At 38.6% G+C, this 72089-nt stretch overlaps 2 protein-coding genes and 1 pseudogene across 3 annotated transcripts in view; 2 read left to right on the top strand and 1 right to left on the bottom strand.

Moving 5' to 3' along the window:
- The window catches only part of LOC143860788 (uncharacterized), a 5443-nt gene extending 2728 nt beyond the window's left edge, over positions 1 to 2715 (top strand). The window contains exons 2-3 of the mRNA XM_077371603.1: positions 1953 to 2125; positions 2439 to 2715. Of these exons, the coding sequence (XP_077227718.1) occupies positions 1953 to 2125; positions 2439 to 2571 (306 nt within the window). The 3' untranslated portion in view covers positions 2572 to 2715. The remainder of the gene's footprint in view (positions 1 to 1952; positions 2126 to 2438) is intronic.
- A 10414-nt stretch (positions 2716 to 13129) lies between these two features.
- LOC143862626 (pre-mRNA-processing factor 39-1-like) lies at positions 13130 to 60136 on the top strand (annotated as a pseudogene). Its single transcript, XR_013240393.1, has 14 exons — positions 13130 to 13275; positions 17416 to 17949; positions 21515 to 21618; positions 29015 to 29244; positions 29885 to 30052; positions 36242 to 36602; positions 37147 to 37290; positions 39056 to 39208; positions 39292 to 39408; positions 43126 to 43206; positions 43319 to 43468; positions 43986 to 44289; positions 48826 to 48936; positions 59715 to 60136. The product of XR_013240393.1 is annotated as a pre-mRNA-processing factor 39-1-like (transcript).
- A 2085-nt stretch (positions 60137 to 62221) lies between these two features.
- On the bottom strand, positions 62222 to 65977 carry LOC143862263 (polyphenol oxidase, chloroplastic-like). The gene is made up of 2 exons (XM_077373270.1): positions 65417 to 65977; positions 62222 to 63731 (listed from the first exon to the last, which is right to left on the bottom strand). The coding sequence occupies exons 1-2, from the start codon at positions 65966 to 65968 to the stop codon at positions 62532 to 62534; spliced, it is 1752 nt and encodes a 583-aa protein (XP_077229385.1). The 5' UTR covers positions 65969 to 65977; the 3' UTR covers positions 62222 to 62531.
- Positions 65978 to 72089: the final 6112 nt, after the last annotated feature.

Genomic DNA, 72089 nt, shown 5'->3' with positions numbered 1-72089 from the left:
ATTATTACTCTAGCGATGAGGAATTCGAAGATATCATCCATCCAAGGTATATCCGTGACTGCGCTCCGAAATCCGCAGTTCGTAATCGCGATTATTGTATTAAGGTGGATTTGCCCGAGTTTAATAGCCAACTCCACATCGAAGATTTTCTTGATTGGCTTGCAACGGTCGAGAGATTTTTTTAGTACATGGAAGTTCCTGAGGAGAAAAAGATGAAACTTGTGGCCATCAAACTCAAGGGAGGTGCTTTGGCATGGTGGGATCAACTACAACTCTCACGTACAAGAATGGGGAAGCGACCAATCCGGACATGGGCATGGATGCGTCAAATTCTTTGTGAGAGGTTTCTACCCATTGATTATGATCATATGACTTTTTACATGAGTCAAGCCGTGGTAGAGACACAGCAGATGGCAAAAGTTAAGGTGGCTTTGGACCTTCCTGTTGGGACAAGCAAGCCGGCCGAGGCATTTCCAACATAAGGAAGACGATGCGGAGATGTTCTTTCTACTTCGGCAACGACCAAAGTCCCATGTCATGATTCGTACGAGTCACAATTCGAGCAACAAATCATGTGCTACAAGTGCAACCAATTGGATCACAAATCCGATCTGTGTCCCCAAAGTGGTCGGCGTACTACACATCTAACCGTTGGTGACGATCTGAGGCAGTGTAATATAAAGGAGCATAAAGAGGAGCAAAATATGGAATAACACCTCATTCCTACCATTTGTGCTTCCAAGCAATACTTAGTGATGCATCAAGTTTTGTGTCCAACAAAAGTAGAGGAGGACCCCAAATCCTTTCAAGTGGAGCGACAATTATGTTTGGCACTAAAAGAATCCATTGTCAAATCAAAGAAGGAGAAGAAGAAGAAGCGAATCTACAAAGGTGTCAAAAAAAAGAAAAAGAAGCTCGTCGAGTCCAAATCTAAGTACAATACCGAAAGGGCCAACCGTCAATTTAGTAAGGTCTTTGAAGTTGGAGATTATGTAACGATATCAGCAATGAACTCGAGGTCGAGTTCTCTTCAAGTGGAGGGGAATGACGTGGCCGCTACTTTTGGCTACAAAGTTAAAAATTAGAAAGTGTCCCAAGAATCCAATAAGTGCATGTAGTGGGTATAAATAGAGTTTCTTTATTTAGTTATTTGTTTCCTTCTATCTATTAGGTAGTTTTAGACGAATATGGCTTGTTGCCTTATAATTTGAGTCTATGTAGATTTAGAAACTTAGTCATTTAGGAATATGAGTTAAGTCTAATTTAGGAATTGGCTTCAAATAATTTTAGAAAGTAAAGATTTACTTAGAGAAGAAGTTAGTGTTTTTATAAAAGCCAATTTGCAAGGGTTGTTGCAGAGTTCATGTTTGTTTTATGAAATAAATAAATTTTCTTCTTTCTTGGTAGAGAAAGTTGTTTATCACGTTCTTCGTGGATTCGACGAGCGCCCTTCATGGATTCGAAGGTTTATTAAGATCGGTGTTGATATTGATCGACCTCGACTCCTTCTTCGCTCTTTCGGCTACGCCACTAAATATACGTAAGTTGAAAGATACATGCTTTTTTACTAAAACTGATAATTCTGCCTAAAAGGATTCTTCTCTGATAATATGTTGTCTTTTAAGGATTCTTCTCTGATTATATGTTGTCTTTTAAGGATTCTTCTCTGATAATCTGCACTCCAGGAGGACTTTCTTTACATAGATTTTCCTTAAGTCTCCTTGTTGAGATCCCCTTTTTTCGTAGCAAAGCAGAGATAAAGCCAACAAAGCACCTTCTAGTTGGGACACAGGCTAAACCGATCTTTCTTTAGAATTTTAACTATCTGTTTCTCTTCATGTTCTGCAAATTGTTGCTTACATTGAAAGGGAATTGGCCATTATTCTACATTAGATCCCAAGTTTTTTTTTTACCTTTCGACTTTTACTAATGTGATTCCTGTTTAATGACAGACCAAGGGAGATTATCATAGAGCAGAGGAATACTACTCACGCGCCATTCTCGCAGAACCAGGTGATGGTGAAATCCTTTCACAGTATGCTAAATTGATTTGGGAGCTCCACCATGATCAAGAAAGAGCCTCCAGCTACTTTGAGCAAGCAGTTCAAGCTGCTCCTGCCGATTGGTATGTATTTCTTAAATTGATAATCTTCTAGCCAATGGGGCATGTGAACCAATTGTTTGGATCATTGATATAGATCATACACTTCAGAGTTTCATTCTACACTCTAGTTTATACACCAGATCATTCCCCTGCAACTCTGGTCGATTTCGGGAATTTGGGTTGAGCTTTTACTATCGAAACAGATCAGGTTCAGGTTGATTCGAATTTAACTCGACCCTGATTGCACTCCTATTCCCTGACTTACTAAATTCAATACTTGGTAACAGACCCAATTCAAGATCATTAACCAAAGTGTAATGTTTCTTGTTAACAGCATTGTTCATGCTGCATATGCTAGTTTCCTTTGGGAAACAGAGGGAGAAGATGAAGTTGGCGAAGTAGATCTGTCGCAAGGTTTCGTAGGCGCACCGATTTCCTATGGAGCTATGGCTTCTGCAAGCACTTAATCATGGCTTTGCAATGTTCTTATGTGAACCAACTTCAAGCTAGATCTTAATCTGTCACATAATCTCACATACATTATGGGAGAGAATAAAGGATTGTTCATTTGTAGAGAAGGTTCAGTTATGTTATTAACTTCTTTTTTAACCTTTTCTAGTGTAAGTGAATCTATTCGGACTTAGAAATCACCCTTAAAAGCTAGCTCTTAAGGGAAGGGTGCCTAAGTCCTTATAAGCCCTTCTACATCCATTCACTTTTTTATGTGGGATCTTTGCTTTTGTGTGGAACCCAAAACAATCTTCCCTCTAGACGGGGTTTACAACTCCCCAAGGATTTTCTCCATCATAGAGGGTGCCTAAGTTCTTATTTGCAAACGGGACAATAAAGTCACTTAAGGGTGTTCAGTCGAGAAGGATTTGCGCAACATTTGGCACACTTGAGGTAGTCATGGACTCATGCATTAGTCGTGAGCGACTTTTTTTGGGGAACTCTTGAAAACCTGTTAGCCGAAAATGCCCAAGCACTCCTCTCACGTGGTCTTAAGAATCCCACGACCCCCCCTTAGGAAGGTGAAGAGGAAAGAAAGAACCATTAATCAAATAGAAATTTTGAAATTGCTATTCGAAATTTATTAATGCCAAACTGACTCTATTGAATCGTGTATCCTCAAGTACTTGTCATGTATTAGAAAATCAAAACATATGTATATAATTTTGTTTTCATATTTGTTAGGTAGAAAAAGTTTAAAGAATTTTAAAAGGGAAATGATATCAGCACAAACAGGCTCTAAGAGAAAGTCTAAGGGGCCGTTTGGGGCCGTTTGAATACGCTGATTTTAGAATCCAGGTTTTTAGTTTGAAAACAGTGTAAAATAGTGTTCATAATCAAGCTGATGTGTACTGTCCTGACAGCGTTTCTTGGATTTTAAGTGAGAAATTCAGGTTTTAAAAATCCCTCTTGCATCCTGAGATTTTTAAAACCTGGAAATATGACAGGATTTGTTACTCTCTTGCTGACGGAAAGAAGGGCGAGAAGCTAAAAACGATGGCTAGTCTTGCCTCTTAGCTACAATTTGGAAGAAATCCCAGATTCTAAAATCTGCATATCCAAACGGCCCTAAAGATGCTAGATGATAGAGCTCTAGGAAGGGCATATGTATTTGGCATGTTGATGAAGATGGAGAAACGCACCATTGAAGGAGCAATAATTTCAAATTGGAAATCAAGTTCCCTTGGGTGTCATTATAAAAGGAATTTGCCAGGACCATGGCAGAAAGGCATATTTCAGGGCCGTCTGCTGCATGTGAGAGCAGCCACCTCAAATGAATTAAATGATTAAGGAAAAATCTGCTGACAAGTGAGCCGGTGTGGATTTTCTCACATGCAACAGCCGCAAATTGCCTTTTTGTGATGGTCCCTAGCAAATCCCTTATAGAAAATGACTCATAAGCCACTTAAGTGTAGGGGAGCCCACCCCTATTTTAGTTAGAGATTTTATTATTTTTTATATTTGAGTCTTATTAGGATTAATAGTATAGTCCTAGTCATAATAGGAATAGGGGTTTAGTCTTTGTCATAATAGGATAAGGGTTTTGGCTTGTCATAATAAGATTAGTGGTTTTATTTTCTCTATAAATATATGGACTATGGCCCTTTTTTTATTTTCGAATGGAATGAGAGTTGATTTGCACCCAAGCTATGGTAACGTCCAAAGCCAAGAAGAAGAACCTAGGTAAGGTCCCTGGAAGCAGTCATCGGGTAATCCATCAATCACCACATAGAATCTATATGACATTTTGAAGCCTTTTTAAAGGCCAAGAACTCTACTGCTACCATCTCAACCCTTATAGTCCCTTCCTCTTAACCATTCAATGTCCTAAACCCTACTGTAGTTTACTCTATAACCTGTTGTTCTTAAACCGCTTCCCATAGTTTCCATAATGGTGTAACAGCATCAAACACCTTGTGACATACCTTGTCACGCACGTCTGATAATTCAATACATACCGCATTTCACATGTAATTTATAAAAGAGTAAAGGGGTTTCTGCGCTCAAGCGCAGATAAGCGCATGCGCTCGAGTGCACAAATAGGGGTGGATCCAAAACATTCATTTGGAAGGCACTTTCATGGATAGGGTGTCCACAAGAAATCAGGTCCATTGGATCATCTTAGGGTGTCCATTTGGGGGGTGAAAATGGGTAAATTAATGGACAAACAGTATCTGTCCATTTTCACCCCCACAAATGGACACCCTGTAATGATCCAATGAAGCTAATTTTTAGTACACACCCCATCCATGATGGGGCCTTTCAAATGAATGCTTAGGATCACCCCAACAATGTGGCCCACCCTTGTTTCCTGCACTCGAGTGCAGATAAGCTATCTGCACTCGAGCGCAGGAACCCTTTTCTCTTTATATAAATATTTATATCCAACATATGCATCGCTTTAACATGCAATTTATATCAGTATAATTTTGTGACAAATAGTGATATAGTACACAACTAATATTTTAGGATTCTTGTTTCGGTATTAGTTTCAGTTTCGATATGCATTTTGGTGGGGATGGAAACAGAAACATTTTAGATTTTGGTTGTTTCAAGTCGATTTCTGTGGAAATTTGAAGCCATGATTCTATTGATTCAGTATATTATTTCAATTGCTAGAATACATTTCAGTTTTGTCGGATAGCATGTTATAAGCTTTTGTATTATAATTGATGAAAATAATAGAAGGATTTTAAAAAAAAGTATAGCAGGAGATAGCGGACATAAAAAAATGGAAACGCAAAAAAAAAGGAAAAAATAGTTCCAAAAAAAGGCACAACAATACACAGAAGCATATGTTGCATAGGTTCTCTAGCAGCTATCTCAATAGGAATGGCAGTGGGATCCTGCACTCTGTCCGTTGCAACTGGAAATGAAGTAATAGAATCACCTGAAAGTGCAAGAGTAATTATGTAATAATTTCAGAGAGAGAGCAAACAGATACCCCCTTGATGTTTTAGCATGTGCCTTATTTGAGGGGTTCTATCTTTGTACCTATTTCTTTTTGCTATAATGTGTTGACCATCTCAGTCTCCTTTCATATTCAATGACATATGATAATTGACTAACCAAATGTACCTGGTTTGTGGTGGTGAATTTGGAATTCGTCGAGGAAGTGAAGTGTGTCATTCAGAACGACGTAGACATTTTCCTGACGAGCAAGAAAAAAGGACTGCACAAATTTTCGCCGTCCATCGAAATCCTTGGTTTGTGCAGACCCAAGTACCATAACGAACACACCGCCATTGCAAGAATCCAGACAATTCGCTGTATTGATCTCAATTTGCGTAAAATTCAATGACATTATCATTGAATGAATATTCTGCAAAAGCAAATATGACTAATGATTATGTATCTACAAGATGTTAAGACTATTAAAAAAAAAATCTGGTTTGCTCATTCAAGGCACGAGAAAAAGAGAGAGAAAACCAACGATTTAGATGAGCAGGTCTCTCTTCAATGGGATGAGGATAGGGGGGTTGGGAAGTCATTGAAGTTGCATGCTAATCAATTAACCCTAAGAGTTGGTATGTTAGGGACTGTCACCTTCTTCTATTAATTATGGCACTTGAAGTAGGTTTTAGGATAGATCCAAACTTCATTTAAGGATCAGCAAGTGTCAATGGGAGAAGCCTTAAACCCACATACGGAAGGTATCTGATAAAACAATGGGTACTCTAATTCCAAGCAGCAGAGCACTCACACTAGCATTTCAACAAATCGCTTGTGTGCTAGTGGCTGGAATTTAATATACAGATTCCATTGCGTGGTGGCCCCTTGTCATTTCAGTCTAGACCCAACATCACAGCAAATCACAAGGGTCAACATGGCTGAAGGGCTAAGAGGAATTCTCAAAAGAGACCAATATTAAGAGCAAAACGGGAGCAAACTCTCAGGCACTGTTCGTTTGAGACTATGATAACTGATGGTAAGCCCCCAAACCGATTGTTGGACCCAAAATTAATGCAATTTGAGTCCAATAATCGGTTTGGGAGCTCACCGTCGGTTGTCATAATCTCAAACGAACAGGGCATTAATCCTCTAAGAAATAATCATGGGTTCTTATGTCAATTGAAAATGGTGTTTTCAGTTGAGCATGGTATTCGATCAATGCAAAAAGATTCTGAAGAATATACCATGTTAACTTACCAACTTCTCCAATAGCTTAAGCTTCTGGAGAAGTTGGTTAGTTAACATGGTATCAGAGCAGGTCGATCCGACCACGCATTGAGTACAACCCTAGCAAACCCGTCCTCCGGCGGACGGTGGATCTAGCCGTCGTCCGCCGGGCCGCCATCAATCCCGGCACAATTTTCTTCACCATTGCAAATCCTTCTCTCACACCTCAACTATCTCCTAGACTGGTTCAGCCATGCAACCGCAACCACCGAGCGTCGTCCTCCTCGAATAGACTACCATCAAGGGCGTCTTTGCTCAAATCCCATTTCCTGGGCGCCTTTCTTAAAACCCATGTCCTCGGTGCCTACTTCTCGGCATGATCAATACTTTATTAGTCAGATCCGTTGAAATGTATGCAAGGAAGAGGAGTGGTCTCCTTGGCCATATATTCCATGGTCATTGAAAACAAGAAGCAGCATCAACTTCAATAAAGGATATGAAGTAAAGAAAAAGAAGGAAAAGCTCTGCCGTTTGTACCTTACGGTGTGACAAAGAGATAAGAGGGAATAGAAGAGTGGAAATTGAATCCCACCTTTTTACTTGAGACACTCCTTCTTTTGTCTTTCCACCACTCCATTCTTATAGCTGGACCCTTTTAGGTTTCATCATTTCTATGCAGTTTTTTTCTCTCTTGCTTTTCTCTAATCTGCATGCCCTTGTTTTCATCAAGACACCCATCTTGATTTTGATATCAGCACTCCCTTGCTTCTAATTTTTCCAAATTTGTCTTCCCTGCACTTTTTTTTAATCCCCTGATTTTCGTAACTTACCAACTTCTCCAATAGCTTAAGCTGTTGGAGAAAGGCGTTATTTATCTTTTATACTTTAACACCTCCCCCGCACGTGTGGCCCACTTGGCAAACACGTGGCACATGTGGTCCCACTTTGGACTGACCATCGCATGTGGATTTTTGCTATCCGGGAGGTTTGAACTCGAGACCATTGGCTCTGATACCATGAAGAATTTTAAGGATTTCACTAATTCTTGAATATCTTGGATAAATTACAAAGACAATTGATGGTGCTTATAAAGAGCACTTACATGATAAACATAGAAATAAATCAAGACAATTATGGAAAGAGATAACACTAGAATATTCTAATCTAACCTAATCAAATCCACTTTCCTAATCTATCTTGCTTGCCTCTTCTAATCCACTTGGCTAATTTATCTAGTTGCTTCATTTAGCCAACTTACCCAATCTACCTCCAAGATGATCCAACGGTAAGATCTTAACCCAATCCAACCGTTGGATCCCACATATTCTAACAGATTCCACAACTACATGAAATTGGGTATTCAGCGTATCAGGGAGAACTCTGTAATACATTTAACATTTCCTTTCAAGTCTTACGAATTTGCATATGAAGAAAACAGATCTCTACGATAAGGATTGAACTCAAACAAATCCTCCATCGAGGCGATATAAGCCAATATGAATTCAAAGGTTAATATTTGATATGAAGGCGATACATGTATCGTAGTGATTACACTTGACTTCATGGTTAGGCAGAGTTTAATTTATCAATATATATAAGCTCAATCCCTTCACTCTGAAGATCATCTCAATTAATTAAAAACTATCGGTTTAAAAAATGTGAAGCTGCTAAACTACATGATCTTCCAATACAACTCTCACACATGTAACAAGGATTAAATCCACCACATTGTGTGTGTGTCGAGAACTACCTTCTCACCCAAAACCACCGTTTGGAAGTGGCCGCCACTCTCATAGCAAAGAAAGATGGGATTTCCATTAGTTTCTTCCAATATCTTAATTGATATACTATTAATTCGACAAATTGCATTCTTTTCTAACTGTAATAGTAAATTGATGAAGATATAACCTTTCATAAGGCTTTTTGCTGCCAAAATGTTAGGTTAGTTTTGTTAGTGCTCTATCACACCATTTACATTACTCTATTAGTAGTTTTTCCATACAAAGCACATGTAACATTATAGAATATTAATCATGTATAATCTATGTGAAACCAGTTAGAAAAGTTAGGTAACTACGTAGGACTCTCTCTCTTTGAAAGAGAAAATAACACATGGCAATAGATGGTTTGGTAAGACATAACCATTTGGGGCTTTCCTTATAAAAGAGAGATTAGCACACGGCACCTCATAATTGTCTCAATATTGCATATTTACAACATAAATAAACACATAAGACACGTAAAAAATTATGTACCGCAGTGTCCTAGTAGTAGCCTAGCACAAAATAACTAATAATCTATCGATCTCTAAAATTATAGACAATTTGTGCTCTGCAGATCGAAAAGTTTGGAACATCCCATGGAGATCGATTTTGGGGGAAGCCTATTTACATCAAGGCAAACAAATGGACAATTTGGATCTTTGAAAAAGGTGGTCATCAACGAATTTTCTAATGATTAAATACGCATTATATGGTGCATATACGTAAGTGCGCGTATTTTAAAATAATCACTTAAGCTCATTTTGTTCAAAGATCGAAAGGTTAGAATATCATTAGAAATATGAATGGATTGGAAGGTTGGGATCATTCAATTGTGATGATTTTTTGGGCAAGACATATTTACATTGAGCCTAACAAATTTAGATATCTGAACAAGGTGGGAACTGTTGGTGTATTTTCAAAACAAATAGCTTTTGAAAGTAGTTTACAAAGAAAAGTATTTTTGTTTTGTAAAAGTGGGTGTTTTCAGAAAAGGGAGTAAAGTAGCTTTGAAAAGATAGTCCCACATCGGTTAGGCAAAAAGTTGGAGAGAGGTTTATATAGTTTTTCCCACTTTTCTTTATTGCTTTATAGCACAATGGGTTTTAACCATTGGGTGGACCTGCAGGATAGTGCAACACACCGTTCTCACATGCGCGGAGTAGGCAGTGGGATGTAGTGCGCTAATGGCGCTTTTTTATGACGCACATTGCACTTCACACTACACATCGTCTGAAGGAGCAATTGGAGCACTTAAATTTTTCCATATTAGATCTGGACCATTGGTTGGATCGGTAGGATCAGGGTCGGTCAGGTAGCTCAGTCGGATTGGGTGGTTAAGAAGCTCGGTCGGATCGGCCTGAGAACTCAGACCTGTGGGATGACCGAACGGTCGGCCCAGTGCGCTCCAATGGCTAGTGCTCAGGCGGGTGTGATCCGAGTCATCGGATCGTGTGTAATGGCTAGTGGATGATAACCGTTGGATTGTGTCCCATCTTCCCAACGGTCATGAGCCCAAAGGGTTCGATCCGTACCATGGATGATTGATCTAGTGGTTACGGGAATGGGGGAAGGTTTTACACAAACCAACAGTCACTCCAAGATCGATATGGATTGTAGAGTCACAGATGGGCGCGATCTGATGGCTATAATCGAACCCGTTTTGAATAGGTGCTCTGTAAGGGTACCAAAAGTTGTATAAAAACAGCAAAAACGTTCCATTGCAAACAAAATTCGAAAATCACAAGTGGGAACCAAATTTCCAAAGCAAATTACTCTCTTGAAAGCCTTTCAAACTACTGTATACTTGCTTCAAAAGAAAAACATTCAAGTATATTGTTTTCTGCAGAAACAGTAACTTGTATCTCAAATACTTGTTACATCCAAAGGTGATTCTTGGGCTTGTATCTCAAATACTTGTTCAATCCAAAGGTGATTCTTGGATTTGTTTCCGCATAGTGCAAAGCGTCAACAAACATTTTGATGTAGACTACACCGGGATTCATTATATGTTGGAGGCAAATTCATGGCCCTTGCACACTTATTGGTGGGGTGAATATTGTCTTAAGGAAAGCGACATCGTGCCTTTAAGCATCTCTTCTATTCTCTATTCTACATACCGGAGGGTTAGGATCATCCTACGTAGGTGATTTTACAGGCAAGATCTATTTACATTGGGACCATCAAATGAATGGTTTGGATTTTAGTTAAGCTGGGCCCAAGTATTTTCTTTTAAAAATACGTGTATTTGGTGTTGGGTGCATGTATTCTTTTAAAATAAAGTCAAGTCTACTAGTTCAAAGATCTAAATTATTCAGTTAGTGGCCCACCAAAGAGTTATAAAGGGAGAGAGAGAGTTGTAAGGGGTGTGTACGGTTTGGGGGAGGGGAGGGGAGAGGGAGAGGGAGAGGGAGTACCGTGTCTACCGATTCTAGCTTTACAACACTGTAAAAAGGGGTGAATTTATCCTGGGAGGGGGTGAATTTATCACCGCCATTTGCAAAAACATCATTCAAAACTACCTTTATACAATTCATTCAAAAATTGCTCTTGAATTGCGTCCATTTGTGTATGCATTGCCACACCCTACACTACTCCCTTCTCCTCTCGTCTTCGCCATCCTCTTACCATTTCTGTCTTCAATCTCATTCATCACAACACCGTTTTCTTATGTACTGTCCCCCATCATAGCTTCAACAATCATGCCTCCTCACACCAGGTTCGATCATCACAATACGACTACCATCATGTACTTGAGCCCTAAGTGGCATGTTCATGTCCACACCTTGTTGCTAAAAGCACACTTTATAAGATGTCGATACATGTAGATTAGAGATGATAATGACCTTTCTAATAATGATGAAGGTATTTTTAATAGTAAAGTGTTCAATTCTCTGAGCCCACACCTAACTAAACACTACAGTTGAAGATATTAATTCTTTGAATGTATCTTCATCCTATCTGTTCCCAAAAAAAGTTTATTTCATCGAACCATCTTTTATTCCAATCTCACTGTCTGCTCTGAACCCAAATGAATAAATCCAATAAGATTGTGTAAAAAGTAGGATCGTGTTGTGTAAATGTTCTATCACGTTAGGAAAAGTGGGGTTGAGTTGTGTTAACTCCGGGTTGTGCCGGGAAAGATCGGGTCGGGTTGATTCTTTCTTGACATGATCCGACATTTCACCGACAACCCCAACTTTCACTAAGTCAGCCCAAATTTCACTATTTTTATCATCTATTAGTTATTTTGACCCAATTTTTTTGCATGAAAACTCCTTTTTCACAGCCGAATCAATTCATTTTTTTTGAAAGATTAAATAAAACAACAGCGTGACTTGCCGTTCAAAGCATACGTACGGCATAGAAGGTAGATCATCGGGAAGGCAACGATCGGACAGGAGCATACGTAACGCTATCACGATAGGAAGGCGACAGCCGGAAAAAAATATAGTGGGAGTTCCTCCAAAATGTGAGAAATGAGGAAAAAAGACGTAATACTGTCTCGAGGGACATTTTCATATTTTTCTTGTATTGATGAAATTCTGATGTGAAATCAAAACATGCCACCATTCAGTTGTAATATCATAAATAAAACTCAGTTTACTAGTCTCTTTTCTCAAAAATTATACGATCCCGCCAAAAAGGAAATGAGCCACTTGTGGGGGCGAATCTATCGTTTGAGGGGCTGGCCAGTCCGAGTAAAAATGATGGGATTTGTTAGGGTCCTTCACAAAAGGCATTCCGTGGTCTGTCGCACGAAAGACCAGCCACCTTGTGAATGTAAACATAAGCTTTGTCTTCATTCACGAGGTGGCGGGTCTGACGTGCGACAGACCAGCCGTGAAATGCCTGTTGCGGTGGATGCTTGCAATTCCCACAATTGAATGGGGGTAAATTAACAACCACTTTAGGATAATTCGCACCACTTCACCTGAATTGATGTGGTAGACTTTAGGTTTTTTTAATCCTCTGAGAATAGTGTTCCTGCGCAGCAGCTGCTTCAAAAACTCATATGGCCCACATTTTTTGGGTGATCCAAAGTCTTCATTTGAAAGGCTCTACCATGGATAGGGTGTGTACCAAAAATCAATCTTATAGGATCATCCTAACCCAATCAAAGGTGGAGGGGAAAATGGACAGACACTATTTCTGACCATTTTTTCCCTCCACAAATCTCAGGGTTAGGATGATCCTAAATGACTCATTTTTTGTACATTGCCTATCCATGCAAGGGCCTTCCAAATGAATGCCTTGGATCACCCAAAAAATGTGAGGCCACATGAGCTTTTGAAGTAGCTGCTCAATTAAGCTATCTGAGCAGCTGCGTTGGAACACTTTTCTCTTTTTTCTTTGACGGCACAGCGGTGCGGATTATCCTGAGTGTGAATTTATCATAGCCTAAATGAAAATACGTGATTTTATTTGATGTGTGCCTCGTGAAGTCCAGTATTTTTTAGAAGGTACCGTGGCCCACACTTATTAAGATGATTTAAACCGTTCATCTGATGGGCCACAACCTAAGTAGGCTATACTCCGTAGATCATCTCCGTAAGATGATCCGAACCGTCCGATCCGTAGAGTTTATTATATAAAATGTGCAGACCATATCTTAGAATAAAAAAGCGGTTCAAAGGTTCGGTTCCCTACTTATCATATAAATTTAGATTTGGATGCCCTACTCGTGCTTCCTCATATCCGCCTCTCTCCCACTCAAAATCAAAGAAACCCTCGATTTAAGAAGCTTTCGTTATTCTCTCAACTTCATCACCACTTCACAAAGTAAGTATCTCTATATCCCAATTCGCACCCCTCACTCTCTCATATTTTTTGCTTTGTGCTCTCTTTCTTATAAATTTGAAACCCTAGTTCTGCCACGAGATTTAGGGTTCTATGTTTCTGATTGTTTTTTTGGGCGTTCATGGGAGATTAATTTTGATTTGATTCATAAAGTGTTTTTTTCTTTTCATTTCTATTTGGGTTTGGCTAAGTTTCTAACATGAATTGTTCCTTGTTCGTTTTTAACACTCGAAGCTGTTCTTGTTTGGCTGTGATATTTGTGGTGTGGATGGGTTTAGGGTTTTATGCTCACGATCTTCTGTCATGTTGAAGGCGTAGTAAATTAGATTCATCCCGTCTATATTTTTCTTCACTATTTCATGTTTGTGCTTGATTGGTTCGTTTGGATGTGGGTAGGCATGGGGGAGTCTGTGCCATTGAGGGTGGTTGTTGGGAGGAGTCATGTTGGATGTAGCCCTTCGAAGTAGGAGTGTGAGGTGTCTAGAAAGTGCTGTTAGTGGGAAACTAGATTCCAATCTAAATAGGAAAGTTAGACTTATTGAAGCAACTAGTTAGATGCGTTGACGCGGTTTTACTTGTTAGTAGGAAGTGGATTTGAGTCCCTAGTTTCACGTGTGTAAGTCTCTTGTATTTAATCTTTATTTGTGAATGAATAGACCACCTTGATTTTTCTGCAACTTCGTGAGAAGTTTAGAAGGAACTGGTTGTCCACTTATTGAACCGAAGGCACTATTCTCTTCTTCCGAGGTTTTAAATTTCGTCTGCTATTGAAACGAAATCCTCTTGGTTTCATAAAAATACAAGATTTCGCCCCAAATTTCGGGATTTTGTCTGAAACATGTAACTTTCCAGATAAAAAAGCAAAGTTTCTGTAGAAATGTCATCAACTCGATAGAACCCTTGACAAAAATAAGCTCCAACCATAGAAAAGAGAAGAACAATAAGATTCCTTTAAGTCACTTTTAAAAAATGACAAAAAATAAAAAGAGAAACTAGTGGCGAAGAATCTTCCCAAGATTCGGCGGTGATTTTGTAACAAAATGTTTCCGCAATTTTATAAGATTTCGGTCGAAAATTCATACTGAAACTGAAATATTTTTGTTTCGATGATGACCGGACCGAAACCCCAAATTGCAGAAAAAGCAAGGTGCTCTTGCAAAGCTCCGATCATGCTGGTGCTCTTGCAAAGACTATCAGCTTTGCGGCCTTAAATGACAGGTTCAGCCCAACCGAGTACGACGATCATGCTATGCTCTCGCAAAGCTCCGTCAAATGTCCTCCGTGCAGGATTATCAAGCGGAGTTCGAAAGACTATCTAACCAAATGGAAGCTTTTACAAAGTCGTTTCTAGTTAGCTGGTTTATCTGTGGACTGTGGGATGACATCCGTTTGGACGTAAAAATGTTCAAACCAACATCTCTCATGTCTGCCATTGGGTTAGCTTGCCTACGAGAGAAGGTTGCAATTCGATGCCGACTCAACCTATTAGAAACCTCCAAACTCACAGCGACGCACCACTATCAAAACTATAGAAACCAATCCGAATTTACCTCTAATCAAGTGCCTCACCCCTATAGAAGCCAAGGAACGCCATAAACGAGGCTTATGCTATAACTGTGATGGGACATTTCATCCTGGCCACAAATGCAAGAATCAAAGATTGTTCCTCATAGAAGGACCCTGGCTTGATGAGATCTATCACGAAGAATCGGAGGAACATTAGAGATTTCTTTGCGATCTCATGCAACAATATCCAGAGTTCAACCTTGAGGACCAGGTGTATCTGCAAGGGGGGAATTGATGAGGTTCTTTGGATCTAGGTAGGCATGGGGACAGGGGGAGTACGTGTCATTGATGGCAGTTGTTGGGGGGGGGTCATGTTAGATGTTAGCCCTTCAAAGTAAGAGTGTAGCGTGTCTCTTGATGTGTTAAGAAAGTGGTAGAAAGTACTGTTAGTGGGCAACTAGAGTCCGAGCTAAATAGGGAAGTTAGACGTGTTGGGAGTATGTTAAGAAAGTGGTAGAATGTACTGGCAGTTGGCAACTAGAGTCCGAACTAAATAGGAAATTAGACGTGTTGAATGTATGTTAAGAAAGTGGTAGAGTGTACTGTTAGCGGGCAACTATAGTCCAAACGCCAAACTAAATAGGAAAGTTAGATGTGTTGAAGCCACCAGTTAGACACTTTGACATGGTTTTACATATTAGTAGGGAGTGGATTTGAGTCCCTAGTTTCACATGTGTAAGTCTCTTGTATTCAATCTTTATTTGTGAATGAATAGACTACCTTGCTTTTTCTCAACTTCGTGAGAAGTTTAGGTGGAACTGGTTCTCCTTGAATTGAACTAGAGATGCTATTCTCTTCTTCAACACTGCACTATAGGTGGTAAGAGGAGAGGACACATCAGTGCTTCTAAGGTAGGTTTCCAGGAATTGATGAAAGGCTTATATATTTTGATGTGTGTTCTGGGGACTTGAAGGATTAAGCTACACCGAAGGACTCATGCCTTATATATTGAGGGAGCAAGTAGCACCATTTTATGGGAAGACAGAAAACAGATAAAAGATTTTGAGCTATTCCTGATGTGGGTGTCTTGTTCTATTAATTTGAGTAAAATGCAAATTATATCAACAGATGTAGAGACAGACCAAATTCATTCACCCACATTCTTTGTATTGCAAACGAACTGACAGATAGATTTTTGAAATCTGGTGTAAATAGATTAAACTTTTTCACTGTGCAATGATTTTTAGGCCGCAATTCTTTTACTTTTTTCTTTAATGTATCTTTTTCATTATTTGTTTAAAAAAATTACTAGAAATTTGATTAATTGGTAAGTGATTCGAAATGTTTCATAATTTTTGAGGATAAGGTTGTGGTGAAGTTCTCAGATTCATAAATTGAAATGAGCATTTGAGGCTTTTGAGTATTTTCTTTGTCGAAAGAAAGAGGAAACCGATGTGGGAAATTGGGAAACCACTAGTTCTCTTACTTTCCTCCATTTATTTTTGTGTTTTCTGATGTTGAGTATGTCATTCTCATTCACTTTTGGGGTGAAATTTTTATGTTTTATTTATTTTTTCTTGGTGATACTCTTTGGCTAACCTGAATCTGAACTTCCGTGTGCTCTTGACCTGAAGCCAGAAACCAAAGATCCCGTACTCCAAGTGCATGCCTTTCCCCTACACTTGACAAGTATAGTAATATTTTTTTGTTTGTTCTTAATTTGCATTTTCTATTAATCTAGCCTATTCACCTAAATGCTTTAAAAATAAGGGTAATGCATAACATTAAAAAAATAAAAATAAAAATAATGGAAATGCCTTTGTAGAGATTGAATTTTGATGGGTTTGGTCCCTGTTTAGCCAATCATCTACTCTCATAAGTCGATGAGGTTTTACCTTGGCTGAGTTCTCATCCAAGTCCGAGTTTGGACCTATTGAATGAGTAAAATGCTCCTTTGACTCAACCGATTTAATGATAAATTTATGTATCTGATCATTGCTCCTACCGAGTGTACTTGGTTTTACCTTGGCCGGGTTCTCATCTGAGTCTAAATTTTAAACACTGAATTTGGACCCCGATATTTTTATTTACTGGGTTTGGTTGCCTTTGTGGCATTTTAGGGGGTGTTCATGTCAACATTTTGTGAGAAAAAAAAAATCATTCAAGAAGGACCATGATGATTTCTTTATCGCCATATTTTTTTTTTGTAATCTCTTTTGTGATTATAAAGTATAAACAAGATTAAGTATTGGAAGAGACTTTAGGCTAGCCTTTTTATGCTCTATCATTGTCTTTTCAATAGACACATAATATGCTTGCCGTTTCAACAGTTATTTTTTTCTTTAATTTTATTGTCGTATGAGCTCCAGTTGTTACCATAAAAAAAAATTGAGCATCAGTTGTTGATGTGCCACAGAGAAGTCTCAATCTCGACACACAATATACAATATCATGATTTGCTTGTATGCCACTCCTATGGCACTCCAACAACCAGTTTGATACTGTATCTTCTTTTTTTAATTTTTTTCTTCTTCCTATTTTTTTTTTACTTTGCATCATTTTCTATCAATATATCGGTTGCCATTGCCTTAGAGGTAATCTATTTTTAATTTGCAGCGTTTAACCCCTCAAGGCGTAAATTCTCCTTGACAATTAGAATGGCCGATAGTGAAACCGTGGTTGCCCAAACATCAGCAGACATGGAGTATCCACCTACAAGCTATGCTTCCACTGACTACCCCGTGGTCAATACAAATTCTGTTTCTGATGATAGTGTTTATGCCACTGGCGCTACTGGTGATTCAACTTCTGCTGCCCCAACTGATGAGGCAGTTTATCCCATTCCAGAAGGTTCTGGTTTAGGCGATCCAAATGCATACAATACAGAATCAAATTTAGTCATGCAAGAAACTCCTCTTGGCTCAACATGGGATGCTAAGCCAGCTGTTGGGGCGACCGATGCTAGTGAGAATCCTGTTGGTCAGGAAAGCACGGCAGTGGAACCAACTCCTGCTGTTGGATATGACTCTATGAATGGCAATGGCATCACTGAAGTGGGAAATTTCTCACTGACGGGAATTGCTGAGAATGGAAGTGTTTCAAATGAGGCCGGCGTTGTTGTTGTTGATCAACAGTTCGAGGAAGGATCTGGTATTCTTTCTCCCCCATCTTTCTTAGTAAGATTATAAGATATATGTCATCCGCCATTAAAAGAAAGAGCTATATCATTTTTTTTTATGAAATCCTTTCTTTAAAATGATTCTTATTAAATTCATAAACTCTTGACGGATTTAAAGGAAGTCTATGTTTACGTTTCTGCCAGGAAGTTCTTGCAATTATTTGTGCCTTAAAGTGTGTATAATGTCTATTAGCTCTTGTAACATCAAATTTCTTGCCTCTGTAGTGGGTTAGCTCTCTTAGCAGGATTCGGTTTGTTTCAGGTGTTTTTTTTTGGAGTGAGGTGTTCAGAATAATTCAATACATACTGTCAAAACTGTGGCCCTGTGTCACATGGCTGCTTATAGATATTGCATACATGTCCTCAAAACATTATATCTTCTGATGGATGGGGGGTCCTTGCCGATGATCTAGATCCATGGGTAGTGTTAGTGGCAGTTTTTTCTCCTTTTATTTTTTGGCAATTTTTTAAATGAGAGATTTTGTGGTAGTTTTTCTCCTTTAATTTTATGGCAATTTTCTAAATGTGAAATTCTTGAGCTGTTCTTTATTGAAATCGGGTTTGATCTCTCAGCCTTTGAGTTTGATTGCGACTTCAAGAGCTTTCTGGAGTGGTTATTACTGTTAGTCCACTGTTAGTCCATTTTGATAGTTTAACCTCATGAAAATATTTGACGAGTGTGGCCTTATGGGTTGGGTTCAACACCCTTTTGGTAATACACTTGTTGAGGTATTTGATCCTATGCTACCCATATTTTAAAAAAACTTAAGTAACATAACTAAGGATTATTAGACAAAGATAAAGGGTATTGATGCAAGAAATTTCACCTTGTCCATGTGCGAAGCACAAAAAAGATGGGAAGGAAGAAAGATTATGAATTTACTTTAGTCTTCGTTAGTTTATTAGTTTTATGTTTTTATAAAGGCTAAATTGGGTGAAGTTCACATTGTCCATGTGCGAAGCATAAAAAAGATGGGAAGGAAGAAAGATTATGAATTTGCTTTAGTCTTCATTAGTTTATTAGTTTGATGTTTTTATAAGGGCTAAATTGGGTGATTAATCCCAAGGGACTTGTGCAATTTTTTTTTTTAACTTGCATTCCGGGGAAACTAGAAGTTGGGTAGGGATTAGGTTGGACCAAGTTGCTCTGGTGCGCCCTATCAATAGTTCATAGCACTCATCATTTTTTTTTGGGGTGTTAAGTTCTTTGTTTTTTCTTTGAACTGTGATTATACGGGATATGCTTTTTACAGTTGGTCTCTCTAAAAGGTCATTGCTGCCCCCCCTCCCCCCGCCCCTTCTTTTTCCCCAGTTCAGTGATACAAATTGTTTAAAATGGCCAGAACCCTCTGAGCCTTCGACTGTAGAAACAAACAAAAAGTAGTGTTTCTTAAATGAGGATTTGGGGTTGTTCTTGTTGCATAGAGTCTTGTCTTAAGCATGGTTTTAAATTTCGACCGAAATCTGAAATTTCGGATTTCGGTTGAGACTGACACCGAAACGAACCGAAACGGCCGAAACTTACCAAATTTCGGTCGAAAATTTGAAAATGTCGGCAATTATATTAATTTTTTATTCCTTTACCGAATTTCAGGCCAAAATTACCGAAATTTTGGCCCAAAAAAATGACATTTCATGCGTCTTTACCGAATTTCGGCAAAAATTTTGGTTTTGGTTACCCCCGAAATTTCAGCCGAAACCAAAATTTAAAACCTTGTTTAACAATACAATTATGGTTTGGTTTAGTTTTTTGAGTCATTTCCAGTTTTAATATCTTGTTTTTGGATGGAAAAATATTATTAATCAAGGAAAAAAGACACGGACAAGCGAGGTGGTCAAAAAATACAAAAGAAGAAGATCATGAGCAAGAAATAAAAACTAAGAAAACAACAAAAACTCTTCAAAGCGGAAAAAGGTAAAAAAAATGTGAGTTCCTCCCACAGTACACTGGAGCAAGTGAGGTGGTCAACCACAGAGCTAGCCGCACGCCAAATATGTCAAAACACTAGAGTGCCCCTCAATTCTATCCTTAATCGCTTCAATTGTGCCTGCTAATCGCGATGGGTATTTAAACTCAACCATTATCCATCAGATGACGTTCTTCAAATCTCCTTCAATGATTAGAGACTTTAGAAGGTTTTGGTCCGTGTTACTAATCCCTGTCAGCCAGCAGAGCCAAAACTTTTACCAAGTTGGATTCTTGAGTTTCAGTGGGACCATAATAAGCTATTTTTGCCCCTCCGGACTTGGATTTCCAAGGCTGGAACCATCAAAGTAACTTATTTTTGGAAAAAGAACATCTTTGTTCTCTTAGTTGTGATGCTCAAGATCTTCATGTGGTGTGATGCTAGCATGCTATATGATCTTTTTTTTTTTTTTTTTTGAAATGATAATATGATATATTGATAAAAGAGAACCGAGATGGTCCTTAAGGAATACAATAGGAAAAAGAAAAAATACAATCGACTCACGGAGGGAGGAAGACAAACCACTCCAAATCCAATATGAACACCCCTGATCTAGCGAGAGAATCAGCTTCGTCATTATCTGATCAACTGATCTCCTAACATGCCTAAAGACAATAGAAGACCCTGAAATCAAATCTGAGATCTCCTCAAAGCAACTAAGAAACCTCCAAGGGGGAGCCACCGACCCCAAAAGCCACCTTAAAACATTTGAAGAATCACCTTCCACTATCACCTTATCATACAGATCCATATCCAAATGCTTGATTCCTTGGTATGCCGCTTTGACCTCTGCTTCAGTCGAATCACTTATGCCAATAGGACCTGAAAAGGCCCCCAAGGTCGATCCTAAAGAGTCTCTGCGTAGACCTCCAACACCTGCCGGGCCCGGATTTCCCAAACTAGATCCATCCAAATTGACTTTGATAAAATCTGCAGAAGGGGCTTCCCACTTCTGAATAATTTGAGATCTTCTTTCGACTTCAAAACAAACTATATGCCACCCCTCCCAAAGGTCAAAAGCCGAAACAAATCTAAACAACGGCAGGCTTTTCGCCCATGATATAGCTAATGCTATAATTGAGGGAGTGGCTAAATCTTCTTATTGGCTATATGATCTGTTTGCGTGATGTATCTTTCAAGTAATTTCTATTCATCTTTAACGCTTTTTTTTTGGTGCGTGATGCTTCTTTCAAGTAATTTCTATTCATCTTTAACGCTTTTTTTTGGTGGTTGGGCTCTCTCTCTCTCTCTGTGTGTGTGTGTGTGTGTGTGTGTGTATACATATTTTGGTATATTTTATTGACATTCTCATGAAACTCTGTTGATTACTACTCACTAAGTCCTATATCGTTGCTGGAGTTTATTTTCCTTCTAGATGAGTGGTAATGTTTTTTATGAACACACTGTGTTTTTCAACCTATTCATTTCAATTTTAGGAATCTTTACATTTTGCTAATGCCAAAGATTTCCCTTTTTTTTGTTGCATCAACTATCTGCCATTTTTGCTGTTTGGATATATTCAAGGCCAAGTCTTCTTTGATTGACGTTTTGTCTTATTTTTTTTCTCCAGCGATTTCTAATGAAGAAGATAGATTATGGAGCATTGTAAGGGCTAATAGTTTAGATTTCAATGGTTGGACTTCTCTCATTCAAGAGACAGAGAAGGTGGCAGAGGTATCTTTTTTCTTTGTTGTGGAGATGGTGATCTTGGCTAGTGTTGTTGCTTATTGTTATAGTTTGGATTTATGGATATGAATCATGCTTGTGCTTGGTGATATGTTTATTAATTTACTTCTCAGTTGTTACACTAGTGGAAAGTTGGTTGATTTCTTAATTATTAATTTTCATGTGACACAAACTTAACCCAGTAACAATTCAACCTATCAAATTGTCAAGTTATCTTCATTCATTTTCCATTTTGGCATTTGGAACGGTTGTTTAAAAACTCTATGAGTCAATCGTTGACTCACCCAAATGGACTACCTTTTACCTAGGCAGAATCCTCATCCGCGTTCGAGTTTTGCCCTACCAAATCAATCAAAAATCCTTTGACTCACCCTAGTTAATACAAACTTCAACGCTTCAAACATTGACTCGCCCGGGCTAACTCTATTTTACCTTGGCCGCGTTCTCGTCCGTGTCCAAGTTTTGAAGCACTTTGGAACACAATGTGTAATGTTGATATGTTATTTCTATAGGTTAAATGAGGAAAATATATAAGCATAAGGTATGTTATTTCATATTGTATATGTCATAAATTAGACACCATCTTGATTACAAAAAAAGAAAAAGAAAAGAAAAGAAAAAGAAAAATATTTTTATATTAGTATTTAGTGTAGATGGTTTGGACATATCCAACGTAGACCTTTGGATGCTCTGGTGAGAAGAGGCGACTCGTGCCAAATTGATGGAGTAAAAAGAGGTAGGGGCAGACCGAAAACAACTTGGGTAGAAACAGTGAGGAAAGACTTGATAGCTAGGAACATAACAGACAACATGACTTTGGATAGGATAGAATGGAAGAAAATGATCCACGTAGAAGAACCCAACTAGAACTAGGATTAGAGCCGGGTAAATTTCTTTTACCTTCTTTTTGAATTTTTTCTAAAGGATTCATTTAGCCGACCCCAACTAGTTTGGGACAAAGGCTTTGTTGAGTTGAGTATTTAGTGTAGATGAAGAATTTGTTATCCCATGGAGGTTGTGATTTATATCAGTAGTTCATCCTTTGTCTCTTTTGTTGCTCATCATGATCATGTTACATTCTATTGTTCTGGTTGGATGTTCACAAAAAAATGGGATGTATTTTAATAAAGATCTGAATTTTTGCTCATCATGATCATGTTACATTCCTTTGTTCTGGTTGGCTGTTCGTAAGAAAATGGGATGTATTTTAATAAAGATGTGAATTGTTGCTCATCATGACCATGATACATTCTTTTGTTCTGGTTGGCTGTTCATAAAAAAATGGGATGTAATGATGTTACATTCCTTTGTTTTGTTTGGCTTTTCATAAAAAATGGGATGTATTTTAATAAAGATGTGAATTGTTTATGTGAGAAGTCAAGCCTTGTGGCGAAACCGGAGATAATTTCAGATGGGTTCTCTTTAAAATTCTGATTTATGGCTGGTAATTTCAAATGAGTTCTTATTGTTGTGTATGGGTCATCTAATCCCAGAAAGACGTCAACCCTTGTGGGCAAAATTGGATCGAATGCAAGTTTGTGGATTTTCCATGGGTGGTGGGGGGCGATTTTGGTACGGCAAGATTCTCCCATGAGAATAGGGGAAGGAACACTATGAATACAAGCATTCAATAATTTCATTTCCAACAATGAACGAGTCGATCTTCCTCGATATTGGGTGTCTGTGATTTACTCGGCAGTCGGTACGAAAAGAAGAATTTTCCGGTGCCGACCAGATTGGACAGGTTCTTATTTTCCAAGGAGTGAGAGGACCATGTCAAAGAACACTACCAAAAGGTATTGCCAAGAATGGTTTTCGGTCATGCATTGGTTATCCTTGAATCAGTGGAAGGTGCTGTCTTTTGATTCAGTTAATGTTTGGGATTCTATCTTAAGGAATTGTGAGAGCTCGACATGATTGAAGAGGAGTGCCCCTTTTCGAATGCGAGGAGAGATGCCTCTCGTTAAAGGAGTATGAGAATTTGCTTAGAATGGAAGAAATGAGTTGGGACCAAAGATCTAAAGCTCTTTGGCTGAAAGGAGATTGGAATATGGCTTCTTTCCATAAGATGTCTTCCTCTAGAAGAGCAATCACAATCAAGTTTATTAGGGTCAGAGATCTCCTAATAAAGAAATCAAAAGATATTGAGGAAGGCATTCATTTTTTTATTTTCAGAAATCTTTACAATAAAAATGAAGGGTGGAGGACCTATGCTAAATGGGGTTCCATTCAAATGCTTTTCAAGGGAGTCAAACGTTGGATGCCATTAGGGATCTGATCAGGATTATCAAGCTGAGGCTCAATCATATGAGGCGTTCTGCAAATTCGGAGGTGGATACTCTGGCTAAGGAGGGTGTCGATAAGGTGGAAACCTATATATCTTTCGCAGATCTACGACCATAATATTTTTGTAACACCATCCTAGTTTGGGATGTTTGGGGGATGGGACAAGTCCTGGGATATTTTGGGGGGACATCTTGTCTCCATGTAATGACTTCTCTTTGGTAATAAAATTTGATTGTTAGCTTTAAAAAAAATAAAATTGGAAGAGCAATCTCCGCCATGGATAGGGACAAGACACATGGATCAGATGGTTTTACCACAATAATCTTTTAATATCATTGTGAGGTTGTTGGAAAGTGCATCCTTGGGGTAGTGCGAGAGTTTTTTGCGAGGGGCTGCATTAATAAAGAAGCTAAAGCAACCTTTGTTGCTCTCTTTCATAAGAAGACTGGAGCTGTGGAGTGTAGACACCCCATATTGGCCTGGCCCCAATTTTTCAAAACCAAGTTTCGACTGTGAAAAAGTGGGCCTTTATCGGAGAGAATTCCCCTCACAATTTTGTAAATAACCCCCAGATTTTGATAATGGCACCCATTTCTTTCCCTTTTTGAAATAAAAAATATACATTTAATAGTTAAAACCTACTAGTAATGTGTTTTAAAAAGCTTTTAATTGGTTTTTGGAAAATAAATCCAAACCCCCCACTTTTGAAAAGATACCCGATTCTCTTGTCCTTTTACCTTTTGGAAAATAAATTTAACCCTCCACTTTTACAAAATAAAAGGAGAGAGGAGATGGATGGCTGGGATTCAATCTAGGGAAATGATTTACTATATAACAAAAAATGAGAGTTGCCGTTATGGGGGAGGGGTCATTTTTACATTTGAGAGAGGGCTTTCTTTGTTTGGGAATGGGGTCTGCAAAGAGGGTTTCTATCGAAGTTGCTAAAGCTTGGAAAGAGAGGAGATCCCGACCACCTCTCCACGACCACGATTGCCGCCGGCGACCTTAACCTCCCCCATCAAACCACCTCTCCACGACCACGATTGCCGCGGGCCACCTTAACCTCCCCCATCAAACCAGTTCATCTTCTTCCATTATCACCTCCCCTTCACCACCATAGCCGACCTCCATCTCCATCATTAAACCCATTTTCATCTTCTTCATCAAGTTCTACAAGTTCCAATGGCTAGGATTGCCGGCCTTTTTCCATTTATTTTGCCTTTTTTTTCCAATGAGCTTGAGAAAATATCTCTCTTTAGGCTCTAATCACAAACCTTCATTCCACCTTTTTGGTTAGTGGCTAGGATTGCCTCCTTTTTGGAAAAAATCTAAAAAATCCAGAAGGTTTCTTTCAATCTCCACCACCCAATTCACCTTGGATCCTAAGGCGTACATTCATTGCTTCAATGTAAAATCATACAAATACCCCCAAGATGGAGGCCGATCTCACTTTTACCAACACGCCCTTTTGTTTGTCCTTCCTTAAGGTGAACCTACAACAAAAGACGAAACGGAAAGGTGCCATCTTGAAAAATGGAGGGGTGGGGGTAGATTTATTTTTCAAAAAGTAAGAGGACAAGGGGATGGGGTATCTTTTCAGTGTGTGTGTGTGTGTGTTGAGGGGTGGGGTGGTGGTTAGATTATTTTCCAAAATGTAAAAGGACAAGGGAATGGGGTATCTTTTCAAAAGTTGGGGGTTTGGATTTATTTTCCAAAAACCAATTAAAAGCTTTTTGAAACACATTATTTGTAGGTTTTAACTGTTATATATATATATATATATATATATATATATATATTATTTTCTTCTTTCAAAAAGAGAAATAAAAATCCTTTGAAAATATAAACAAATCCTTGGAATTTGGTGGCCCCATTGAATGGGTGTATCAAAACTTGGGGGTTATTTAAATGGTTAAAATTTTGCAAAATTGTGAGGAGGGGAATTCTCTCCGATGAGGTGGGGTAAGAGACTACAAAGCGATTAGCCTTGTGGGGACCTCGCACAAGATTATATCGAAGACTTTGGTGATTCGTCTAAGGAAGATAATGTGGTGGTGATCTCACAGTTGAAGCGAGCTTTTGTGGAGGGTCAACATATATAAATGGGAACACCAGGGGTGCGCGAATCTTATTTGTAAGATTGATATTAAGAGAGCTTCTGGTCATGTTGATTCGTAGTTTTTTTTCTACTGAATGGAGAGGACAGGGTTTGGTGTGGAGGAAATGGCTTAGTGGATGCATTTGGAAGCTGTCTTTCTCCTCTTCTTGATTAACGGCAAACCGGTTTGATTTTTCTCAAGCTCGAGGGATATTAGAAATGGAGATGCCCTTTCTCCTTTCCCATTCGCTATTGTGGGAGAAGTATTTGGTAGGCTGGTGGGAGTAGCGGCAAAGCAAGGCTTGATTGAGGGGTGTTTTTTGGAAGAGGGCACCAGGAGGTCCACTCCTCACGTTTACAGTTTGGGACGACTATTATGTTTCTAAGAAATTTGGAGGGTAATATTTGGAACATTAAGCTAATCTTAAGATGGTTTGAGGCAGCCATAGGGCTAAGGATCAATGTAAGGAAGAGGTAAGAGGTTGTTAGAGGTTCTTAATATGTCATTGAAGAGGGTTGAGGGTCTTGTGAACATTCTTGGTTGCAAAACGGAGTCCCTCCATGTGTCTTACTTTGGATCTTCCTTTAGGGATTGGAATACCATCGATGTCTCTTCGGGTGCCAATTTTGGAAAGAATGGATAAAAACTTGTTGGGTGGAAAAGAAGCTATCTGTCCTTTGGAGTGAGAGTGGCCTTGATAAAGGCAACTTATATCTAAACTTGCCGACCTACTTCATGTGTATTTTTAAGATAACCAAGGTGGTAGCCAAGTAGTTGGATAAGTTGTGGAGATATTTTCTGTGGGAAGGAAGAGAGGAAGGGAAGAAGATCAAATACATTGTGAATTGGGAAACTGTTTGCAGCCTAAGGAGGAGGGGGGGCTTAATTTTGGGGAGGAGAAGGAAGCTCTATTGCACAAGTAATAGCTGACAAGTAAGGGGAGGGATGGGAATGTAGGAGTCTAGCTAGAACTAAAGGTTTCAGCCCACAGAGATTGTTTTGTCAGGTTATAGAGTTCATGCTAGGGGTCATGTTTACGTTAGGGAAAAGGGATGATATTATGTTTTGGTTAGATTTGTGGTTAAGATATAGTCCTTTGTGCCATGCTTTCCCGGACCCCTACGATCTTGTTAGGGTGAGTGATTGTGAATTTCCAAATGTTTTGATTTGTTGATGATGTTTTTTTTAAAGGGGGGTCGGTTTTATGTGTTCTATAGAAACCTTACTGAGGACCTATGTTGCATCAGTATGGGTTTAGGTGTCGGAATTCCACACGGGCATAGAGTATCGAATTCGGCAAACTTTAAAAAGGATTCATGGATTAGCCAAAATATCTTAATCAATTATCAAATTTTAGCTATAAAAAGTAATATATTGAAAATTTTAATAGGTCAAATAAATTTAATGTATTATTTCCATATCAAATAAATTTACTGTTGGGATGGATAGAACATGCGGTAATTGTAAAGTTGTAGTAGTATTCAGAAAAAATAAACAAGATACCTAGATGTGTCATTGTGATTCCTGAAGTACTGGAATCCGAGACGTGTCCGATGTGGGTGCTTTGCCTATTTAGAAGAATCAGTGTAACATAGATTAGGGTAAGTCTTTCACTCGACTCCGTTTGTTTTAGATTCTAGTGGAGGCTTTGCTTCTTTAGAAGATGATGACCGTTGGGCATGGTGGCAGATAATGGGGGTGTCTTTTTACTCCTTGCATCTGATCTCTCTTGGGTTTGGGAACGAAAGAACCCCTTTAGAGAAGGATATAGAAGTCAACCATCCATTTTCGAGTTCAATGCTTTATGTGGACAGCTATCCTTGAAGAGATTAACACTTTGGATTTGCTCAAGTCAAAAGATTTCAGGTTGGATTATTCTGACCACTTATACTTGCATTGTAATCTTGCCTCACGCATGTGGATATTGGTCCCACACTGGTTTGGTGTTCGATGGGCCTACCCTCGAACCTCAAAGGACTATTTCAGAGCTGGTGGTGAGAGGAATATTTTCTGTGCTCAGTGGTGCCGTGCACAGTGATATCTGTGGAAAGAAAGAAATCAATGGACCTTGAAAGAGGATTGCTTTTTCTTTCAACCGGATCAGATGGGAGTCTAAATATCTTCTTGGGAGTTGGATGTATACCAAGGTTGAATTCTAGGGTGTCTCCACTCCTGATTTTTCAGAAAATTGAAGGAGGTTCTCGCTGGCCGCATGTCTAAAATTAAGTCTGTGGCCTGGACCTGCTGCCAACTGACACCATAAAATTAAATTTTGATGGGTGTTCACCGACACCATAAAATTAAATTTTGATGGGTGCTCACTTGGCAACCCCGACCATGCTGGAATCAGTGGCATTTCCAGGAATTGCAATGTTGATACCCTAGTTCCCGTTACGTATTACTGATCCAAATAATGTGGAGACCAAAGCTCTCCTTGCTGGTCTGAATATCTTTTCTTCTTAAGTTTAATGGGATGGTTTAGATTGAAGAGGACTCTCAAAATGCCATTAGCTGGGGTTCTAGAAATGAAACTGTATTATTTGCTGGGACAATTGAAGAACCGTACAACACGACAGTGGATGGTTCAGTGGAATTTCACAATATTTCGAGCTGAATAGAAAGGGTTTCAGTAGCCGAACCGGAACAAGTTGTGGCCTGTGGCGCCTGGGTTGTATTATTAGATAAATTCATAATATCTGCAGAGATATGGGTTCATGTTTTAATCATGCATTGAGAGATGCAAATGAGAGTGCCATCATTTTGGCAAAGGAGGGTTTAAGGATTCTATATGTGAGGGGCAATATCTGCTCCTCCCGTAGCTGTTCTGTCCCTCTGTTTATTGTTTTTTAGTGAATCTCTTGACTATTTTAAAAGAAAAAACATTTTTAAAACTTCTTATTTACACTATGAGAATTGTTATTTAATTTCTTCAAGGAATTTCTTGCATCTCTGCAAGTTTGTTCTACTGGAAGTAACCTAATATTTTCTTCTTCTTTCAGGACAACATATCAAAAATCCGCAAAGTCTATGATGCATTTTTGGCAGAATTCCCCTTATGTTACGGTTATTGGAAGAAGTATGCAGATCACGAGGCACGTTTAGGCTCTGTTGACAAAATTGTGGAGGTGTACGAGCGAGCTGTTCAAGCTGTGACCTACTCTGTAGACATTTGGTTGCACTATTGTGTGTTTGCGATATCAACATATGGAGATCCCGATACCATTCGTAGGTAATAACTGTTCATTTATTTTTAGTTTTCTCCACCTGATATAATGTCGCAGGTTAAAGTCGTTAGTGCTTGGCTTTCTCATTATTGATGAGAATCATGTTGCAATTTGTGTTGCTTTCTAACCTTATTTCGGTATGCCTTCAACAGTGATACATCTCATGTATGGCGGAAAAGGTTTGCTGGGAATGCACTTTAGAAATGCAATTTTCTAAAGTGCAAACCCTTGATTTTTTTTTTTAGGATTTAATTTCATTGTTATGGCCTCATTGTACCCCTTCCCTTTCTTTTCCGAAAGGCCTGTCTAGTAGTCATGTAGTTCTGCTGTCTTTAACTTTCAAACTCTTGAGGCTATCATGGGTGCATCATGTACAAAATGCTGCTGGGAAGATCAAGTTCGGTTAAAGGCTAAGATGGCCTGTATGCTCTGCTCCATTTCACGGACATAGTATGGTTTTTTCAGGAAGGTAAATGCAGTGTATTTGTGTCTGACTTTGGAAGTGTCATGCTGTTAAGAGTGAAATTTTTCCTTCTCATTCAACATTAGCGCCAACTGACTCCCTTTTATGGATGGCTTCACCATGGTAAATTTTTTGCCTATACATTTGCTATAACCAAATTGCTTATTTTCATGGTGTTTCAGGCTCTTTGAACGAGGGTTGGCATATGTTGGAACGGATTACTTATCCTCTCCTCTCTGGGATAAATATATTGAATATGAATACTCACAGCAGGAGTGGAGCCACCTGGCTATGATCTACACAAGGATATTGGAAAACCCTATTCAACAACTTGATCGATATTTTAACAGGTAATTCCTCACATCAGCACTTTACATGTTTGGTTTTCCTTTACGATGCCTGTAATATTTATGTTGCTCTGATTTCTTTATTTACACACATTGGTGTATGTCATGTTGTCGACATGAATTGGTTGGGCTTGCGATGGAAATAATAATTGATAGGTGAGTTGATTTCCAATTTTTTTCCGAACCTTTGACTAGTTGGTATCGTAGGTGAACTTTTAAGTTGTGGAAATTGTACAATAGCAGCACCGTATTAATGTTGTGTTCCATCAGTTATAACCATCCAAAATTAGGAACTGATTAGTGTTGACTGGGTGTCTCATTTGGATCAAGGGACCTCCCTCATGGACAGTGGTGCTATTAGTGTAGATGTCTTGGTATACTACTGGATGTGTGTATTCTTCTCTAGAAAGTAACACATGCCATGTAACAACATCTCGACTTTGTGAGCTACTTTAATTATGGAGTTTGTTTTGTGTTGGAACTTGCCTGTTCATTTTCTTCTTCTCCAATCTTGAGTACCTAGCGCTAGTGTTATGCAGAGACATGCTTTATGGTTACGTTCCCTAACTTTATGTGGTACTCCTTGCTTTTTCTAAAATTGTTCTTCTTGATCTTCTTGGGACCTACCTTCCTGTTTTTAGTGTCAGCTAACTACAATATTAGCCCGTTATCTCTTTAGTTTCCGACATGGTTTTAAATTTCCACCGAAACTGACACGAAACGTCCGGAATGTTTCCGTTTCCATCGCCACCAAAACCGAAACGACTGAAATGTATAAATCAAAATCGTAAATGTAATGGTAGTATGCTATATTAGTATGTATTACATAATCATATGGGATTTGCTAGGGATCATCACAGAAGGCATTTCCCGGATGGGCTGTTGGATGTGAGAGCAGCCACCTCAGATGAATTAAGACAAAATTTGAGCCCATGTGGCTACTCTCACATGCAACTTTTATGTGAAACGCAATGCATGTATTATGTATCAATATTTATATGAATTACATGTGAAGCTTGGTATTCACTATACTATCAAACATGCACTAGAATGCATGTCACTAGGTGTTCAATGTTTTTGGATGATTGTCTTGCTTATATGATGGTTTCTAAGTGTGTGTTTGTGCTTATTCAAGCATTTCTTGAAGTTTCATTTTTAAATTCTATCATTTGCATATGTTTCCATGTATTTTCGTTATTTTACAGGATTTCCACCGAAATTTCCAACCGATACCAAACCTTGGGTTGCGAGCCTCTATAGGATTGTAGGTGAGAAAGGGTTTAGAATTTCCATTGTTTCAAAAGTGTGTGGGGAAGGTTTGTTTGGGGTTGGGGTGGGTCGTCTCTTTAAGGATGATGAGATTGAAGCGTTGACTGATCCTCTTGTGTGCCTTGTGTTACAGGGCCATTTCGTCAAGCGCTGTTCGCCTGGCCTATGGCTTGCGACTTAGTCTGTCATATGTACAAATTGTAGTTGTAGTGGTGAGTCCAAAATGGACGCGTCTCATTGCGTCTTTTAAAGTATGTCACCACAACACTTTTGATGGTCACTCTTGGCTAAGCTTGTGGGTTCCCCACGCCTTTAACTTGGGAGCTTGCTTGGCCATGGATTGGTGCTTTCTAGTGCACATCCTAGCAGGGATTCCATTCTAGTCAACGGGTGATTGGGTCCTTAGGAGTTTTAGCCTTCTGGCACAGTCCTATTGTAACTTCTTTGAGATTCAACAATAAAGCTTAATAAAGCTTACCGTTTGCCTCTTTATGCCCTATTGCTTCTTGTGTGCTTGCGAACTCGGCCTTTCTTTTTTGTGCTTGCTTTGTAGGTTTGACCCTTATAATCTTGCTAGGCTTACTTGCATGTTGCGAGACAACACAAATGCTGCACAGTCCTTGTCTTTAGACTGAAGGTCTGTGACACTTGATCCTGATATTCTGGTCATCACGCCTCGCATTGATGATTGCAGAATTTAGGTGCCATATCCTAGAGGTGTTTTTAGTTTGGCTATGGGTCTTGTTCAGTCTAGTCTTTGGTCCAGAGTTTGGTTGGTGCCTGTCCCTCCTAAGTTTCAATATTTCGGATGAAGTGTGGCTCATAGTAAGATTAGTGAGTCGATGGAGAGAGATGCTATCATATTATTATTCACTACAAGATGGCTTGGACTATTTGAAGCCACATCCTTATATGGTTTAGTATCATTTGGGTTTTCCCAAATCCCATCCCCTCTATCTTGGAGGGTTGGAATTATAGACATTTGGGGTCAAAACAAGTAGAATGTTGTGGATTTTGAGCCCTTTTTATGGTGATTTGGTGCCTTCATACAGAAAAATCCATGAAACTTTTGATGATGGAGGGAAGGATATCAATGGGCTTGTGCGTGGAGTTAAGCGTCTCATCATATTATGGGTGAGTGGGCGAAAAGAGTTCATAGGGTCTTCTACTTGCGACTTGGTCCCTAGTTGGTTTGCTATCATCAAGGACAAGTTGCTGCTGTAGAATTGTTTTCCAAGGTGGGATATACCTACGGTTAATCAATTAATGCTTAACTTCGATGGAGCTTCTTTGCGTAAACCGCCTAGTGGCATTGGAAGGGGCCTTTAGGGATCACTCGGGTGAGGTAAGACTTTTGTCATGATCAATTGGGAGGTGCTACTCCAACGAGGCCGAGTTGCGTGCCATAGTTATGGGTTTAAGGACCGATTGGGAGGTGCTACTCCAACGAGGCTGAGTTGTGTTCCATACTGATGGGTTAAGGGCATTATTTGATTCATTATGGTGCTCGGTTGCTAGTGTTCGTAGTCGAGGGCGACTCATGCAATGCCATTGCGTGGGCCATTGGCTCTTCTTTTGTTCAGTGGAGGTTTGCTAACATAATCAATGAGATCAGGGTCCTCATCAATTTGTTTCATTGTTTTTTTTATTTTCTGGCATTCTCTACGTATTGAAAACGATATGACTGCTCTATTATTTTTTTTGGAGGAGGGAGGGGGTGTTCTACGACTCTTTGATGGGGGATCATGCAAGATGACATGAATCAAAGATTTAAGAAGATGGGGCCCATCATTACTGTTTTTTTTTTTTTGAATGGTAACGAGATTTCATTAATAGAGAAGAGATCGAGAAGGACTCCAAATTACAATGAAAGACTATCAGAACAACCGAATAGCCAGAACAATACAAATAATAGAAGCTAGGGAGGGAGAAAATCAAATTGTTCTAAAGTTGTTTTATTTAGAACCAGGGATGGCCCATCATTAGTGTTAAAGTTGTTTTATTTAGTTTTTAGAGTGTTATTTGAGTCTTTTTGAGTAATTGGGGAGAGAGAGAGAGACGGGGGGGGGTATTAAAGTCTTTTCCCTCTAAAACCACTTAAGTTCTTTGAATTATGTGTGTTCTAAATAGGCCCCACACATGTATTACAGAATTTTCGGTAGGAAGCAAGTCTTTAAGTCATTAGAGGGTATTTTGGTCCAAAGGTTTTAGATTTTTTTTAGGGTTTTAGAACTTTTGAGTTATCTTTTTTTCTTATATAATGTAAAACTTAAGACACTTTTCTATTATTCTATGTTATGCTATGGATGGACGAATGAAAAACAGTTGCTTTCGTGCAAATCATGGATGTGAAGTCTACTTTCCCTATGGTGGTGCCTAGAAACCCATTGGTGTGATGCCTTGGGTTTTGGTTGGTGATATTCCGACCTTCCTATCTATCTCTTTCATGTTTCTTTTTCCCTCATAAACCACCTACCTGGAAACCCAAAGTCTCCTATAATCTCACTCAAACCCTCTCTTGCATTACTTTTTCACATATCTTCTACCCAAACCCTTAAATATCCATAAAAAAAATATTTTACCGACCTTAGAAACATCATTCAAATCCATCCATATCTCACATTCAATTCCATTCGTATCCTGTACGCCTTTCATTTTGCTCGAAAACTCATTTTACACCTTCACGGTATCTTTCGACAGCTTTCCGGCATGTCTCACCACTCAAAACCCATCCTAAGCCTCATAGTAATATTTCCAACTCTAATCACCTATTTTAGGACTCAAACCCCAATTTTTTATCTTTCCTTTTGACCCCTAACACCCCTTCTATAGATCATCCTTCCAATTTAGTCTTAGAGCGAAGTATTAGCCCTTCCTTCAATCGTCCTGCATCAAATTTGGTATCCGAGCTTAGGTTGAAAACTTGTCGTCTCGATGCTGTGCCAATCAAGTAGTTGAGTTGTTGGAAGGCTTAAATGCCAAATTTAACCCGTTGCCATCTCACTTGGATCGCGGGGATCGTACTCAGCATGACTTGGAGACTTCACATGCTGCCCAGTGTCAAGAGTTTGTGCTGACAAAATCATTGCCGATACCTTCTATGGAGAGCGTGCAATTAAAAGAACGGGCTAGACCTGCTATCGTCATCCAAAGCTGGAAAAGAAGATTAGCTTGACAGAGTCTGCAAGAACTTCAGTTAGTGCCCAAGGACGCAGATGATGATGCCAAAGCAAACATGCCGCGATTTGTTCCACCAATGGTCGTAAAGTTTAAAGGCTATATTGAAATTGTGGTCATCAGAGGATACGACCGTTTGACATGCTTACTACGATGGAAATACTTAGTCTGTTGGAAACGACAACCGTATCCGATGCATGCGAAGATCAAAGTTGATGAACTCCCCACAATGAAGTTGGCAAATTATACTCGACAGGGTCGAGTCCTTTAAAGCAGGGGAGTATGATGGGGACCATCCAAGATGACATGAAGAATAAAGGATTTAAGATGGGGCCCATCATTAGTGTTAAAAATAGTTTTATTTAGTTTTTAGAGTCTTATATGAGTCTTTTTAAGTCATGGCGTATTAAAGTCTCCTCCCACTAAAATCACGTATGTTCTTTGAGATATGTGTGTTTTAAATAGCGCCACTCATGTGTTATGGAATTTTAAGTATGAAGCAAGTCTTTAACTCATTAGAGGGTATTTTGGTCCAAAGGTGTTAGATCTTTTTTAGGGATTTAGAACTTTCTATTTTTCTTCTTTTTCTTATATATTGTAAGCTCTAGGATACTTCTCTATTATTCTATGTTATGCTATGGGTGGATGAATGAAAAACAATTTTCTCTTGCTTTCTTGCAAATCATGGATGTGGTCTACATTCCCTATGGTGCGATGCCTTGGGTTTTGGTTCGTGAGATTCCGATCTTCCTATCTATCTCTTCCACGTTTCTTTTTTCTTTTTTTCAGTTTTTTTACCAAAACCACCTTCCCGGAAACCCAAAATCTCCCTTAATCTCACTCAAACCCTCTCTTGCAGTACTTTTTCAACTATCTTCTATCCAAAACCCCTAAATTTCCATAAAAAATATATTTTCCTGACCTTAGAAACATCATTCAAATCCATCTATATATCACATTCAAATCCATTCATTTCCAACACCCCTTTCATTTTGCCGCAAAACTCATTTTACACCTTCCCTGTGTCCTCTGACAGCTTCCCGGCATGTGTCTGCACCACTCAAAACTTATCCTAAACCTCGTAGAAATATTTCCCAACTCTAATAACCTATTTTAGGACCCAAACCGTTGCCCTTTGTTGTTTTTTCCTGAATGGTAATTATAGTCATTCAGAAATAAAGGCCAAACAGCCATGAACCTGCAAACTCTACTTGCTGGTGAAGTAATTATATTCATCCTGTAGGTGGAGCACGAGATCTGCAAGCTCTACTTGCTGGTGAGGCGGGCAAAACTGACATAAGACGCTGATCGGAAAAGGGTACCGAGAAAGCTCCACCTGGTTCCCAGACCCACTCCCTGTTGCTGTTTGCTGTTTTCTTCTGAATAAAATCTCTTTGTTTCCAAAAATAAGTTTCATAATCTTTTAAATTCTCAACTGAAAAATAGAATATGTTGTGCTTATCATCAAGCTATTTGTATCTTATTCTGTGCAAATACATGTCTGATTATATCTGTACTGTAACTTAATTATGAATTGATACTTAATTTTTGTTCTTGGCGACCTCTTAAAGAAAGTACAGATAATTATAGTGGCATATTTTTTTTTGTTTTTCATTCCTTCTTTATGAGTTCCATATGTCATGTTATCTTGTGCATTTTTTTTGCAGCAGTATCATGTACTATATCATGTTATATTGTGCACTGTTTTGCCCTTCTTGTTACTATGATGGTGTTGTTGGTTCACAGCTTCAAGGAGTTGGCTGGAAGTCGGCCTTTATCTGAAATACGGAGTGCTGAGGAAGCTGCCATGGTAGCTGTGAGTCAGGAGGCTAGCAGCCAAGGACTCGAGGGCGAGGTCCAACCCGATGGTGTGGAAAAATCTCCTAAACCCGTAAGTGCTGGCTTAACAGAAGCAGAGGAGTTGGAGAAGTATGTCGCCTTTAGGGAAGAGATGTATATGAAAGCTAAAGAGTTCGATTCTAAGATCCTTGATTTTGAAACAGCTATTAGGAGGCCATACTTCCATGTAAGGCCCCTTGATGATGCACAGCTCGACAATTGGAATAATTATCTGGATTTTATTGAAAGCGGAGATGACTTTAACAAGGTATGCCTCCATTGACATCATTTCTAGTTTTCTGACAGTAATTTTTTTTTGATAATTTGATGGGTTGTAGCTTTTAGTTATCCTAATGTTAAATACATATATTCAACACTGGTTGGAATGGCTATGAAATTACAGTTAAAGTCATAGTTGGCTCCATTATATGCTTTATTGGCTAAAGTTTTGGATGAAGCAACATTTTAAAACGGGAAATTGAACTGTGGCTAGAGCATGGGCTTATCGTTTGGTTTCTATGAGGCTAAGTACTTCAATCCCTCATTTCTCCGTGAACATTCAATGTTCATAGTATGTGTTGTATAGTAAATATATGATTCTTTTGAAATTCCAATCTCATATCTGCAGGTATCTTATTATCTGCTTAACCGTCTGTCTATCAGGAAAGGAGGTTCCCTCCTTCCATTTTGAGGGGCCTCCTTGATCGGCCAATTAAGTACTCCTTGTGCATATCTCTTTGTTGCTCGATTTTATAATTTATACTTGCACGCCACCATGGATCAGGATTTATACATTACTTTTACCATTCCAGGTTGTCAAGTTATATGAAAGGTGCTTAATAGCATGTGCCAATTATCCTGAATACTGGATCCGTTATGTACTATGCATGGAAATGAGCGGAAGTATGGAGCTTGCAAATAATGCTCTTGCCCGTGCAACCCAAGTCTTTGTGAAGGTATGGCAGACTTACTTTTTGGTACTTATTAAAACTTGTCACAACAGCTTCAAATATTATATTTGAGGAATTTTTTTTTTTTTAAGAAAATCAGATATAAAAAACTATGCCGTCTTGCATTGGCTTTGAGAGATTATGGGCATGTTTTTCCTAGTGCTTTTGGCCTATTGATTTCCTTCATTCGTTCTGCTATGAATGCCGTGTGTGATAAGACTATTATTTGCATTGACAGACTCTAGAGGATTTGATGCCTTGATGTTCTTGCTCTTAGCTTTTACCCTCATTTGTTTTTGTCCTATGTAAATGCTGACCAAAAGGTGTAGAATACCTTCAACAACTTTTACTTCCTAAAAAAGTCTACAAAAAGAAAAAAAATCTTGAAAAAGAGATCCAAGAGCGGAAAATATTTCTCTTTTCTAGATGGCAGACTTACTTTTGCGTATGGCAGACTTACTTTTGCGTACTCGGTCGAGTAGATAAGCTTATCTACTCGGTCGGGTTAAAAACAGTGGGGGCCCACATTTTTTGGGTGATCCAAACCATTCATTTGAAAGGCCCTTACCTAGATAGGATGTCCACAAAAAATCAGCCCCATAGGATCATCCTAACCCATCCAACACTGGAGGGAAAAATGGGCAGATTTGTGGACAAGCTGTGTTTGTCCATTTTTCCTCATTTTTCCCTCCACTGTTGCATGGGTTAGGATGATCCTATGGGGCTGAGTTTTTGTGGACACCCTATCTAGGTAAGGGCCTTTCAAATGAATGGTTTGGATCACCCCAAAAATGTGGGCCCCCACTGTTTTTAACCCGACCGAGTAGATAAGCTTATCTACTCGACCGAGTACGCACACCTTTCCCTTCAAATAAATGAACATTAATTTTTGCATTTAAATAGTCAAAATCAAATGATTTGCCTGTGAATCATATGATTCACACATACAATTTAGGAATGCCATGCATCTCTTTTATGAGAACGGTGATCTTTTGGATGCAACTAAATGGGCATTGGAGGGCACCCTCAGTTCTCCCAGGCTAGCAGCCACTACTTTGCTAATACAGTTGGGGCTCTAAATACATACCTACATACAGTATGTATTTAGTATTTACGTATAGTTGGGGCTCTAAATGGAATCTGTTGTGGCAGTGGGCCAGTGGCAACAACACCAATCTCACACCTGCCTAGTAATGGCAATAGGTCTCAGGGTTTTTCTTTTTCTTGCCAGACGTGTTAAACTTGATGCACCAAAAAATGTGGGTAGGGCAAGGACAAAGAGTTGGGCGAAAGAAGTGCCACGTGACCAAGGGTAAGGGGAGAGGGTAAGGTCCAACACCTATATGATAAGTAATGCTCTTTAATACCTTAAAAAAATGCAGCCACCAATGACATTAATTATTAGAGCCCCAACTGTATTGGATTTAGTAAGTGAGATAATGTTTCATTTTGCTAGAATCCAGCACGTGGCAGATAGTCTAGCTTGAGAAGGTGTAGATAGACAAGCTATGTACTGGGCAATGTCTGTCGTTAGCATATTTTTTGTATATTTATTTTGTGTTTATTAATAAAATGTCAATATCTAAAACAAGTAAAATTTAGGTACAGCTTGTTTGCTTGTTAAATCATTTTCACGAGGACATTTGAATTGTGGATGTAGGTAAGAATGCTTCTGGTTTGTTTTACAGTTGAATAAGAATTTCCTTTACGACCTGTTTTTTCTTTTATCCTGCCATTTTAGCTTATTTGTTATCCTCAATGCCCTCAACAGAGACAGCCAGAGATTCACCTTTTTGCTGCTAGATTTAAAGAACATTGTGGGGATATTCCAGGAGCCCGTGCTGAGTTTCAGCTTGTGTATTCTGAACTTTCACCCGGTCTTCTAGAAGCCATAATAAAGCATGCGAACATGGAATATCGACTAGTAAGATCATCCATAGGAGCTGCTAGAGATTCTTCTCGTGTTTGTTGTGATTATTAAGCTAATTTTTTGTGTTAATTTTGCAGGGAAACTCTCAAGCCGCCTTTTCTGTGTATGAAGAGGCCATCACTGCTGAACAAGGAAAAGAGTACTCTCAAATATTGCCAATGCTCTTTGTTCAGTACTCACGATTTCTCTACTTGGTAGGATGTCGACAATCATATTAGTGTTCTAGTTAAGAAAATACAAGTAGTTGTTGGGATCACTCTTTGACTGTGATGCATGGAGTCAGATTCGCATGTCGTGATCCGACACGGATTTGAGGTGTTGGATTCAGCAACCCCAAAAAGTAGGATTTGTGGATTCGGTAAATAAAAAATTGAAAATTAAAATTTATATATATATATATATATATATATATATATATATAGAAAATGATTGTGAGCTTGAAGCTCATATAGCTTATGTGAGCTTGAGGGCCCAAACACATGTGGGCCCATATTGTTAGGATGATCGAAAGCATTCATTTGAAAGGCCCTTACATAGATAGGGTGTGCACAAAAAATCAGCTCCATAGGATCATCCTAACCCATCCAAAAGTGGAGGGCAAAATGGACAGACACCGTTTGCCACAAATCTGCCCATTTTTGCCCTCCGTTTTTGGAGGGGTTACGATGATCCAATGGAGGTGATTTTTGGTACACACTCTATCTATGATGGGGCCTTGTAAATGAATGGTTTGGATCAACACAAAAAATGTGGGACCCATGTGTTTGGGCCCTCAAGCTCATATAAGCTATATGAGCTTCAAGCTCACAATCATTTTCCTCATATATATATATATATATATATTCACATGAATATTCGGTTTGTGAGCAGCTGCTCAGATAAGCTTATCTGAGCAGAGCTCACAAACATAGGGGGGGCCACATTATTTGGATGATCCAAAGCATTCATTTGATGGGTCCTCACATAGATAGGGTGTGCCCAAAAAATCAGCTCCATAGGATCATTCTAACCATTCGAACAGTGGAGGCAAAAAATGGGATGGTTCTATGGAGCTGATTTTTTGGGCACACCCTATGTGAGGGCCAATCAAATGAATGCTTTGGGTCACCCCAAATAATGTGGCCCCCACTGTATTTTACGTTAGTGTGTAGATAACTTATCTACACTAGTGTGTAGAAACTCTTTTCTCTCTTTCTCTCTCTCTCTCACACACACACACACACACACACATATATATATGGGAAAAGTGTTCGTGAGCTTGAGCTCATATAAGCTTACATGAGCTTGAGTGCCCAAACACATGGGTCCCACATTTTTTGTGGTGATCCAAACCATTCATTTGCAAGGCCCCATCATAGATAGGGTGCGTACTAAAAATCAAGTCCATTGGATCATCCTAACCCCTCCCAAAGAGGAGGGCAAAATGGGCAGATTTGTCGACAAACAGTGTCTGCCCATTTTCCCCTCCACTTTTGGATGGGTTAGGTGACCCCATCTACGTAAAGTCCTCTCAAATGAATGCTTTGGATCACCCCAAAAAATGTGAGACCCATGTTTTTGTGGCACTCTAGCTCATATAAGTTATATGAGCTCAAGCTCACAAACAGTTTTCCATATATATATATATATATATATATATATATATATATATATAGAGAGAGAGAGAGAGAGAGAGAGAGAGAGAGAGAGAGAGAGAGAGAGAGAGAGTAGTGTCTTTAGTCTTCCGACTAGAGATCATTCTCTCTAGTCCGCCGATTAACAACACATGGGTCCCACATTTTTTTTGGTGATCTAAAGCATTCATTTGATAGGCCTCATCATAGATAGGGTGCCCACAAAAAATCAGCTCATCAGCTCCATAGGATCATCTTAACCTTCGATTTGTGGAGCTAAAAAATGGACAGATTTGTGGCAGTTTATAGCCGTCCATTTTAAGCTCCACAAATCGTAGGGTTGGGATGACTACTGTTGGAACCGACCTCCCTTCATTTAGCTAATCCTTGAAAGAAGCTCCCATCTAGGTGGGGCCGGGCACAAGTGAGAGATAGCAACCTTGATATCCGACTACCACCCTTCTCGCGTCCAGCTCGTGAACCTACCTAACCGTCAGCCGAACTCCAATACTTTCTCCATCTCCGGCAGGCAATCCTTGTTTTGAAGTTGACAAAGCTGAATCTCCTACAGATCCAGACCCCTAGGTTAGGGTTTTTTTTCCTACCTTCCATAACCTTCACAAACCTGTTCAAATTACGAATGTGAACCACATCCCAGACGCCTTCCGTCTCAACCCCTCGAACATCACGACGACCCACACGCCTGATAAGTCTTCCAGTCTCTTTTGGATTTAGATCTGTCTCTCTTAATCTATGCCTTTAGTCCGGACACTGAATTGACATCTTTCCTTAGCTCGATCACTTGTTCAACCCAATATTGTGTGTAACACAATTTGCTCAAGTTCGCGGAATGGGAACGGGCATGGGGTATGATGGTTAGCCCGGTACGCGGTACGATGGGGTATGGCATACATATTTATTCAAACAGAGAGTTCTTGTTCCAACTCAAAATATATAATGTTTGAAGATCTCGAATTTAATGTAAAAACATGATAAATGATCAAACTAGTAAGCTAGTGTGCACCTATCTTTCGCTTATACTTCGAAGTGTTCCCTCTTGCAAAATTGTATATGCGAGTTTGCTTTAGTCCAGGACGACGGGGTCGCCTTTTTTAGTGGTTTGAATTGCAAACGTGCTGCATTTGGGGTTGTGTGACCTAGATCGCGGGATGATAAGGGGATAGTGACCTTGGTAACCTTGTTTCGCCCTTGATCTCTTACTCTATCTTTGTTTCGATCTCTAGCTCTTACTCGATCTCCATCAAAAAGCTCGATCTTGACCTACTTCTCTTGTGATCCTTCTAACTCGAGTTGGATCTTTCTCTCCGGCCAGCCTTTGAAGATTTTAATATACTTGTCACCGTTCGAAGATTTTTATATCTGTCCCCCTATTAAACTCCTTCCCTCTACTCACTGGGTCGCCGTAGTTCGCAAAACACCGGCGACAATAGTCTTCAACCACTCCTAATGCATTTAGAGCCTCTTTTTCAGACTAATCCGCCTGAAGGAGGTCGAGAAACAAGTCACAAACATTACCAGGCACCTTTCCACAAAAAGAACATCAATTGAACTCCATCAGTGCATCACTGTTTGGTTGGATTTATATATTCTTTAAATGGTTACCATCCACAAAGCTGTTGTAGTTAGCTCAATTTTAAGAAGATTAGACCATTTCCTCAGAGATATTTTAACTATTCCTGGTCTTCTACAAAAGCTTCATTATGCAAATGGGTTGTGAATTGTGATGCCAACTAACAAACACTTTCTTAATCCTAACAACTCCTACCTGCAATTGGAAGAGAGAAACCATCTCAATTTAGAAATGAGTAAACGACATCATTGATTGATAAACTTCGCGTTACAGTCTAATCAGGCTCACTCCTAAACTCAGTTAAAACTAATTAAAAAATCCTCAAATAATACTGACCATGACTAAAGCAAAGTTCGAGTTGAAAAAGAGTATGGGAAGCGGATGATTTTGATTTTATCATCCCCACGCTCCTAAAAGCTTTCTTTGTCCCTTTCTTCTCAGATAGTTTTTCATCAATGATTTTTTTTGCTGGATGGGATTTGCAATTGCATCACTTTACGGTGCAACCTATGCATTGCTATTGTAATGTATTTAATTGCAACTTTCTCAATTTTTAGAAGGGGTTAAGGTGTTGGTGACACTAACAGTAAGGTGAGAGAACTACTTATACTTGCTCCCAACCGATATTTTATGTCCTGGAGAATTTGTTTTATATTCCTCTAGATGATGTAACGACGACAGTTATATACTTTGTTGTTCTCTTGTAGGTTGCCGGGAATGTAGAGAAAGCCAAGGAGATTTTAACTGGGGCCCTTACACATGTGCAATTGTCAAAGCCGCTTCTAGAGGTTCATTCTCTTTACCTTCCCTTTAATATTTTCTTATTCAACTGAGGGAATTCTTAGTTTCTTCCTTGAGGGTTTGTGTTGAACTGTTGTTAACTTGTTTGTCTTTGTGTAGGCTGTTATCCATCTAGAGTCAATTCAATCATTTCCAAAGCGAATCGATTATTTGGATTCATTGGTGGAGAGGTTCATAACACCCAACCCTGATGACCCTAATACAGCGATTACCAGAGACAGGGAAGAGTTATCTAGCATATTTTTGGAGGTAATGGTTGGTTGTGATGTTGGGAGAGTCATGGAAATATAATTTTTCTTCTGTTATGTAATGAATTACAGTGTGGATTTCTTGAAATCACAAACAGCTACCCCTTATTTTAAAGTTGTCATGGTTCCTTTTGGAGGAGGAAAGGAGAAGTAATCATCTGAAGTTGAAAGAAATTTTTTTTTTTTTAGGGCCACAGGCTTTAGCTTGGGCATGAATGGGAAAATTTTGCATCCATTTTTGCCACAACTTCTACTAGTAAAAGTGATATATTCATGTTGATAAAATTGGACTAACAAAAGAAATACTGTCATCTTGGGAATAGGGAAGTGATATATTCACCCCATTTTCTTCTCCGGGACACCCTTCTAGTGTGTTTATGACTATTTTTACACAACAAGGGGGTGGCCTAGGGAAGAAAAGGGGCGAATATATCATTTCCCTTTAATTTGTAAAACCTTGGCCATTTGTAAAAGTTTTTATTTCCCAGATATTCTGATCTGTTTCACCCTGGTTGCAGTTTTTAGATTTCTTTGGGGACACACAAGCGATCAAGAAGGCCGACAATCGACATTCAAAGCTATTTTTACACCAAAAGAACACATCAGAATCAAAAAAAACGCCATGCTGAAGATTATTTGGCTTCGGAAAAGGCAAAACAGGCCAAGTCTTATGCAGGCACCCCTTCACCCGCTCCGTCCGTGATGGGTGCCTATCCAAATGTACAAAACCAGTGGGCTGCAGGTTATGGAGCACAACCCCAAGCCTGGCCACAGGCTCCACAAACGCAGGGACAACAGTGGAATCCTGCCTATGCTCAACAGGTACGACCCCAATTTGTCATTTTAACATTTTCGATTGAAGAGTCCATTTTTTTTCATGGTTTAGAATTTGCACCGAAACCGATATTTTTTTTTAAAGATACACCAAAACCGATATGAAACAAACGAAATGTTTCTGCTTCCATCCTTATCGAAACGATGCCAACATTGAAACACAGATCAAAACAAAATCGTAAATGCATTAGTGGCGCTAATCAGTATGTGTTATATAATTATATTTATGTGAATTGCATGTGAAATGTACTTTATATATTATGTACAAATATTTATATGAATTACTTGCGAAATGTGGTATGGACTGAATTAGTACACATGTGCGACAGCCCATGTCACTGGGTGTTCAATGTTATTAAACTATATTAGATGATTGTCTTGCTTATGTGATGCTTTCTAAGTGTGTATTTGTGCTTATTCTATAATTTCCTGGAATTTAATCTTAAAATTCTATCATTCGCATATGTTTACACAAGTTTCCGTGTTTTTACAGAATTTTCATTGAAGGTGAATTGTTTCCATTTCCGTGGTGACCGAAACCGAAACTTGAACTTTAAAACCTCTCTTTTAGTGATACCAATAATATTAATAAAGAAATCAGCTTGAGAATATGGAAAACGAAGAGAGAGAAAAGAGAGGGCCGAGGTGTGTGCTGCAAATACAAACAAATCAACATTTAACTTCTTTGACAGTTATAAGGGATACATGTTTCCTTTTTTTTCTTTTTTCTGAATGGCATGGAGATGGATGTGCCTTTCCAATCACTAGTTCTTAACTTTCCACACGCTCTCTTGTTAATAAGACCACTTTATGATTTGTTGATATGGGATATGCTTCAAGGTTAGCTTTATTTTCTCATATGAATCCAGAACTTCGATAATAGAATCCGTTAGACGCATGGCTCCAGCGATGTCTTTAATGACCGTGATATAACATTTGCTTGAGTTCCCATGCACCAAGAGATGACCATCAAATTTTAGCTTAAGGATGCGAAGACCAATTGGAAGGGCTTTCACCTCCATTTCATTTGATCGATAATGCCATTCAGCTAGAATACAACTTAATTGCCTGGGTGGGGTTACCTTTTGAGCTTCCATTGAAATTTAACTTGATAAAATTTTGACGTGGAGGGGAACTTGTTGGTTGAGCCTTTGACGCCTTTCCAATTCCTAAAGATATTCTTTGTAATGCTCCCCAAAGATTGTTCTCCACTTCTCCTCAACCGTCCCTCTAATAACATCAATCTTGATCTCCATGGTTATCCTCCCAACTTATTTATTTTTTCCCTTAAAGAAACTATTCGCGGAGGGACCAATGGGTGCCATGCCCTTTGCCCGTAGAGATCGCACCTCATCTTTTACATAGATTTTCCACTAAAGGACTCAATTGAAAAGATTCCTTGAGGATCCGGATCACATGTTCTCCTATTGGGTTCGACAGAGGGCGCATATGGGCTCAAGGGAGTAGAGAAGAGAAAAAATGCTATCAACCTCACTGTGTTTGGGATTTCTTCTAAGACCTAGGATCCTCTCACCCTTATACCCCACTTCTCTTAATACAATTGCATAACCTCACCCCTCTATGGGTCAGTAGATGGTATAAGTCAGGATAGGCATGACAATGGAGACTGACCTAATCAAAGGTCCTCCCAAAACCTGACCTTGTTTGGGATTTCTTCTAAGACTGAGGATTCTACCACCCTTCCAACCCACTTCTCTCAATACAATGGCATTACCTCCCCCCTCTATGAGTCACTAGATGGTACAATGGCATTACCTCCTCACCCAGCACTGCCACTAAAAAAAACCAACCCACCCCATATTCGTCCCCTATCACTTTGTGCCCTCTGTCATATCTTTCTTCTTCGAATCTCCATTGCCAATTTCCCAATGATGCTATATTTCTTATTTTTAAATTGCCCGGTACTAGGACTCGTCTCTTTGAGTTACACACTCTTCCATTTAACAAGATGTTTTATCTCCTTATTCTCCGTATTGCCACCTTCCTAACCTAAGTCTCTTTGAAGCTTTTCTATTCTCGAAACTTTACTGGGGTACCTTTAAAAGAAACATGAAATACACCGGTAGATTTGGGTGCACTGCCTTTATAATAGTGATCGCCCACCAAAGGAGAAGTACCCTTACTTCCGAGTGGCTAGTTTCCTCTCCACTTGTTGTATGAACGGTTCCCATTGGGATCAGGATTCCTAGCTTCAATGAGAGATCGAGTCAATAGTATTGCAATTCCTCCACTTAGCTTCCCAAGCTAAGTCTCTTTGAGGATTTTCTATTCTTGAAGCCACTTTACAAGGTATTTTTAAAAGAAACATGAAATACACCGGTAGATTTGGGAGCACTGCCTTTATAAAAGTGATCGCCCACCAAAAGAGAAGTACCCTTACTTCCGAGTGGCTAGTTTCCTCTCCACTGTTTATATGCACGGTTCCCATTGGGATCATGAATTTAGGATTCCTAGCCTCCATGAGAGACCGAGTCAAGAATATTGGCAATTCATCCACTTTGCATCCTAATAAATGGGAGACTGAGGTAGAGCATTGGGAATTTCTCCATTTGCATCCAAATACTTTGGCATACCTTCTTAAATTTAGCTACTGGAATTAGGGTCACTACGACGTTTTTTCCAAAATTTTCCGTCAATCACCATCTAAGGATCATACAAAGGCTCTTCATTTCCTTGCGTTCAAAAGAATCATGATGTCATCTGCAAATTGGGGATGTGATATGGATGGAGAATTTCTACTTTGACCCCATTGATCATCTCGTTTTCTTTCTCTTTTTAGGACTAAGGTTAATGCTTCCACCACCAATATTAAAATCCTAGCTGAATCCCTCAAGTACTTATGAAAAAACCACCTGAGAGCCATTAATTAGTACCAAGAAGGAACCTGTCAATAAACACGAATGAATCCAATCCATCCATCTTTCCCCAAAGTCCATTCTTGTTAAATGTAATAAAGAAACTCCCACTCAACATGGTCGTATGCCTTCTCCATATCAATCTTACATAATATCCAGGATTTTTCTTACCTTTTTTTTTCCTATTCAAACATTCATTTGCTTTCAAGACTCTCCATTAAGTACACGCATATCCTTTATGAATGCTCCTTGGTACTGAGATAATCACTTTCTCCATCGCTTTTTTCTCCCCTCTAGATAAAACCATCGCTATTGTTCTATAGAAGCTGGGGACCTAACTTATGGGTCTAAAATTCCTTACCTCAGCCACACCTTCTGTTTTCGGTCTGTGTTTAATGAAGGTGATCTCACACTTTAGCGTGTAAAGATTTCGGCTGGGTTTAATGAAGGTGATATCTCACACTTAAGCATGTAAAGATCTCTTGGTTTTATATATTGCATATATGTTTCATTTTTCAAAAAAAAAAATTTATTACATATATGTTTAAGAGCTAAGCACCTTGCCCATGGACATGTTACATGAAGGACACTTTTTGAATTGGGTAACCTGCTGTTTTTTTGGTAGGTAAGCTGGGATCGAAACCCAACACCCCCCCCCCCCCCCCCCCCCCCACCCCACCCACCACCACCACCTCTTGGTACAGGAACAAATCCTTTTACCATGGGCTAGCGGCTCATTGAGGTAATAGGGTAACCTGCTGGTCTTGGGAAGGAAAACATTATATGATTTCATTTTGTAACGTGATGCTACTGTATTTGTTAGTTGATACCAAACTTCCCATCCTTGATTCCTGTCAACTCCTTGGGAAACATTAAAATCTATAGACATAAATATTCGAAGTACATGACAGTGCGTTAAACAGGGCAGTGACAGTCTGACGAGAACTATAGGGCTATATACTCTTTGGAAAACATAATTTGTTCAATTAAACATTTATCTACATGCACTGTTCAACAAAAAAATATTTATCTACATGCATTCTATAAAGGAAGAAAGAATAGTATCAGTTTTGATTATGATCACTAAATTTTTAATGTTCCGAGAGGACAGAAAGGTCATCTTTCTTCGATTTTAAAAACTTGATGCAATATGTTTTCTCCATACTCAACTCAACTTAGCTAAGCCTTTGTCCCAAACTAGTTGGGGTCGGCTAATGAATCCTTTAGAAAATTTTCATGAAGAGCAATATGTTCTCTCCATATAATGTCAAAATCCTTACAGAATATGTACTTGGTTTTGATTTGTAAAGTTTTGGTACCTTACGCCGAACAGGCTGATGGAAGAAAAAGATAAAAATATAACCGACAATGATGCATTCTACCTTTTTTCATTATGATTTTATTGTGCTTTGGTGTTGGGTTTTTTGGTAGGATTTTCCCATTTCCCCTTGGGATATATGATTAGTCAAGGGTAGTGATGTAAAGCTGATGGAAGACTTAATTGTTTTATAGATAACAATGGAAAAGTATAGAACTAACTGGAATAACAGTTTGGTATTTATTCCATTGATATGGATCCCATTGTTTATTTTTCCCTACAGTTTTGTCTATTTGTCATGAATAAACTTTCATTTCTCTTGATTTTCAGGCTGCCTATAGTGGGTACACTGGTTACAGCAGCTATACACAGCCACAGGTACCCGCATCAACCCCACAGAGTACTGCTTATGGTGCTTACCCTCCGGCATATCCTGCCCAGGTATTCCTGTTTCTATCATATTCATTCTTATTTTTTTTTGAAGAGGTAAATATGATCAATTAATAGGGGCCAAAAAGCCCAGAATAATATACAGAAGAAAAAACAATGAAATACAGGAACAGAAAACAAGAGAAAAGATCAAGGAAGATGGTCAAAGGATTGCATGCAATCCCTAACTTCTCCATCCTTGGCTAGCTTATCGGCTACACCATTAGCTGATCTTTTAACGTGATACGCCTAGGTAAGAGGGCCACCAAAAATATCTTGGATTTCATCGAACCATGGAGCAAATCTCCATGGGACAGAGTGTGATCCGCTAATCCAACCTATCACATTCTTCGAATCTCCTTCAATTTCAACCTTCCCCATATTCATGCTTATTATGTCCATTTAATCCGACTATTATTTCATAGGAGCTACTCTGCCTCCCAGAAGCAAGAAATTCTCTAAACTCTGCTCGCTTTTGCCAACAATTCAGCAAAGGTAGCAGCACAACTTAAAAGAAATAACTAGAACTACAGTTTGCTAAATATCAGCAGTTAGCCTTTTGTAATGAGAACTCTCTAAAAGATTAGTACAATATCCCAACATCCTTAGCAATAGTGGGTGGTTCGATGACTATAATTTTTTTTTGAAGCAGCAACAGATATATTAGCAAAGGAAAAATGGACACATCAGGGCCGTGCTTGCCGAACATATATTACATCAGAAGCAGCCCCTTATTTTTCAAGGGAGTGAACCATGTCGTTGGCTTCTATTCGAACATCAAAACTGTTTACATCCATCTCCCAAACTCCTTTACTCTCTATGTTGCATGGATTCTTTGCCCTAGTGCCGAATCCGTGTCAACACATCTCCGCACCCGAATCGGACTTGGATTCGTGTGGGACACACCCTGATTCTTGTCATAGCGGTGTCTCGCACGAATCCTGTTTTTCAGGCGAATCCGACTCATCATTGGCTATTTTAAGATGCGAATCCTATATATTTTCCCTTTAAGTGTGTTTTCTTCTAAACTTTTTTTATATGAAAGCACAAGCTGTGCTCATCTAATAGAAATCCTAGCGCATCGACCCCATTCCTCCAACTCTCTTAATAAAAACTCTAATGCCTCGACCTTCCACCCTCAAAATTTTCATGAATATATATATATATATATATATATATATATATATATATATATATATGAGAAAACGGTTCCTACACTTATGTGTAGATAAGTTATCTACACACTAGCTTAAAATACAGTGGGGGCCACATTATTTGGGTGATCCAAACCATTCATTTTTAAGGCCCTCACATAGATAGGGTGTCCACAAAAAATCAGATCCATAGGATCATCCTAACCATTCGAACTGTGGAGGCAAAAAATGGACTAATTTGTGAAGGTTTAAAGACATCCATTTTACCTCCAAAAATCGTAGGGTTGGGATGATCCTATGGATCTGATTTTTTGTAGACACCCTATCTATGTGAGGGCCTTTAAAATGGATGGCTTGGATCACCCAAACAATGTGGGCCCCCACTGTATTTTAAGCTAGTGTGTAGAGAACTCTCTACACATATGTGTAGGAACCGTTTTCTCATATATATATATATACACATGTGTAGAGAGTTCTCTACACACTAGCTTAAAATACAGTGGGGGCCCACATTGTTTGGGTGATCCAAGCCATCCATTTTAAAGGCCCTCACATAGATAGGGTGTCTCCACAGTTCGAATGGTTAGGATGATCCTATGGATCTGATTTTTTGTGGACACCCTATCTATGTGAGGGCCTTAAAAATGAATGGTTTGGATCACCCAAATAATGTGGCCCCCACTGTATTTTAAGCTAGTGTGTAGATAACTTATCTACACATATGTGTAGGAACCGCTCTCTCTCTCTCTCTCTCTATATATATATATATATATATATATATATATATATATATAGGAAAGTGTTGGTGAGCTTAAGCTCACCAAACTTATGGTGAGCTTAAGCGCCCAATCACATGGGGGCCTATTTTGTTAGGATGATCCAAAGCATTCATTTGAAAGGCCCTTACATAGATGGGGTGTGTACCAAAAATCAGCTCCATAGGATCATCCTAACCCATCCATTTGTGGAGGTCAAAATGGACAGACATTGTTTGTCCACAAATCTGCCCATGTTTGTCCTCCACAAATGGAGGGGTTAGGATGATCCTATGGAGCTGATTTTTGGTACACACCCTATCTATGATAAGGCCTTGCAAATGAATGGTTTGGATCACCACAGAAAATGTGGGGCCCATGTGATTGGGGAGCTTAAGCGCACCATAAGTTTGGTGAGCTTAAGCTCACCAACACTTTCCTCTCTCTCTCTCTCTCTCTCTCTCTCTCTATATATATATATATATATATATATATATATATATATTTTTTTTTTTTTTTTAAATTTTCAAAATTTTATTTTATTTAGAAATTACCGAATCCACGAATCCTACTTTTTTGGGGTTTGCCGAATCCAACACCTCGAATCCGTGGCGAATCCGAATCCATGCAACACAGTTTATTCTCCATAATCTCATTGCCAAAAATGCCAAGGACTACTACCCTGTCCATTGGCTGGGGTTAATGACAGTCTTTGAATCCCCATCCACCCAGGGTTTTCCGGTCAGCTCCTTTTTAAATAGACGTGTTCCCATAAGGAGTCTTGATCTCCATTGTGTGTGTCTGCAATACCCAATGAACTAGAGTAGGCGCGCAACACCTCGCCACAATCATTCCTAATGCCCCGCTAAACTTGCTGGCTGGGTTATTGAAAGAACCGCCATCAAAATTCAGCTTTATCACTAGAGGTGGGGGAGACATCCATCTTGCTGCTTTCATCCTTCCACTGTCTTGCTTCATTGATTTCCTTCCAACATCTAAAGAAGTCTTGGGTGTCTGTCTGTAGAGTGCGCTCATTCCACCATGAGAATCTTGTTTCTTACGATGAGTTTCTGAAAAGGTTTCTCATTGTCATTAAAAACCCTTTGATTTCATTTAATCCAAATGAACCAAATGACAGCAAATGGGGCCATCAGCCACAACACCTTACCCTTGTACCTAAAGTGACAGTAAGTCCAGTCATCAATAAGATCCCTAAGGCTATGTTTGGATTCTCGGCATAGGCTCGGAGAGTAGTGGAATAAGAAGTCAACTGGGAGGAGAGAATTGGATTTGTCTAGAATTACCTCTTAGAGAATAGTGGGATAGACTTACAGTAGTGTTTGGTTGCGCGTCGTAGACTCGGAGAGTAGGGGAATAAGTAGGGGTGTCATTACCAATATAGAGAGTGAGGGAAGCCTGTGAAATTGACGTGACGGACGCATCTCATCGTACGGAGAGGCCCCTGCAGATTGAGGGCTGGGCATCGTTCATTTGTTCATGGTTAAACAAAGCGAGGTTTGGGGCTCATTCAAAGTCAAATCAAGGGGAGGGGTACGATGAATACATTGATTATTTGGGTCTGTCTAGTCTCGACAAGACGGGTAGGGGCTCCTTTGTTGCCATAAGTAGAGAGGCAGTTTGGAAGGGAAAATGCATGAATTCAAAGTCAAATCAAGGGGAGGGGTACGATGAATACATTGATTATTTGGGTCTGTCTAGTCTCGACAAGACGGGTAGGGGCTCCTTTGTTGCCATAAGTAGAGAGGCAGTTTGGAAGGGAAAATGCATGAAAATGATAGAGAAACATCTAGATCAATGCCCCCATGGAAGACAACCGGTTTTGCATCATGAATCAAAAGGGACATGAAAAAAAGTGGTTTATGCATGCGCTATCAAAATGTGATGAGAGATATATAGATTTGAATTCATCCAAGCAAAAACCTCTCACTTCTTGGGAAGGACTGAGATATGGTATTCGTCAAGGCATAGAAAATGGTTCCCTGGTGAAGTCTCACATGTGTGCAGTAGCCTGTCTAGGAATGGTTAGGAAGGCTTATCGAACTATTCATTGCATGCTTACTTGTTGAAGTTAAGGTTTGACTTAGTGGGCTGAATGTTACTGAAAGGGAGGGAGGGAGGGAGGCATCATTCCTAAGATTTTTCAACCAAAATTCTATCGTTTTTGTATAATTTGGTTTCAAAGTTAGAAGGGGACATGATTGCCACCTCATCATACATGCAATAATTACGTAGGAAACATGTCTGTGAGTCTCTTGGAAATTCAATGCAATATAGGCAACCAAACAAGGAATGGCATTTGAAATTCCTTCAAAATCCAGACGGCTACCGAGACAATGTGCAACCAAACACTGCCTAAGGGACAAAGGGGAATGCCTTCATAACACCAAACCATCCAAGTGTAGTAGACCAATTTCTTCCAGCCGACGAACAGTTGATAAAGATGTGGTTTAGCGATTCTCCCTCATTCTTGTAGACGCAAGCTGAAAATTCCTATATTTTAAACAGTCACGCGAGATGATTTTACCTTGGACTGCTGTCCAATAGAAACATTGGACCCTTGAGGGGACCGGGGCATTCCAAATTCGTCTCCAATTCCAGCGAGGATTGTCTTCACGCTGGAGCATCTTGAAGAAACTCGTAACTGAAGAAAAAACCCACCTTTGTGTGTCTGCCTCCCAAATTCTTTTGTTTGCTTCAACTTGAGAAAAAAATTCCTCCAATGTATATGATAGTAGATCGAAGATCTCATACAAAGATCAAACTCAACATCTGTACTATTCCCATAGAAAACCCAATGTGTGTCTGCCTCCCAAATTCTTTTGTTTGCTTCAACTTGAGAAAAAAATTCCTCCAATGTATATGATAGTAGATCGAAGATCTCATACAAAGATCAAACTCAACATCTGTACTATTCCCATAGAAAACCCATTGCCAAATTAGCCTTACCCCCAGTCTCTCTTAACACTCGTGACTCTTTGCACCCTTCGTTTTGATGACCCTCCACTCTCTTGACCATAGTTCCCAGTGCGGTAAGCTAAAGCGGGAAGTGGGAAGTGTGAAGGGCGAGGGAAGAGTGAAGGGAAGCAATGGGGAAGTGCGAAGGGAATTAATTGAATAAATGACTGGGAATCGTGAAATAATTGAGTAAATGACAAAATTAAAAAATAATTTAATTTCAATTTCCAACCAATATAAGCAATTTGAATCTGACCATCATAAATTACATGCAACATGTACTTAAAGGAAAATCACTGTCAGTTAGTTGAAAAGTTGAAATGCCTGTGTTGACCACTGCCTAACTAGAGGAAAATTTTAAGAGACCAAATTATGAGATTTTAGACTTTTGGGATTTAATAATGTTTGAACATGATAGAATTTATGCATTTTTTAAGTTGCAAAATACCCCATCGTTTGGAAGTTTAGATTTTCACCCGACCCAGATTGACTGAAAAATATCAGATTTTGTACTAGAACTGGAAAGTTGACTTTTTATCCTTTTAGATTTGGGTCGTGAAACTATTTTTAATAATGCCAAATGTGGGTATTTCCCTATTTATGTACAAATCTTAAGTAAATGGACATTAAAATAGTAAAGACATAATTTCAGAAAAAAAAAGAATAATTTCAGAAAATAGTAAAGACATTTTACTTAAATGATTGTGCATGTAAATACCATGTTTCCTGTATTTCTGTTTTTGTGATTGTGTAACTGATACAACGCAAATATTAGGGAAATGCGCTTCCCAACTTGGGGAAACACACTTCTCCAATTTTGGGAAGCACAGCATTTTGCGCTTCCCACATTCTGGGGGCTTTTTCAGTAACTTTGCTCTTGATTGTACATTGAATAATATTATGTATTGCTTATACTCCAGATGATTCTTCTATATTCTACCTCCCTTTTTTTTGTCTATTTAGCGAGCCACTTATGTGAATTTGTGCGAGTCAATCTTGTGGCCTTTTTTCTAAAACTCTAACTTCTATCTTCCAATGATACAATCTGATAGAGCATAAAGACTGGCTACTTACCGCATGATGTCAATCTTTTGTAGTTACTTGCATGGATGTTCTTGGTGATAAAACAAGGTCACAACCATTACGGCGTAAAATATCTACTGTTCTTGGGATAGTTGTGAATTTAGTTTCATTTCGGCTGAAATGGCCGAAATATTTTGTTTCGTCCGGAAAACTGGAACAGAACTGGGTTTTGTTCCGTTTCGTCGAATTTCGTCCGAAACACAAGATTTCGTCCCGTTTCGTCTTGTTTCATTTGGTATTTCTTTCCATTCCTCTCTTCCTCCTGCCTCTTTTTAGTTTTGTGATGAAGAACAAGAGAAATATAGGGAACTTGGTATTTACATGCAAAGTCATTTAAGTAAATGTCCATTTACTTACGATTTACATGTAAAATAGGGGAATACCCTCATTTGGATTTATTAAAAATAGTTTCAAGACCTAATTATGAAAGGACAAAAATTCAACTTTTCAGTTATAGTACAAAATCTTACATTTTCATTCATTTCGGGCTGGGTGGAATTTTTTTCTTCCAAACAATGGAGTATTTTGCCAATTTTAAAATTCATAAATCTTATCTATGTCCAAACATTATTAAATAATTTAAATCCCAAAAGTCCGGTACAAAAATTATCATAATTTGGTCTCTAAAAATTTTTCATCTAGTCCCCGGTCGTAGCGTATTTTCCAAAACGGAACGCTGACACATTTTGTACCACTGGCCAAAATGAAATGGTGAACAAACAGAATCGACAACTATGGTTCTTGGCGATAAACATAACATAGATAGATGTCTTTCATTTTATTATGTATATAATGTAACTAGAAAATGATTCGATTATTGTACACACCAAACAATTGCTATATGTACTGATCACCACTCTCTAATGAATTGTCAGCAACCCAAGCTGGTGATGCAAATCTAGCTCTGATACTAATTCAATGCAAACTTTAGGGTTCGCAGGTTGATTTGTGGGAATTTGTGCCACACATTCTCATAATAGAATAAACAGTAGTAATCAAACATAGTTAGGTTGTCACACAGGTTCAAAGCTTTGGAATTCTTTCATCAATAGAACTCAAATTAGCCAAGTGAGTTTCATAAAATAGATTATAAATCAGGAAAATCAGCACAGTAGTCAATAATAATCATATGCTTAATCGAGTCTGTCAACAAATCAGATCCATAAAATAAATTCCCTTACCTTGGCCCAAAGAAATCTAGAAGGGGTAATGGAATAAGGGTAGAGATATGTTTAGCGTATAGGCCATAGTTTCAAAACACCCCCGCATCTTCGTGGAGTCCTCCGAGTTGACACCCTTTTACCTTGGCCGCATTCTTGTTAGAGTCTGCATTTTGCCCTACAAAGTCAATCAAAATCCCTTTGACTCTCCCGAGTTATGTCCGTGTCAATCGAGTACTCAGCCGCATCAACCAAGTACTTAGACCACGTCATGCCGCGTCGACTAGGATTTGCTTTGAGCGCATTTTGACTCCCATTCGCATTTTTTGAAACATTGGTATAGTGTTAATGGGGAATGAGGGCAGGCTCAAAGGAGAAATACTGATATGCAGCAAGGAAAATAAAAATGTAGGAAAAATCTGTACCTGGGTTGTGTGCGGGGCATATCTTTCCTACGCCTTTGTTGTCTAGATGTAGGCAACCTCCAAGAGAAGAAAGAGATTTAGCTAGAGATATGAGGAGGGTTTGATCTCAACCATGATAAGGAGGGATGGAGGAAAGAAGGATCGAGATCAAGAATGATTAAGATCCGACAAACAAGATCAAGAAACGACCAAGACCATGAAAAGAAGGAATGATCAAGATCCAGAAAAATCAACGGATGAAATAATCAGTGGGAAGAAAAGGTAAAGAGGAGATGGGGGACGATTTATAAACCCATTCGAGAAGGGTGAGAGGAGAAAAGAGGGAACAATTTATAAACCCAGTCGGGATGGGTGACGAGAGAGAGAGAGAGAGAGAGAGAGAGAGAGAGAGAGAGAGAGAGAGAGAGAGAGAGAGATGGCTTATAAATTCAACTAGGAAGGGTCCAACGGAGAAAACGTAAGAATGAATGTATGATGTAAGAAGGGAGAAAAGTGAGATGAGTAGAAGAGAGGAGAGAGGCGAAAGAGAGAGTGGGGGGCACTTTGACACAAGAGGGGCTTTTAACATTTTTTTCAGGATTTGAAGGCCCATGAAGATTTGAAGTCTTCATGGGCCTTCTTCCTTTGACCGGGGGGGATGCACCTTGACAAAAGTGGGGCTTTTCACATTTTTTCGAAGTCTTCATAGGCCTTCCTCTTTGACCTTTATATGGTCTAAAGAAGGGAGAGATGAGTAGAAGAGGTGATGTAGGACAATACCTAAACAAGGGAAAAATCTTACACTCCTAATGGGATTAAAGACTATAGGAACTCTTAGGGGTCAATCTAAAGGCTAAAGGCACCTACGGGAACCAATAAGGTGATTTATTGCAATTTATTTTGCGGACAGCAGCAATATCAAGGCTTAAAAGAACAATAAGAGATGGAAACATAACAATTAGCAATTAAATTAACCTTGCACAAAGTACTCAGCAGTTAGAAGACCTTTCGAGTAACTAGTTAAGGGCAAAGTTAGGCTAAAACGTGGTTTTAAGCGTGAGACCATCCAAAATAATTAAGACAGTTTCAAAAGCCTATGAATTAAACCTTATTTTGATGAGAAATCAGCAGTAATCCAATGAAAAGCAGTAATAGATTTCTGCAGCAATAAAACAGGTCAAATCGGTTAAATTTAGGCCGAAAGGGCGTTTTGTTAATTTGGACAGATCAGGAAATTCTGGGTAAACTGCTGTGGGTTGAAAGACAATAGGTTTAAATGATGAACGAAATTAAATTTTCATGTTTAGGGGGCTCCTACATTGGCTGATTACACTTTCAATCTCCAAAAGCTAGTTTTGGGGCTTGAAAGGTGTGAAAACTTGATTGGCCTCGAAAGGGGTTTTAAAACTATGAGCTTTGATTGCTATGGTTGAGGTTTAATCCCAAAATAAGTCCTTCAAAGTTTCAAGACGAGATCTTGAACGATGGAGGAGTTATTTTGATTTTGGGTTTTTTGTGGCTTAAGGGCTTCAAGAACACGAAAGGATTGAAAGAACTAATAACTTACTTGTTAATGGCTGATTTGAGAGAGAAGAAGAAGAAGGTAGAAGATGAGCTGCAATGGCTCCAAGCCACTAGAAGAGGAGAAGGGAAGCTCCAAACTTCACAAGCTTCAATGACTCACTTAAAAAATGTCAATTCTATTCAATATTCTATAGTCCTTTACATTGCTTTCATAAGATTTATTTTTAAGAAAAGAAACCCTAGAAGATAACTTAAAACGTAAGCAACTAATCTCAACCATTCATCTAATCCAAAGTAAACTAAATAAAGTTAAAAACTTACCAAAAATAGTAATCCCGTAATAGACCTATACTACTTCCTTAAAAACACTTGTAACTTGCTCAAATTACATCCAAACCATGTGATCTTGGGCTCATTAGATAAGTAATTGAAAAACCTTTCTAATAATATAAAAAACACACCAAACGGATGAGATTTGATGCCTAAAAAGTAGGCTACAAATAAAATGACGAAAAAAGAAGATAAATAATAAAAAAGACGCTCATGTCTGTGGCCTGTGCTAGAGTCTCCACCATCAGTCTCGTCCACTTCTGTGCTGGTAAACCTTGAATTCACGCCCATTGCTGATGTCCCCATCAAGAGGAGAGTTCAGAAAGAAGGGGAGAGGAGGTAGAGGGGGGGGGGGGGGGGGGATGCACCTTCTTACACCATATAAAAGTCAAAGGAGGAAGGCCTATGAAGACTTCGAAATCTTTGAGAAAATGCGAAAAGAGAGATGATGAGTAGAAGAGAGGAGAGATGAGAGGGGAGGGGGGAGTGTACCTTGACCCAAGAGGGGCTTGATAACATTTTTTCCAAGATTTCGAAGTCTTGATAGGCCAGGCCGTCCTCCTTTGACTTTTATAATGAGGTTGGGGGGTTTTTTTGCCAATGTTTGGACTTATTAAAAATAGTAAGCGTGTCTTTACTAAAAATAGTAATTCCATCTTTTCTAAAAGGGAAATGATAAATGCGCCCCTTCTCTTTACATGGTACAGCCAGCTGCAGTGTACATGGCATTCAGTTCCGTTGAATCCTTCCCACGTGAAGTACATCAACCCCTCTGCGGTCATAGATACACTGCAGCCGGCTGTCCAAAGTAAAAAAATGGGGCGGATATATCAGTTCCCTACTAAAAATAGTAAGTTTGTACTTACTAAGATTGGAAGCTTGGGCTTAGGTTTAAGGTAGTGGATCATAGGTAATAAGCAAAAAAAGTTGGGCTATAAGGTTGATGTTGACATCCCCCACATCGAGGCTAAAATAAAATGCTAATCTCAACTCAACTCGACTGAGCCTTTGTCCCAAACTAGTTGGCTGCTAGATAAAATGCTAATAATGTAAATAAAATACTAATAAAGGAAAATAACACATGTCCAATTGGAAAGAACTAAGACGTTCTTCGATTTAGAGTTTGACAACTGATTGCGAGTCCAATACTGATTATTAAACGTGATTTTGAGTCCAATAATCGGTTTTGGACTCTCGATCCATTTCCAAAATCTAAATCAAACAGGGTCGAAATCTAACGGCGAAGATGACTGAATCACCTCAAGCTGGTTTGTGGCCTTGATCAGCTGGAACTCTACCAAATGACCCAGTATTTGGTCTATGGTAATTTACTGGATCATCCTTTTTAATGGTTGTAGGAAGTTGTTACTAATTTTTTTTTTTTTTTTTTTTTAAATTCTTCAGCAAGCATTTCCACCGCAAAGTTATACCCAGCCAGCCCCAGCTTTTGCTCCTGCTCAGCAACCGGCTCCAGTTCCTCAGGCTTACTATGGCAGCTACTATTGAGCTTGGCAAATGGTTATTTATGCCCATTTTGCCACCTGTACACTAGGTCTTCTTTTCTTCACATCTTTTTTTTTTTTTTGGGGACTTCTTTATCCATAGGAAATGAGCTGTTGTTAGGCATGCAGGGCGTGAAAGCAGAGTGATCTGTTTTTATGGAAACGTTTGAGAGAGATAGAGGACACATGTTCCTATTTGTGACTGACCCTATGTGTTTTTTGAAATGGAACTGTGTTTTAGGAGTACTTTATGTAATTTTTTTTTCCACCTACAATGGATATGATCTGATGTTCACATTTATAATAGCTTGAGTTTAGCAGCGATATGTAACTAGTATAAATGTGCTCGCATGATGATTTATTTTTGAAAGAACAGCATCAGAGATTCCAAACATGCAGTTTATTATTATAATTATTTTTATAATTTCTAAGAAACAGGGACATTCAAAGATCAGCAGCAGAAGAGACTTCAGAAACCCATGTTGAAATTGAAAACAGAAATTTACAGGCAGGGTAGAGTTTGCTGTTCAATTAACTTCTCACGACCCCTGTTTGTAAGGGTAAAAAATGGACTGCATAGTATAGAAACCTCAATGGATCAGGAGGTTAGGATCATCCTATGGAGAAGATTTTATGGGCACGTCCCATCAACGTTGGGGCCCAACTACTGAATGCTTTAGATCACCCAATCAATGTTGGCCCCATTGTATTTTGGGACTATAATTTCTCATACAAACCAAATAGGCCCTTGGGGAGAGTTTTTTGCCGAATATATTGGGAGAAAATATTTAGAATGATTGCGAAGTTAGGATAGTTTTGTCATTTTATAAATTTTAACACATCAAAGTGACGTTACGGATTTTTCGGCAGCAATTTTCTAAGCCAAGATTCTTTGAATAATACCTAATTTTTATGGACGTTTTAGCATTTATTTTGACAGGGAGGGACTGATCAGCAAAAATCTCTAAATTTTATGTACTTTGAACAACATTTTTTAAGAAGATACTCTCAATATTTGATGTCGCTAGATTTTTCTATTCCGTATTAGAGATAAGAGATTATAAATTACCAACGTAGGAACAATGTCGATTCGGAACAAAGGTTATGAGAGATTATAAATTTATCGAACATGAATTTCAATGAGAATGACACTCAAAATAGATTTGGTTGAAAATTAATTTTTTTTTACAAGTTTCTTGCTAAATTTTGAGAAAGAGTTGATTGTTTTCTCTTTCATGACATCAGTAATTTCGCCATCAACCACTTGATTTTCAATAATATCCTTCCACGGGAGGTAGAGCGATTCCAGTGATACCATTACAGATGGTTCGAGCGATTCCCTACTACATCTCCTATTGTTGTGGTTTTGGAAAGAAAATATAGTAAAAGAAGCAAGGAGCTATAGAAAATGAGAAGATGTGCACATTGAGGTGTTTTTTCTCACTTTCTCTATCGTCCCTCTCTGTATTGATAACTACACCCCCTACTTATTCTCCAACCCCCTACTTGCCACTTCTCCGAGGTAATTCCGGGCAAATCCAATGCTTGTCTCCTCCCTATTGACTTCTTATTCCACTACTCGCAGAGCCTATGCCAGGTGTCCAAACAGAGAGTTTTTAAAGGAAGGATGAACAAGCTTTAACTGAGAAGAATTAGGAAAGGCCTTCATTAAATATTCTAGAGGGAGGACTAGCAGGGGTAAGGGAGAGAAGAAGATCAAGAGAGATCTTTAAATAGTTATTTTCCCCTACGGATTTTAAATCCATAGGGAAATATTTCATATCTTTATGGGTGTTAATTTCTCCGGGAATATAGTTTTTACCTTCAGATGGCATAATAATCCGTGGAGAAAGCTTTAGATTGCATAGTAAATTAGTAATCCTTAGAGAAAGCTTCACATCATACAATAAAATAGAACCATAAAATAGAAGAGACAACGGCTTAAAACTTAGGAAGCAAGAGATTAGCAATCCAGGATTCCACATCTCTCCTCCATTCTACTCTTTTATGAAAGTATTGAATGCTATATTAAATCATAGATTAATTAAAAAGTTGAAACCATTACCTCAAAAGAATATATATAGAATCAACTGAATAAATAACAATAGAAAACGTGGGAATTAGTAATTTCTTTGCTAGTTGTTCAGAGGTTTTCACAAAATCAGTTCCAAAAAAACAAAAATCAATCATTAAAAGACCATTCCTAGGCCTCAATTCCCTTAATTTTCTCCTAAGAAAACCCACTGAAAGAGAAGAGAAATAAAAGCACCCAGCAACAAACGCTCCAAGAGTACATCTAGAAGCTCCAATACTAGCTGGATCGTTTACTATTCATTCTGCAATAAACACATGGTTTTCGTCCAAAACATCTCATGGGTAACTCAGAGAGAGAGAGAGAGAGAGAGAGAGAGAGAGAGAGGGAGAGACTTCGCATTATCTTTTACAAATTTAAGTCTACTAGGCATAAACCATCCTAACAGAGGTGGTTTCTCTATTCATAAGGATAATCTTTTACAGATTTAAGACTAACCAAGCTTACAGAGGTGGTTCCTCTTATTCATAGGCAACAAACAGAAAACGACGACCATTTTAATACGGACTTACAACTGAAGACACATCACACACACATCTTTCTCTTATTCATTAAGGAGCTGCAAAGACAACATCTCCCACCTAATAGTAGCTTAATAAGATAAATACTCTAGCATGCATGGTTTCTTCATAAACCAATCTCGATCTTAAGCCCTTCAATAATGATCTCTTCCCCCGTTCCCACTTTGGGAACTAAAATCACCTCTACATCATCATCTTTTTCAGCTTTCAGGTCTTCCAAAGCTTCACCTAATGGCAATCTTAGCAGTGTATTCAATTTCATGGGCTTTGCATGAGTATGGGGAAGACGAACGAAGCTCCCAACAAAGTTACTATACGCTGGCCCACCAAAATTCTCATCCTCGGTATTGATGTAAACATCAAATTTCACAAACTTATCCGTATTAAGCTCCATAGCCACAACCAAAATCTCTTCCTCATTCTCTTTTTCCTCCTCAGGCCTCTTAACAGTGGGCCTAATGATGGAGCTCAGGAGTTCCTCAGGCCTCTTAACAGTGGCCCTAATGATGGAGCTCAGGAGGCGCGGCTTGCTCCCAAACTCGCCCGCCTTCATCAAGGGTGCCGCTTTCTTGGGTGGGGCAGTAGGCTTAGATCCCCGCCATGGGATTTCAACATCCTGGTAACCATACCTCAGTGTGGTGGGATCGAGGCAATCAGAGACCTTCACTTCGACCAATTCAGCGTTCTCATCATAGAACAAAAATGATGCATTTAAGTAATCGGGGTCGGTGAAATCTTTTCGATTCTCCCGCCATATTTTCCAAAGCCGATCAACGTTACCGTGATGAGCGAAGAAAATTGGGTCACGCGCCGCAGAATAGAGCGCCCCCATGATTTCTCCATTAACTTGATTTCGATCTCCAGTCCAATCGTGAACTATATTATGCTGCACTAGTTCAACTGAACCGGCCCCATGCTCCGGTTCATCGCCCCCACGATATGGTAAACCAAAAAAGAGGGGAGCTGTTCTGGTGGCTACAACTTGTCTATACATTATACAGAGATTTTCATGAATAATTTGGTGATTAGTAATACGTCTATCGCCATTCTTTATATCGTACTGAAAATCGACTATTGAATTTGGCTGGTGCTTGGAATCACGAAGTTGTTCGTAGAGTTCCGGTCGGTTAATGTACATGCAAGGAATGGTCATTCCGTCTGGTGAATCCCAATTCCAGAAAGGGAGAGCGAAAGTTTCATCTTTGATTAAATCTCCAAGTATCCGTTCATAGAAGTACAAGTACCAGCGATGCCAAGGAAAGAAGAGCCATGAGCCGTGGACCTGGAGCTTGACGTCGTATCCAGCCTGTGATTCCAAAAACATGGCTACACCAACTTAGAAAATGTTAATAGAAATAAGGGATTTGCTAGGGACCATCTCAGAAGGAATTTCGTGGGCCGGCTGTTGCATGAGAGTGCAGCCACCTCAGATGAATTAAAATGAATCAGACAAAATCTGTTGAAAAGTGAGCCTTTGTGGCTGTTCTCTCATTCAACTCCCTGCCCGCGGAATTCCTTCTGTGATGGACCCTAGCAAATGTAATAATTAAAGTTGGTTAGATCTTCATAGATCAATTTTAAGGGGAATTGTAATAGCTTTTTATAGCTGGTTAAACAATAAAAGGCGCAGTGAGTTCGGCCCATTATCAAAACATGATAGTGCCAATATCAGTAGCAAAAAATTATTATATTAGAAAGTAAAGGGAAATGATATCAGCACAGCCTTATTTTGATATTTTCACAAACCATCCTGTCTTTTAGTATTTCAAGAGCTGTCAAAACTCAAAAGGTTATTACATTTCCCAAAGAGCTTTCACGAGCCAGTTAAAGAATAAAAGACATCTGAGTTTGTGCAAATATCAAAATTTGGTACTAGATCTTGATCTAATGACGACAAATGGCAAGTCATGTTATTGTCATATCTATACCTCAGATATGCTCTAAGCAGAAAATTAAATTTCGACCGAAATCCGAAGTTACGGACCGAAATTTTGGATTTTGGTGGAGACCGACACCGAAATGACACTTTTCCGAAACGGTATTTTATTTCGGGCGAAATTTCATTTTTTCCAAATTTCAACCAGAAAACTTTTATTTTATTTTATTTTATTATTTGACAGAAATTTCGGCCGAAATTTAATATCCAATAAAATAGGCTTTTCTTTGTCGTACCGGATTCCGGTCGAAATTTCGAAATTTCAGGGGTAGGAAACCGGTACCGAAACTGAAATTCTAAACCATGACTCTAAGGTTTTGAATATCAAAAAGGAAACTGATATCGTCAGTCTATTTTGATAATGGCACTACTAATTTTGCTTCAGACCTTTTAATTGTCATAAGTACACTAGACGGGTTGACCCAGAAGAAAAGGGTGAAATATTAATTACCTCTTGTTAATTAGTTTTTTACAACTGTTAATTTGGTTTTTTGTTAATTAGTTGTCATTTCTCATTCTAGTGACCGTACTTGAATTTGAATATAGTCCCCTGTGTATAATTTTAGGGATTTGCTAGGGAATTTCGCGAAAATGCGTTTCCGTTGCTGACTTTGTTTTTTTGGGGTGAGTAAGCTGGGATCGAACCCCTGACCTGTTGGCTGAGGCAAAAGTCTGATTTTTGCCTGAGAGAGCATCGTAAGACAAAATGCGCCCACATTTTTCTGCCTGCAAGTCACATTAAATTGGGGGTGCATAATCTTGCAGGGGGCGAAAAAATCATTTCCCTAATTTTATCTTATAAAAGACAATAAAATAAAATAAGACGATTTTTGCGTCCCCTGTAAGATAATGCCCCTTTAACGTGAATTGTGAATCACGTTACAAGGGGGGCGTATTATCCTTTAGTAGTGGTGATAAAATCATCGCCCAAAAAAAAAGAGGCATTATTAGCTCTTTGGGATTAGATGATTAGCGTGATTTATGGGCAGTCAAAGCAAGGCCTATGAATTCAGATGAATCAAAAGTTAGACCAACTATAATTCCTTCTTTAAAACCTGAGTATAAGCACCCTCGCAGTAGGCGCAATGGACGTTGGCTTGTTGCCAGAAATTTCGTGGGTCTGAAGCAGGGAGCTGCTTCATGAGCCTCACGGCCTCGGCATATTTCTCAATGTACTCCTTACTAACAAGGTGCGCCGCACGCCGTTCACGCATCGGAGAAGACGGAGATGGGAACTTGAATTCCTTGATTTTGTGAGTGATGGGAGGGCAACAGTTGGTCTGATCACATTTCGGGAGTGGTGGAGCCCTGCAACTGGCAAAGTCCGTTTGCACCGGTGCAGCCACAGCCGAGCCGAGGGTCGCACCATACAGACCTCCCAACCCTAGGAGAACATCTCTTCTGTCTAGATTATTAAGAGATTTGTCTGGCTTTGTAGACTTTGTAATGGGTTTGTTTACTTTGTTCGGAGGTTCGTCTCTTGCACTACGAATGCAAGAGGGATGATAGGTAGTGGAGGGTGGTGGGTTTTTTGAAAGGGAGAGAGGGTTTATCTTTGTGGAGAAGATAGAGGGATAGGTGGTGGAGACTAGAGTAGAGAGAGGCATTGTGGCGTTTTCTTTTGATGTTTTGAAAGTTTGGGGTATTTGCAGCCGTATAAATAGAGGGAGAGGGGAGGAGGGATTTAATCTGGCATCTAATAATCTACCTGATGTTAGTATTTTATTAGTTTAAAAGACAGAGGGAGAGAGAGAGAGAGAGACTCTTAACTTTTCAAAAAGATTCCTTTATTTCTTTGAAAATTCCCATCCGGAAAATTCTACAACACCTGATTATGCCGTCTCATACACAGGAGGTTTGATTTCCAACGTTAGTGTGAACACATTTAATTTTTTCTTACAAATGTCCTTTCATGTGGGAGTACTCCAATCTACCTCTATCTTCTCCCCTTCTCCTTCTTATGTCGTCTCGTCCCTGCATGAGTATGATCTTCGTACGGGGAATTTCCAATGTCAGTGTGTACAGTTTGATTTTTTTCTTTTTCTATAAATGTCTTTTCTTCATTAATTGTGTGACCCCACCCATCTACATCTCTCTCCTCGTCCCCTACTTCCGGTTTCTCCTTTTCTGCTCTCACTCTCTTTTACAAGGAGATAAAAGGCAAAATCCCTCCTCTCTACTTTTACCTTTTTTTAATCATTTCTATAATCTCAAATCAAAGCAATACATACTTCCCTCCTCTCTACTTTTACTTTTTTTTAATCCTTTCTATAATCTCAAAACAAGGTAATACATACTTACAATCTGACACCATTCACACTATTCATACATAATGATTTTGTGACCCACCTCTCTTTTTCATTCTTTTTTATTGTTCTATCATCAATTATTGGAATTTTTGTGCTAGGGAAGTTCTAACACCCTTTGTTTATTATTTTCATATGTACTAATTTTAATCATTGGATCCATACTTGAATGTTAAAGTAGGTCATTACATGAGTAATTATTGGAATTTATTCATTTAAATTGCCATTTTTATCATTGCTTCATATATTATTTAGTAATTGATCATATGCATGCTTAATCATTTATAAATCTCTTGAATGAATTTGGTTGATATATATAAATATTTATTTTATTCAATTATAATATTTGCAGGCAATATATCATTTTACTAATATAATTACGTATCTAAACACTCGTATATAATAGGGAAAGATACAGATACACCCCCTCAACTATGGCCAAATTCCACTTCTAACGCCGTGGTATCAAAGGTACCAAAGACACCCCCTTAGACACCGTATAATATTTATACAGATACACCCCCCAACTATTGCAGGCAATATATCATATTTATGCTCAAACACTGTATATTCAATTAATTAATAAATTCAACATTTATTATTTATTTAAATATTATTTTAATAAACATATAATTCTAAAACTATTCAACCGATTCAATTGCAATCGTTGCATATAAAAGTATCATATTATTCTTATATTGTGTTTGTTATTTTTAATTATATCCGAAAAAAATTAGTTTCTAAAACATTTCTCGATTGATATATCTAAGAAGCAAGTGATACATATATGGTAAGAAGTATGAAATATGGTCGTTATATGTTTTAAAATAAAGTAGTATTTAGTTTTCTTGTCAGGGCCACACCTTATTCGAATGGTTGTTTTAGAAATATCTCCACTTTCGTATCTGATGATATCTCGATCTACAGTCGATCTTTGAAAATATTTGTGCTCCTTACAATTTTGGTTAAACAAATTATCAATCATCGGCGATTGATACATGTTTTTCATAATCATTTGATTTAATTGCCTATAATCAATGCATAACCTCATGGATATATCATTTTTCCTCATGAACATCACTGGAGTACCCTATGATGATACACTAGACCAAATAAAACCCTTATCTAGAACCTCTTATAACTGCTACTTAACTTTGCTCGACTGGTGACATCTGGTAAGGGGTCTTAGAAATCAGGGGTTGACCTTGGAAGCAACTCAATGGAAAAAATTCAATCTCCCAATCACATGGTAATCTAGGTAAGTCTTCAGAAAAGATATTAAGAAATTCTCAACTAGTCGGGGTCTCGTCTGCTCAACTTCACCTCTTTATTACCATTTTAAAGTTATTCAAGAGAATACGATCTAATTCAGACAAGACTTCTATCTATAATCAAGTAAATTAATCTCTTAGATTAACAAGAAGCACCCGAGCCCACAATATCATTTTATGCCAACACAGCTTACTGACATTGGAATCAACTGCTTTTGGTACACATGAGCTCACTATGCCGTCCCATACCAGCACAGTTAACTCCCATGTTGAACCTAGTGCTCCTATTGCACACGAGGTAACTATATTGTCCTATTCCAACATGACTAACTATATGCTGAACCAAGTGCTCTTGGCACATACGAGCTCACCATGTCGTTCCATACCAGCATAGCTATTTCACACGTTGAACCATGGGATCCAAGTACACACGAGCTCACTATATTGTCTTATTCCAACACAACTAACTCACATGCAAAATTAGATGTCCCCATTGTGCATGAGCTCATTATGCATTTTCTTACGAGCACAACTAACTCACATGCTAAACCTGGCATTCCCGGTGCATATGAGTCCATCATGCTAGCTATTTCCCTAATTGTTTTTTGTCTTAATATCTACCCACCTTTCAACTTCTCAGAAAATAGTCCTAAGAATCATAAACTTAGGCTCTAATACTAACTTTCCTATCACGCCTTGACCTGAAGGCGTAACAGGTAACGCGTGCCAACAAAGTAGAACCTTACCAGCACGCAAGGCTAAAATGCTCAAAATAATCTATTAGAATCATCAAATGGAATAAAATTTTATTAATCTCCAAAATAAGCTAGAGCACTACTCAGAGTAACTAAGTATCTCCATAAATAAACTAGAAACTCTCAAATCCCTTGATAACTAATATCCAAGCCCATAAAATTAAACCATTAAAGCTCTCCCAAATGTCTTAAATAAACAAATGCTCACGTGTCTCAAATAAAACAGCAAAGTCATATAACTAGAATTCTAAAGTGCTAATCTACATGAGCACTCTCCCTGATCCCATGTGATGTCAAGACTCTGGAAAATAGAAGATAAAATGAGTGAGCTCAAAAGCCATTAGGTAATATAACACTGCCTGGTTGGGTTTAAGCATGCCGAGAACAAAGGCTAAAACTGATGATTAAACAAAGTGTGATAAGGAATGATCGGGTACAAAGCATATTATTAAAAATTTCCATTTTTATCAACACTGATAAATCAAGACGAAGTTAAACCTTGTCCATGGGTCCTGTATGACAGAATAACCTTATCCAAATCCTTCTCCACAGGTTTTTCTGTAAAGTGATCCGTTCAATTTACGATCCAATCATCACACCCATTCCACCAGCTTAGGGTCAACTATCGTAGTGACTGAGATTGACCATGGTTTAAAATTTCGGTTTCGGCTAAAATTTCGGACTAATCCGAACCGAAATTTCAGCCGAAATCCTGAAATTTCGATAATTTCGTTCGAAATCCTTTAACCCAAAAAAAAGTATTATTTTATTGAAATTTTTGACGAAATTACCAAAATTTACAAAATTTCGAATTTCATTCAAAATTTGGTAAATTTCGGGAATTTCGGTTTCGGTACCATTTTGTTTCGTTCCTCACTGAAACCCGAAATTTCTATCGGAAATTTTGGATTTAGGTCGAAATTTAAAACCATGCTATTGACTTCATATTCCACTCCTTTCCAAGCCACCCCTAGCAACCAAACGGAGCATAAGGTACAGCCATCGTGTTACACGTTTATCATCAGTGTTAATCAATTGGACACTGACATTGTTGAAAGAGCTGATTAGTATACTTGTGGTGAAGATTTTTGCCTAATCATAACAGTTGGGAATGAGTAATGATAAACGGTGACATTTGAGACATAACAGTTGGGAATGAGTAATGATAAACGGTGACATCCGAAACCGAAATTTCAGCCGAAATCTTTTATATGTTGGCTTTTGCTATTATTTAGACCTTTTATCTGCTATCGAGTTCTTTTTATCCATATATTTTTTACACCAAACCTACATAGATAACGAATACCATTATTATGCTAATTTTGTCTTTAGGTGAGCAACAATTCAACAGCATCGATGGTCATATTTTCTGAACTTTAAATCTATTTTTTCCTATTCATCCAACATATATTCCATTGACAGATATCGTAGGTCATCTTGGGACATGCTTTAACATTCCTTTGAAGATTACCTGTTACTTTATTTTTGCATAACCTTTGCTGCTTTCGGATCTCTTTTACATGCTAAAGATGTCCAATTTTCTTCTTATCTGTTATTGGGTCAATGACTTTAATTCTGTCATCCAACAAGATATATATGATTATTGATTCCCGCACTTTTGTTTTGTGAACACAGGATTGGCTGCATCTATCTAAATTCCTTATCTTACTGTAGCTTTTACAAATAAGCCAGGAGTTGGTAGAATTTTTGTCAGTTCTAATTCCAACGTTTACAACAACGGTATATGCATAGGGTATTGATGTACACACTAAGATATTTGATAATGACCTTCTCAGTTTGTTTTACCAGTTTGTTAGCTTTGCACTAACATATTAGCTTTTTTCCCCTTTTGGTACGTAAGCTGGGATCGAACCCCTGACCTCAGGGTGTAAGACAGTCTTTACCAGCTGAGCTAGGAGGCTCAACCCCTGGAGTTGTGATTTCTCATGGAAGTACATACCAATTTTTTTTTAAATATTGTTCAACATTAAAAGCATCACTCTTAGTTGATGACTCTCTTACTATTTTGGGGTTTTACTTCCGTTCTTAATTTTGGGTTTGTATAAATGCATTGTAGTGAGAGCTTTGCATATAGCTTCCTTCGTAAATGTATTTATCATTTTGTTGGAAGGCGAGGGTGATTGGATAAATGCATTGATGTGAGAACTTCTCATATAGCTTCCTTCATTATGTATTTAATTAGCATTTTGTTGGAAGGCACGGGTGATTAGATGTGGAGTTTTTTTGCTTTATGGATGGCTATTGTTCATAACTATTTCTCAGAAGGTTTATGATAACCTCAAATGGATCCCCTTTTTTACATCTCTTCTTTTTGGGTGATTTCTTTCTTACAACTTAGAGAGTTTGTTGAATTTTTAAAGCGGTTGAGAAAGGATTAGAAGTATTGCTCTTAATTGAACCCTCAAGTGGCACCGTACGTCCTGGAATACTCCTTCAATACCTCTTCTCCTACTTAGATCTATTTATCTTATTTTCCACTGTTTCTTTCTTATTGATCATTAATCTTTTTGTTCCTCTCATCCTAAAGTAGAAGACTTTGGATTGACCTACCTAACTGGTGAAGATTTATCTTCGGTAGATAAAGAAGTTGCATTCTCATAAAATAAATTTCGGGTTTCGGTCGTTAACGAAAACGAAATCGTTTATACCCGAAACAGTAGTTTATTTCAGCAGAAATTTCGAAATTTCAGTCGAAATTTTGTTTACCCGAAATTTAAGGGATTTCAGCAAAAAATCTAGATTTTTTTTATATTTATTTAATAATATCCCGAAATTTCAGCAGAAAATACTGAAATTTAAGAAATTTAGGTTGAAATTTTGAAAATTTTGGGTGAAATAAATTTGGATAAAAAAGTGGCCGTTGAATAGATTTATGAGATTTTGGCTGAAATTTCAAAACAACACTACCCCAGTGGGCATAAAGCTTTATCAAAGGATAAAGCGAACCAAGGCTTGCTATCCCTCGCGTTTGACTTCTATTGACCATGGTTTAAAATTTCGGTTTCGGCTAAAATTTCGGACTGATCCGAAACCGAAATTTCAGCCGAAATCCTAAAATTTCGGGCGAAATTTCGATAGTTTCGTTCGAAATCCTTTAACCCAAAAAAGAGTATTATTTTATTGAAATTTTTGACGAAATTACCAAAATTTTCATTCGAAATTTGGTAAATTTCGGAAATTTCGGTTTCGGTACCATTTTGTTTCGTTCCTCACCGAAATCCGAAATTTCTGTTGGAAATTTCGGATTTAGGTCGAAATTTTAAACCATGCTATTGACTTCATATTCCACTCCTTTCCAAGCCACCCCTAGCAACCAAACGGATCAGCATAAGGTACAGCCATTGTGTTACACGTTTATCATCAGTGTTAATCAAT

Source organism: Tasmannia lanceolata, unplaced genomic scaffold, assembly GCF_043159265.1.
Source record: "Tasmannia lanceolata isolate RefF3 unplaced genomic scaffold, GAP_Taslan_0.1 ptg000037l, whole genome shotgun sequence".
Classification (NCBI taxonomy): Eukaryota; Viridiplantae; Streptophyta; class Magnoliopsida; order Canellales; family Winteraceae; genus Tasmannia; species Tasmannia lanceolata.
Note: the sequence above shows the minus strand (reverse complement) of the source record. Positions and strands in the feature narration are given on the sequence as shown.

Excerpts from the sequence above, each read along its gene's own strand:
- LOC143862263 (XM_077373270.1), bottom strand. The coding sequence starts at position 65,968 with ATGCCTCTCTCTACTCTAGTCTCCACCACCTATCCCTCTATCTTCTCC. Across the intron at positions 63,732-65,416 it reads GCGAGGGTGCTTATACTCAG|GCTGGATACGACGTCAAGCT; the intron begins GTTTTAAAGAAG and ends TTGGAATCACAG.